Genomic DNA, 72,089 nt, shown 5'->3' with positions numbered 1-72,089 from the left:
AACTCTATTCCCTAAATGCCAACCCTCTTCCGGAACTTGAAGACATTCCGGTAGTCCGTGACTTCCCGGATGTTTTTCCAGAGGAACTGCCAGGAACTCCACCTGACAGAGATGTAGAGTTTGTGATAGATCTTGCTCCGGGAACTGTCCCAATAGCCAGAAGACCATATAAGATAGCACCCCTGGAGCTAGCCGAACTTAAGAAGCAACTAGATGAGGCCTTGAATAAATGTTTCATTCGTCCTAGCTCTTCTCCTTGGGCTTGCCCCGTCCTCTTCGTCAAGAAGAAAGACGGAACGGATCGGATGGTTGTAGATTACCGACCTGTTAATCTGGTCACCATAAAGAACAAGTATTCGCTCCCAAGGATCAACGATCTGTATGATCAGCTCGATGGGTCCTCAGTCTTCTCCAAAATGGATTTGAGGTTGGGATACCATCAAATCAAGATCAAGAACGGGGACATTCCAAAAACGGCTTTTGTTACTCGTTATGGCCAATACGAGTACACCGTCATGTCCTTCGGTTTAACCAATGCCCCAGCCACCTTCTCTCGTTTGATGAATTCAATCTTCATGCAGTATTTGGATAAATTCGTCGTGGTATACCTCGATGATATTCTCATCTACTCGAAGAACGAACAAGAACATGCCGAGCATCTAAGGCTGGTATTGATGAAACTTCGAGAGCATCGCCTTTATGCCAAGTTTTCAAAATGTGAATTTTGGTTACATGAAAGTGACCTATCTAGGTCATGTAATCTCTGGTAAGGGTATTGCTGTCAACCCCGAGAGAGTTCAAGCTGTCCTTGATTGGACTCAACCTGAATCGGTTAAGCAAGTTAGGAGTTTTCTTGGTCTAGCGAGCTATTGTCGCCGCTTTGTCGAGAATTTCTCCAAGGTTGCAAAGCCTCTAACTGAACTCCTCAAGAAGGATAAAAAGTTCGAGTAGACACCATAGTGTGAGCATAGTTTTCACGAACTGAAAAGACGCATGACTTCCGCACCTGTGTTGCTACCACCAGATTTTTCCAAGGACTTTGTTATCTATTGCGACGCCTCACGACAAGGATTGGGTTGCATTCTCATGCAAGATCGTCATGTGATCGCATACGCATCTTGACAGTTGCGTCCACATGAGGATAATTATCCCACACATGACCTTGCTTGCAGCTGTGGTCCATGCACTAAAAACCTGGCGACATTACCTTTTGGGTAATCGTTGCAAAATATTCACTGATCACCAAAGTCTGAAATATATCTTCACCCAGCCGGATTTGAATCTCAGGCAAAGACGGTGGGTTGAGTTGATCTCGGATTACGACTTAGGGATAACTTACACCCCGGGGAAGGCCAATGTTATGGCCGATGCACTAAGTCATAAATCTTACTGTAACAATTTGATGCTACAACAAGATCAACCACATCTCTATGAGGACTTTCGGAAGTTGAATCTTCATATTGTTCCTCAAGGATTCCTTTCTACCCTGGTGGCGAAGCCTACTCTTGGGGATCAAATCATAGCCGTGCAGGCTTATGATAAGGGTATATCCCGGATCAGGGAGAATATTGCTAGCGGTAACGCTAGGGATTTCTCCATCAATGAGAAAGCTGTTGTGTTCTTTTAGAACCGTTTAGTGGTTCCTAAGAGCAAACGTCTGCGGCAACTGATCCTTAAGGAGGTTCATGATTCTCCTCTCACCATTCATCCCGGTAGTACTAAGATGTATCTGGACCTACGCTAGAGGTTCTGGTGGACTAGGATGAAGAGAGAAATTGCTGAGTTCGTTGCTAACTGCGACGTTTGTCGTCGAGTTAAGGCAGAACATCAGAGGCCTGCTCGCAACCTTCGTCGAGTTAGTATGGATTTCATTACCGGATTTCCCAAGACCAAGAAAGGAAATAATGCTATCTTTGTGGTCATTGACCGTCTTTCCAAAGTGGCTCATTTTCTTCCCGTTCGTGAGAGTATAACAGCTAGCCAGCTAGCAGAGTTATATGTCTCTCGAATAGTGTCTCTTCATGGTGTTCCCTTGGAGATTAACTCGGACCGTGCGAGTATCTTTACTTCTCGCTTCTGGGAAAGTTTTCAGAATGCCATGGGGACTCACTTATCTTTTAGCACTGCTTTCCATCCCCAATCAAGTGGTCAAGTAGAAAGAGTGAATCAAATCCTAGAAGATATGCTCCGAGCTTGTGTTATATCGCTCGGTATGAACTGGGAGAAGTGCCTTCCATTCGCCGAATTTTCTTATAACAATAGTTATCAATCAAGCTTGGGCAAAGCTCCTATTGAAGTTCTCTATGGACGAAGATGTCGAACACCTCTTAATTGGTCAGAAACCAGAGAGAGGCAACTCTTTGGCCCGGACATGATCCAGGATGCAGAAGAGCAGGTTCGCATTATTCGTGAAAAGTTGAAAACAGCCCAGCCTCGTCAAAAGAGCCAATATGATCGTCATCATAAGGCTGTGACCTTTGAAGTTGACGAGAAGGCTTACCTTCGGGTTACAACTTTGAAGGGTACCCATCGATTCGGTATCAAGGGCAAGTTGGCTCCTCGTTACATTGGTCCTTTTCGCATTATTGCCAAACGAGGAGAAGTTGCCTACCAGTTGGAACTTCCTCCGCATCTTTCCAAGGTTCATGATGTCTTCCACGTCTCGCAACTCAGGCGTTGCTTTTCGGATCCTATCCGTGAGGTGGACCACGAAATGCTTGTTCTCCAAGATAACCTTTCATACCGAGAATACCCCGTGCGTATTCTTGATCAAGCTAAGCGTACCACTCGACGTTGAAATCTCAAGTTTCTTAAAGTTCAATGGTCAAATCATTCTGAAAAGGAGGCAACTTGGGAAAGAGAGGATCGTCTCCGACTTGAGTATCCTGCGTTATTCCCGACGACTTCTAATGTTACAGAACCCAAACATGTAGATTAATGAATAAGTCAATTCTTATAAATACTTTATAAATGGATTATGGAAAATATTTAAATTTCACTATGTTTGACATGATCAAATACTGTCCTAATTACAAACCAGCAACCTAACATATCATTCCATGCATGTTAACATCAAGTTGATCTGAGCATCAGGTCGAATCAATTAAAATGGTATCCGAGAATACCTCGTTTGAAGTGATATTTGAATTTGATTCAAATCAACTTCAAACCTAATACATGTTAGTTATAATAGTATATCACCTTGCATTCTCATGCCATGCTCATGCATCATCTTGATTGCATATGCTGGATATTGATTGATGTCATTCCTTTCGGTAGGCTCCGCTCCCCCGGATTCCACCGAATATCCGTCTGACGGATATTGTCACTCCTCTGAGCAACAAGGCAAGCAACCATTTTGATCATTCCGATAAATCCCATGTTCTTTCTCCTGCACTTACTTATTGCATTAGGATCAAATGCTTCAAATGCTTTTGCCACGTTAGTTGAACCCACTTCCTTTGCATGACCTATCCTTGTCACAATAAATAGCTGAACCTTGCAACCTAGCATACCTGGTAGTTTCTTGAGCCGTGATGTGCCTTATCCTGCTATGCATGCTATGCTTAGAGTTGTGTATGGTCTGTCATCTGTGAGATGAACAGAATTGTGAGAATGTGTTCGGTAAACAAAGGTTGTGTGTTGAACCTGATTTGGTAAAGGTACCGGTGAAAGGCTGTGTAGGAGTACATGGCGGGTTCTTTCATTGGAACCGTGCTTAGGAACTGAGTTCCGTGTATGTAATCCAAGACTAGATACTACCACACGTTGGGATACTTAATTGACCCTCTCGAATTATTAATCGCTTAGTGCTTGGTCCAGGAGTTGCAAGTAGTTTCTGGTGTTTATAGTCATGCTGGAGGCCGTGCATAGCGCTGACCTGAGAGGTGGGCTGTGATGCGGTAGGCAGTGGCACGGTGTACCAAGTGGCACCCGTATGGTGGGCTTGGGAACCCTGCGCACATCGTTTGGGGCCATGGCGGAAACCTCGGCCGGACTTCCGTGCGGGTTACCCTCAGATAGGCGATAAACCTGGACTAGGTACTAGTGTGGTTAACGGTCGTGGCCGACTACCTCGCTAGGCTTCCGCTTGAAGGTTTCCGAGGTGCATGATATGCACATGGCGATAAGTGGCGAGAGCGTGTGTGAAGAAGTACACCCCTGTAGGGTTATGATCTATTCGAATAGCCGCGTCCGCGGATATGGACTACTTGGAGACATATGTTGTTCATAAATAACTTCAATGGCTACTCATAAAATTGTCAAGATAAGCGTGAGTGTCGTGGACGGCAATTCCGTATGGAGACGGAATGATTCCTCGATGGTGTATTGATTGTGGTGTTAGTGGACTCGTGTGCGAGATATCAAGTTGTCAAAATTACTTTAAAAATGCAAGTTGTCTAGCCATGAGTTAAATGCTGGCTTTCCGCATAAAACCCCACCATACCTTGTTGATACATTGCATGAGTAGTTAGTTATCCTAAAGTCTTGCTGAGTACCTCCGTAGTCATGTTTGTTTAATAAATGTTGCAGAGGTTGCTAATGACCCTAACGGAGGGTTCTTCATAGACATCGACGACGACGAGTAGCTAGTGTCCCAGCTACGATCTGGCCCTATGTTGGGTATGTAGTATAGTCAGGCCATGTGCCTTTTAGTTGCACTTGTCTGTACTCACACAGTATTAAACTCTTCCGCTGGCTTGTAACTGAATGACTGCTATTATGGGTCGTGAGACCCTTACTATGTAATATTATGTGTGTGGCTCTTCCGAGCCTCTTAAATAAAGCTTGTATGTTATGGTTATGTTATGATGCCATCGATGTATCTATACATATCGGTATGCCATGCGTACGTGTGTCGTACTTGATATGTATGGGGTTCGATTACCTAGTCGTGAATTTTAGTAGCACTCCTTACAGGGAAATGCCCCTTTGTGATCCAACGAGCCATGGTAGCTCGCTACTGCTCTGGACACATTGGTTGACCGGCATGTGTCCTTCTTAGCTGATGTGTTTGTCCCCTTTGGGGAAATGTCACGCGATGTAATGGAGTCCTTGTAGCTTGCTACGACTCGTCTACACTCGCTGGTGACCGACACCTGCTTTGTTGGGTCATGTATGCCTATCCTTGTGCGGTGCTGCCACTTTGGTTTATGACTAGACTTGTCGATCCGGGTTTTTGACATTGGAATGCTAGCGACACTATTGCATACGTGAGTCAAAAGACGCAAACGGTCCCGGCTAAGGTAAGGCTGCAGCCGTGGAGTTAACCGTGCGCGAGACCGCAAAGGGATGCGATGTGTTACAGGCTGGATTCCTATGGCTTAGGATTGGTGTCCCGACACCTTACTCACGGTAGATCTTCACGAAGTAGGCGATCTCCTTGCCCTTACAAACATCTTGGATTAACTCCTCAACACGAAGTAGGAGGCTCCCAAGTGACACCTAACTAATCTAGGTGGCACCACCTTCCAAAAGGTAATGGATGTGGTAGGATGGTTAACTCCTTGCTCTTCTAGTTCTAAAGAGACTCTCCTCAACACAAAATCACTCTCTCACTGAATAGGTATTGCTAGGAGAGATTGATTTGGTGGAAAGCTACTTGGGGAAGCTAGAGATCATGTTTCAAATGATTGGATTGGAAAATCTTGATCTCAACACATGAGTAGGTGGATCTCTCTCAGAAAAATGGATCTGGCAATGAAGTGTGTGTTCAAAGTGCTTCTCTCTCTAATGAGAGGTGGGTGAAGGGGTATATATAGGTTGTCCCCAAAATCCAACCATCACACCTAAAGTGACCAACTCGGTGACACCAAAATCATGAACTCGGTGGTACCGACTTGCACTAAAGGCAGCAACTTTCGAATCTCGGTGGAAGGTATATACACAACTCGGTGACACTGAAAACGTGGCTAACAGTTGGATGACATAACTCGGTGACACCGATACTCAAATTTGGAAATGTCCATTTTGTGTACCGAGGCAACAGAAAGTTGGTCACCTAAACTCAGTTGCAGCGACGTGGTTTCGGTTGCACCAATTTTGTGACTTTGGATAGGGTTTTATGTGAGGTGAAAATCGGTAGGGCCAAAAGGAGAAAGTTGTTGGCACCGATTTTGTATATGAGCCTTGGACATAATAGTTATGTGGGAAAATGACTGAGTATTTTTGGTGGTTATCCCTGAGCACTTGAGCAACACATTCATTTTAATAACTCACCCCCTTTTAATAGCATTGGCTTTCCTATGGATTCAGAAGTGATTTCTCACAAATATAAACTGCAAAATCTTCTAGCTTGAATCTTGGGCCAATCTTATTCCTTTCTTGAATCAAGGGTCATCTCCACATAGGCGTTTAGCCAATGCATCATTTGAACTTTTCTGAAATATACTTGGATAACCATATTAGTCCAATGATGCATATGTTATCATCAATTATCAAAACCACACTAGGGAGCAAATGTGCTTTCACTTACCCTATGACCTCTTTGGAAATTAATGCCAAAGGGGGAGAGATATCAAAGCTTCCAATGAGATTAGATAAGGAGGAGAAATATCAAAAGGGAGAGATATATGTTCCTAAAGGAAGGACTACCTAAGGTTAGATATGCCAAAGGTAGATATATCAAATCTTTCATATTCAGGGGGAGAAACACCAATAAGGGGGAGAGAGATACAATTACTTTAGATATCATTGCTTTACTATCACTATGCTTGGATTAAACTTGTGTTACCCTACCTACTCCCAATATCTACATGCTATGGCTCATGGGGGAGGAAATTCTTAGATATTCATCCTTAAGGGCAGAAAGTTCTGAATTCTCTTGGAGACATATCTATCATCAAATCCTATATTCAATATCTCTTCAATATGTTGGTACTTTTAAAGCTCTTTTCAACTTAACAATAGAGTATTCTTGTGTTATCTAACATTTGTTTTCCCAATTCTACTCCTACTAATAAGATGCCCAAGAACCTCAAGGTAAGTATATGCATCATATCCTAGTTCAGGATGATCTCTTGTCTCTTGCACATATTATTTGCAAGAGTGAGTCTTGAACATGGAAGTTATTCATTCATATATGTTTGACGAATATAGACAAGATTTACATGACTTGTATTGTCCTTTCTACCATGTGTGTGCCCATGCAGTCCAAAGCAACTATCCTTTGAAAAGGGATTGCACACATATAGGGGGAGCTTGTACTAGTGATGTATCTTTCAAAGCATTCATATTCTAATGCCTATCTTTATTTGAAGCTTTGATTGTATGTTGTCATCAATTACCAAAAAGGGGTAGATTGAAAGCACATATGCTCCCTTGGTGGTTATGATAATTCATGAAAACATACATTGTCTCTTGGACTAACACTTTTACCTAGTATATTTCAGGTATAGTCCACACAGAGCCTTGGCATATAGGATTGTGAGGAGAAGCCCCTCATGCAAGAAAGGAATTGGATTGGTTCAAGCTTCAAGCAAGAAGACTCTACATTTGACATTTGTGAGAAATCACTTTGAGTCCATAGGAAAGTTGATACAATTAAAAGGGGATGAGGTATTACGATGAATTTGTTGCTCAAGTGCCTAGAGGTAGCCACCAAAAATACTCAGCCATTCTCCCACAAAATATCTCTCTCCAAGCCTAAACCAGCAAAATCGATGCCACCAATAATTTCAACTCGGCCCTACCGATTTTGCACTTGACACATCTTATGCCAAACCCCACCATCTCGGTACCACCAACATTCCTATCGGTGCCACTGAGATTCAGTGACCAACTTTTTGTTGTGAAGATGTCATGAATCGGAATTTTCGAGTTTGAAATCGGCCTCACCGAGATTTGGAAACTAGTCTAGGTCATCTTATCAGTACCACCGAGACACATATATCGGTCTCATCAAGAATTCAAAAGTTACCACATTTAGTGTAACTCGGTACCACAGAGAATCATTTTGGCGTCACCCAATTGGGAAACAATGTTGTAACGGTTGGATTTTTGGGGATGCCTATATATACCCCTCCACCTACATATGATTCATAAAGGAAGCACTCATAACACACTTACACTTGCGAGATCCATTTTTCTAAGAGAGATCATCTTACTGATGTTTTGAGATAAAGAGATTCCATTCCAACCATTTGAACGTTGATTTCTAGCCTCCCTAAGTTGCTTTCCACTATATCAATCTCTCCTACCCCTGCCAAATCTGAAAGAGACTGATTGAGTGTTTTCCATTTGAACCTTTTGGAGGGTGGTGCCTCCTAGATTGGTTAGGTGTCACTTAGGATCCTCCTACTTTGTGTTATGGAGTTGAACCAAGATGTTTGTAAGGTCTAGGAGATCTCCTACTTTGTGAAGATCTACCGTGAGTGAGGCTAGTCCTGTCTGGACGAAAGTCGTGGTGGAATAGACAAGGCCGCTTCTTCATGGACCCCTTTTGGGTGGAGCCCTCCATGGACACTCACAGCCGTTACCCTCTGTGGGTTGAAGTCTCCACTAACATGGGCGTATGATAGCACCACCTATCAGAACCATGGCAAAAATCGTCATGTCAATTTCTTCGCGTTTGATCTTCCTAAACTCTACTCCTTACTATATGTGCAAAGTCTTTACTTCCTGCTGCCATATTTGTCGACTAGCATGTGTAGGGTGCACAAGACTTGTTAGACTCCTAAAATCTACCAACCACTAAAATTGGCAAAATTCTAGGATTTGAATGTATTCAAGTAGTCTATTTACCCCCCCCCCCTCTAAACACCTCTTCTATCGATCCTACAACATGGAAGGAATTTCTCGTGATTGGAAACAATTTAAGAGAGTAGCACAAAACCGAGATTTTAAAACTTGTCCAATGGAGCTCAAATTTGGTAGAGCCTCCTAATTATGCCTAAAACCAAATCCTCTTAACTTCAAATGCATTTGGAGGAGGTTAACTTCCCCAAACATGCATCAAACACCTTCTGTCACATTTGTGAAACATCATCTAGCAACCACCACACTTACTCTCTTCACTCCAAACTCATGTCACAGATGGCTTGTGCCCCTCCTGAACTGCAGACGAAAGGCCCAATGCTAGTTCAATGAGAGGGAGACGAAATCTCCATTTTAGCTCGTAAACCAAGGCTGGCAGAACCACTTTAACTCTCTCCCCTTGGCCAGCTTGATTCTTCTCGGTTCCGAGCGCCCTAAGGTCATCTACCCCATCTCCTGGACATGCCAGGCACGGCCAAGACGAACTAGAGCGTGCCAGAGCATGCCAACTTGTCGTGGCATCCCAAAGCTGCACTCTTGACACGCTACTACGTGCACCCGAGCCCTAGGGGACAAACACCGGCAGGTTCTCGCCTCCACCCATTGCCCCTCTTCTCCCCTCTCCTCTGCCCCTGGAGACGCGTGCCCACGCGCGGCCGACGTGGCCAGAAGGACCCTGCCACCTTGGTGCGCCAAGAAGCCGCCCCTGGTCCTCCTGAAGATGTCGCGCGGTCCTAAACCATGTCCGCAATACCACGATTTCTCTCTCGAGGTCTCTCTCCCTCTCCTGCCTACGCAGCAAAATCACCGGCACACCACTGTTCGGTGACGTGTCGCCCGCCTATATAAATGCTCCCCTCCACTCCTCCTTACCACCATAACCTCCTTTGCCGCTCCAATCGACCACCCCTAGCACTCCCTCGAGCTAAGAGAGCCCTGGTTCTCGATATCGACCGAGGCGCCGCCGCGCCGGGGCTACGTCGATCTTGAGCTACAGGCACGCTCCCACACTCCTTACACCTCCCGTATGACCGCAAAGACTTCCCGAACCTTCTCCACCACTCCCCCGTCCTTCTGCCCGCTCGGTGCACCATTTCCAACACCTTCCCGAAAGGTCTCCACCGCGGCTTCGTCGTCGCCGGTGACTCAGACCATCTCCGTTGACCCCTCGACCCCCATTAGGTAGGGGGAGGTGCCACAAGCCCATTCCCGTGCTCACCTGTCCATGAGGACCCCTAGAGCTGCCGTCGGTGAGCCACCCCTCTCCTCTGTCTAGAGGAAGAAGATGAGCCCGACTGGAGGATCCCACCTGTCACTGGCCTCTCTCCCCCTCTCTCTCATCTCTGTCGTTGTCCATAGGGGCCTGTGCGTCAGGTTTGAACATGACAACGCGCACGCGTGGGCTGGCTGGCTGGCTAGCTGGCTGTATGGCAAGCTGGGCCGACCCAGCTACTGGTCGAGCCAGGCGAGAAAGGTGGACTTTTTCCGTTATTTTTAATTCCAGTTTTCAAAATAAATCAACAGGATCAATTATTATACAAACTCAATTATTTTTCCACCATAATTTTTGTAAAATTGTGTAGTATTTAACAGTGTTTCTTATGGAATTTTTATAAAAACTTTTATACACAGGTTTATTTTAAAACCTAGTTTAAGTGTCTTTAACATTTGTAAAAAAGACTTTAAAAATACTTTTTCAAACCAAAACCAGAAACCAATATTTTGATCAATAATAATAGGATTTTCCAGAATACGGAAACATTTTTATGTGAGTTTCTACTCTGTTTTTGGTTGTGGTCCTTATTATTATTATTGCTATTACGACAATAGATCACGCGTTTGACGAAGGACTTGGACTCGAAGACCTGAAGACCCCGGATACCTAGCTGATCAAGTCAAGCAGTCCTTTGACCATGTCTGAGAAAATATTTATGCATGCCATGTTGAATATTTTATTCCGATGCATATGATCATGATTAATCGATAAACCCTTAGTATGGTGTTACCGATGGCTCCTCGGGAGCACTTGCATTTCAACATGACCTTACCATCTATGAGGGTCACCCTGATGATTAATTGACAAGTAGACAGTAGTGCTACGCATGGAATGAGCATATGCATGGTGATTGTAAAACAATGGTGATATCAAAGGTTTCTCGAAAACCCCGTCGGGTGCCACTAATGCCCGAGGGTGATGGTGTTGAGCTGGGTGACCACTTGAGAAACAAGTGGTGTACCCGAAAGGTTTTGTGTGTGTGGTTTCGGAAATGGGATGAGATTTAAGATTTGTCGACCGTCCCAACCTTACATGTGTGACCACGATACCCCTTTATGGGACGGTTTTGTGTTGATTACTCTAGTTTTCTAGCAAGGAGCCCGCATTACTAGTGGTGGGAGTGATATGGTCAGTCTCATTACGGGGTCGTGCCAGGTAGGACGACTATGCCGTTTTTACGTGTTCCGAGCACACCGTTGGTCCCTCCATGGATGATATGGTCTAGAGTTGGTGCTTGTAAGACGTACATCATGTGGGCTGGGTACCAATTGAGTGGACTCTTTGTCTAGTGTCGTCAGGGGAAATGCATTGATCGGGTACTTACCTCATGTATGTTATATACCGCGAGTCGTGGATGACACGAAAGTTTCTCGGATCTCGTGGCTATAGCGTACAACCTCTGTAGAGTATCAAACTATTCGAATAGTCGTGTCCACGGTCAAGGACAGTTAGGTGGTGCCGCTTAAACGAAGTGTAGTGTTTTCCGAATAAACCAAGTGTGCGTGTGTATAAAGATGTTACATGAGAAAGTGATTACCTGGTCAAGTTTGGTGACTTGACATGAAGGATGAACTTGAGGTGTTCAGTCCTCGGAATATTTATGTTGACATCCGTAACCTGGTCTTATGGTTACTATTTACTCATTGATGCATGACTATCTAAATACATGAACATGTTTATGCATTTAAAACCTGCTTTCCGCAAAGGCTGCATTATGCTTCATATTTCACTCAAATGCATAATCCGCATCATGGGCTATTTGCGAGCACCTTCAAAGTACTCATTGGCTTGCAACTGGTTATTTTATTGACCAGACATGGAGGAACCAGAATATGGAGAAGAATTCATTATCGGAGACGAACACGCGAACTAGGACGCTTCCTAGTTAGAATGCCTATTGGTCAAGGCTGATGGCATGGTTTCACGTTTACTACCAAGAATTCTTCTAGTAGTTGAGTTTGTGTGAGTGGCCTTCATGGCCCTATCTATGTAAGACTTGACCATAATGATCATTATTTGTATCAGACGTTAATCATGGATGTAAGACTCTTGTTATTTAGTAACTATGTTCAGTGAGCATTGATCTCTAGGATCACTGTACACGTTCATTCGGTGATCTCGACTCGTAAGTCGGGATCCCCACACAAATGCACCAACACCCCGTAAGTGCATCTAGTGCCCCTTAGTGATTTTGGTGGATTGAAGACTTATAGGTTAAGAGACTGATGTGTTTGAGAGTGCACACGGGCTCTATAAGTCGCTAAGGAGTTTGAATTATTCGAAGAATATCGACTCCTAAAAATGTATATCTTCGGGTGAAGACTTTGGTCATTCCATGAAGTCTTTTATAGCGAAGAAATTGCTATTCCTCATGAAGACATTGAACATGAGGAATCTGGTGTATCCCAAAAAAATGTTGTGAAGACTTTGAAGCTTGAAGATTTACTCTTTCTATTTCATTTTCTTCTTTCTTCAGTCATGGGAACAATGTCCAGTTAAATGGGGTCGAGGTAATACTAAGGAAAGATTACCTCATGATGCTCAAGTGAAACCTACACATACCAAATCATTCGAATGAAGCCTTTGATAATATCTCACATCTTAGTCAAAGTCTTAAGTGATAGAGACGATGTTCTTCTGGTCAATGAAGAAATTGCACTAACTGGGGAGTTAGGGTTTCGCCAATGCGAATTGCCTATCAGTGAGGAACATGAGAGACATGAGGACTTTCACTGTTTAAAGATCCGACCGTTGCCGCACCGCGCGCCACCTGTCCCCAATCTTACCCACACAACGGTCATATCATTGGGGCATTCATGTCATATCATGTCGGGATACTCCCAGGAAATAAATAGCCACCCCTCACAACCACTAGCTGGTTGGCTGCTCCGAGAGAAACTAACACTTGTCATTTAGAGCAAGCCAATCCTCGAGGACTCTGAGCAAAAATAATCAAGTGAGGAAAAACCCCAAACACGCAAACCAAAACCCCAAAACCCAAAGTGATTGAGCATCATTGAAGAGATTGTTCCTGTGTGGAACTGATGCTTGTTACCTTTGAGGACTATGCATCCTCGAGACGGTTAGGTGTCAGGGTCTAGAGCATACATTAGTCAATTGTGGATCGTTGGGTGACTGAGTTTGTGACGGTTTGGAAGTCTGCCCAGAAGATTTACCACGAGTGTCGGGCCAGGACTGTGTGTCCTTAGCTCAAGGAGACTACTGTAGGGACTATGTCCCGGGACTGTGTATCCTTTGGTTTGAATACCAAGCTGCTCCAAACCAGACGTACAACTATCACAGCAGTTGGAACTGGTCATCAAACCATTGTCTTCATCGAGCTACGAGTTCTATTTCTTCAACTCTTTCATTTCCTCAATTGAATGTTGATGACTTTGATCTGTACTGTTTGAAGAATTTGACTGAATACTTTCTCTGAATTCCTCACCTCAAATTCTTCACTAAAGTTATTCATCACCCGCCTATGCTGTTCACGTGACCTGTGCAAACCGAACACTTCAACTCACTCTAAGGACTAAGCTATAATCGCTTTTGCATATATGTTTAAGTACTTATTCCGCTGCACTCAGTTCATGACTGATGAATTTTCTCACTAGAAATTTCCTCAGTGAAGTAAAAATCGCCTATTCACCCCCTCTATTCGATATAATGCACTTTCAATTGGTATCACATCAAGGTACACCCTTGTTCCGTGTGATCTTGGTTTAACCTCCTAGAGTTTAGGTTATGTCGACCGCACATATGATCAAGGATAGCGCGGTTTGTCCTATCTTTGAAGGAAATGATTTAACCTACTGGTAGAACAAGATGTGCATGAACCTTGAAGCAATTGACAACAATATCTGGTATGTCGTGGAAAATGGTGTTCCCTCTATCACTTCAACTATCATTGCCTCTGATGTGAAGAGATTCAAGCAACTCGACTCTCAAGTGAAGAATATCATGTGTGGCCCTCTGAGCAAAGGTCAGTATGGCAGAGTGGGTGCTTTGGCCTCTGCAAAGATTATCTGGGAAAGGCTGTCCAAAGTCAACGTAGGAGTCTCCATACAGCGTGACTCTTGAATTGATTTTCTTCGCAATCTCTACAACTGCTTCAAGACATCTCCACTGAACTTCGGGCTCTTGGAGCCGGAGACATCACAGACCATGAAGTTGTGAAGAGACTGCTACGATCCCTTGATCCATCATTTGACTCACTGGTACTGATGATTCAAGAACAAAGAGACTCCAAGATGCTTGATCCAGCTGATATACTTGAGAGACTTAATACTCATGAATTCCAACAAGAAGAGAAGACATACCTTTATGGACCAAGCATACATGACCTCATGCACTAAAGGCCAATGTTGTTTCCTTATCTGAAGAAGAAGACTCTGCTTGTAGTCTTGGTGATCCTAAAGAACTTGGTTAGGAACTTCCTATGCTCGTGAGGAAATTCCAGAAGTCTTCAAGAATAGATATGAGGAAATCAGAATCTTGACCTGAGGACTACAAGAAAAGAACTTGCCATAAATGCAAGAAATCTGGTCACCACATTGCTGATTGTCCTCATTGGGTGAAGGAATCAAGGAACAAGAAGTAAAAGGATGACAGTTCTGATGACTCGAAGAAAAAGAATAAGTCTTCAAAGTCCTCATCTTCACAGTCCTCATCGTACAAGAAGACCAGCTTAAAAAAGGCTCGGGCACTAATTGTCAAGGAAATGGATTATGAAGAAGAATCTGAGGAATGTGATGAAGAGGAAGGTCCTAAAGTGGAGTCGGGGTCTGGTGTGGCAAGCCTAGCCCTTGCTACCACCTTCGTCAACAAGTCCATCTTCAACCTTGACAACATGAACAACACTATTGACTTTGATGATGACTTTGTTCCCATCTATTGCTTCATGGCAAAAGTTTCAAAGGTACAAGCCACACTTCCTCTTCTGACTCTAGTGACTGTGAACCTGATGATTATTAAAAACCCAGTTACTATAAACTCGCTAATATTGCCACTAAGCAAGAAACTGCTATTGAAAAACTTCAGAAACTGTCGGACAAAAGCGATGACCTGTTGAGTGATGAAATGAATTAGACTCAAATCCTCACTCAAGATGTTCAAAATCTTTAGTCTATATTTGATAGTCTTCAAGAACGTTATGGCACACTCTTGGATGATCATGAGAAGCTTTCCAATGAATTACTTCAAAGGAAGCAAGATCTTGAAAAGCTTAGAATGTCTCATGATGATCTTAAAATAAAAAATGATTATTTGCTTGTTGAATAGATCAGTACCGCTCACGAAGAATTCATTCCACCATGTTTGAAATGCATCAAACATGAAACTGCTAATTCTTCACCAAAAACTTCAAATACTTATATCGCTGCAAGTTCTTCAACTGTTTCTGTGACAAAAAATTACTCACCCGAGGAAACCAAAAATGTCACTAACGAAAATGCAGGTTTGAAGGGGGGTGAATAGGAGATTTTTTGAATTTCATCACTGAGGAAATTACTTGTGAGGAAGTCCTCCGTTATGAACTTAGTGCAGCGGAATTAGTACAGGATCGGGAGTGCAAAATTGACTACAACATAATACTCGATGAAATTTACAAGATTCGGTTTGCACAGTTGGCAAGTATAGATTATGCACGTGAAGATTAACTCAAGTGAAGAATTTGAGGTTGAGTAAATTCAGAGAAAGTCTTTAGACAAATTCTTCAAATGTCATAGATGAAATTCTTCAATATACAATTGAAGAAATGAAAGAGTTGAAGAAATAGGACCCATAGCTCGATGAAGACAGTAGTTGATGATCCAGTTCCAACTATTGTGATAGTTGTACATCTGGTTCGGAGCGGCCTGGTATTGAAACCAAAAGGACACACAGTCCCGTGACACACAGTCCCCGCTGTATTCTCCTTGAGCTAAGGACACACAGTCGTCGCCCAACACTCGTGGTAAGTTTTCAGGGAAGACTTCCAAACCCTCACAAACTCGGTCACCGACGATCCACAGATGACTATTGGATGCTCTAGACCATGACGCCTAACTGTCTAGAGGATGCACAGGCCTCAAAGGTAACATGCTTCAGTTCCACACAGGAACAACTTCTTCAGTGATGCTCAATCACTTGGTTTTTTGTTGTAGGGTTTGGTGTTTCAGGTATTTCCTCACTTGATAATTTTCTCTCGAAGACTCTCAGGAATTTGGGTTGCTCTAAATGACAAGTGTTTGTTTCTCTCGGACCAGCCAACACGCAAGTGGTTTTGGGGGCGGCTATTTATAGCATCGGAGCATCCCGATATGATTTGAAATAAGTGCCCTTAAATAATGTGACCGTTGGGTGGATAAGATTAGTGAGGTGACACTTGTCACGACAAAACTCGGGACTTTCAACCGTGAAAGTCCCCGTGCCTCTCATATTCCTCACTTTGAAGCTTTGGTAGATTTAGGCTTGCGTTGAGCATCATGAGGAAATAGATTACATAGTTTTACCTCAACCCCCTTCAAAAGTATGGTGTTCCTATGACTCAAGTATGAAGAAAATGAAGCAGAAAGAGTAAATCTTCACGCTTCAAAGTCTTCAGAGTGGTTTCTTCAGGACACACCGAATTCGTCATCTTCAATATCTTCTTGTAGAATATCAATTTCATCGCAATTTCTTCGTGATCAAAGTCTTAAAGGAAGGACCAAAGTCTTCACCCAAAGACATATATTTTTAGGGGTCAATATTCATCGTATAACTCAAACTTCTCAGCGACTTATAGAGCCTGTGTATATTCACAAACGTATTAGTCTCTTAACATATACGTCTTCAATCCAGCAAGATACAGAGAAACTCCCCCTGAAGATGTCCATATTTTGAAGAATTTGCTTTGAGCAGCAGATGCACATTGATGATTTATATAATGGAGATCTCCCCCTGTATCTTAGAATTGATTCATGCATTTGACATATAGTATGAGGAATTAGATATGCATGATGAAACATTGTGTTTGATGAATTTCAGCATGCTTGCATTAACAAACTTGAAGAATGAGCATGCGAGGGGAAACGTTCAAAAGAGTCAGAAGACCATCGGGTTAAGTTACAACTCATTACATCAAAAACTTCAGAAGAACGGGGGTGGGGGGGTGGAGGAATCTGAGAGTTAGTCTTCTACCAGGATAAATTATGGGCTTATAAACTTTATTAAGTTACAAAAGGGACAAAAACTGAGGACTAACGCTGATGAAGAAATTCACTTATTTTTCGATGTAGAGGCGTGAGCATCCTTGGAGACATGCTTCTTCCTTGGACAAGTTGCAGTGTCCTATGGTTCTTCTTCTGATTCTGCAGTGCGGAATAAAGAAAATGAACTGTCCTCCAAGTCAGGAACTGGAATTGGCTTGAATTTCTTCTTTGGAGGCAACGACCAGTCAAAGTCTTGAGTAAATTCAATTTCCTCAAGTTCTTCATGAGTTTTCAGGTGAGCCAAAGTGGCCCAAGTATGATCAAAAACCTCATGAAGATAATAGTGATTTTTCTTCACTACATTTTGAGTCTCATTTAGGGTTTTCACAATGGCACCAAACTAGCATTTCACCCACTTGTGATTGCGATCGACTCTCTGGTGAAGACTGAGGAGAAGCTCTCTGTTAGTCATCACCCTTGGGGTAGTTAGGCTTGGAGGGTCTTGAGTAGCAGTATGATCATATGAAGAATATGAGCCAGCCATGCGAAATTGGCCTTCGAGGGGCCGATTTCCTTCATTAATCATGGACTTCCCTTTGTCTTCAATAGATTCAAAAGATTCCTTGATGACTTTGATAGACGGCAGATATCTGAGGTGATTATGAAAATCAGCTTGGTAGTTCATGCGTGATCTGTTCCGCATGAACCTCATAATCCACGATGCATAAATTTTCAGATCATATGGAGTCAAAGGGTTGTCAGCCAAAGTCCTCAAGAAGAAATCATGAAGATCCATGGGAATGCCATGTACGACATTCAATAGGATATTCTTCATGATGCCTACAATGTCTTCTTTATCGCCATGCACTTTGATTGGCGCGAACGAATATGATAGGATGCGGAGGACGGTTCTGGGCTCATACTCCAAATCCTTTACGAGGAATCTGGTCCTTGGAGGTTGGCCTTGAGCCAAAGGCTTCATCCGGACTTCCATGAGCTTGTTCGGCTGTTCTTGTTCATCATACATTTTGACTGCGTCCGCTAAGGGAAATGACATTGGGAGAGCTCGAAGAAATTCAGTGGCTGGAGCTTTGCTGAGTCATCCAGTCCAATACCCATGTGGTGAAATCTTTTGGGTCGCCTTAGATATGCAGTGTGGCATAAAATTGAAGAATTATGTCCGTGTTCCAACCACTGATATCTGTGAAGAAAGGCAGTAGCCCAGCTTCATGAAGAACATTGAGGACTCGAGCAAAGCAAGGTATTTCCTCCATATCACAATGAGGAATATGGGTGTGATGAAATATCTTCTTTCTTCCACATAGCACAGAGGCATAATAGTTGAGCTGATTTGTGGTCCAGAATTTTCTCTGCCTGATGCGAAGTTTGTCATAGGGCTTTGCACTTGTGAAGTAATGGCATTCATCGAGGAATGCTTCCTTCCGAAACGTCGGCCTCTTGGAGAAAGGTTGATTTGGCTTCGGCTGAAGATTGTGTTGTTGTGCATCTTGAGGAGTTGTGGCCACCACAATGGCAGTTTCAGGATTCACCACAAACAAGTGCAGTTTCGGCATTCGGGGCAGAAGCATTTTCTTCAGCTTGAGGATTTGGCAGACTTGAGGAAGCACTTGCAGTTTTTGATCCTGCATTTTCTTCAGCTGATGCAGCTGATTCATGGACTTGTGAGGATCTCTCATGTATGCTCTTTCCATCAAAGCCAGTGAAAATTACAGTGTCAGCCGGAGCTTGAGGAACTTGACCTGTTCTTGGTGAGTTGGGGTGAGCTTGTTCCCAGAACTCATCATGGATCACAAATGTGTTGCATCCAGTTTGTTCATCACCCTCCTTTTCTTCAGTTGTCATTGGAGGTGTCAATTAGAATTTCATCATCCACCGGTTTGGATGCACGAGAGCGATTGTCTTCCATTTCTTCATCCATTTTAGGAATGACATATTCCTCACCGAATGGAACCATCATATACAATGGTGCTACATTGAGAGGAGTAGGATCCACGGGGGCTGATGAAGATTCTGAAGGCATAATCTTCAAGCGTTTTTCTTCGGAAGATTCTGAGGCCATTGAAGCTTTTCTCTTTTTCACTTCTTTTTCAGCCACTTTGGTTTTCTTCATGTATGTTGCAGACGGATTCACTTTCTTCACCTTTGAGGATTTTGGTGAAGGAGCAATTTCAACAAGCGTTGTTTTATCAGAGTAAGGCCTGGCAGATTCTCCAGCTGGAATATTCTCCGGAATTTCTTCACCAACTCGTTCTTCATCTTGATCTTCCTCGGGCAATTCAACAGTGTAGCCTGGCTGAGGGTTTGTCTACAGATGTGAAGCGGCCATTCTAGTATCGTATTCATCAATTGCAGCAGTAGCAGCTTTGACGAAATTCACTTTGACCCCTTTACGATCAGCGCGAAGACTTGTATACTTGTCCATGAGGATTTTCAGTTCCTCCTGAGTTGAAACGAGTTTTCCAGGCGAAAAATTGAGGAGAGTCTGCTTCAGAAATTTCTCCTTTTTGAGTTTAGCAGCCCTCGCTTCCTTGGCTTAACACTTGTATTTGGCTTCATTGATGAAAGTGGCAACCATGTGGCTTACACCAGGGGGAAGCTTCAAATCATCAATAGGAGTATTTGGATCTTCATACCAGAGGTATATGAAGTCCATCAATACCTTCAGATCCATTGCAAGTGGAATGGAGCTGCCAATGGCTTCTGCAACTCTTTCTTGTTTGTTCTTGATAATTTCTTGAAGTGTTTCATCATCAAATTCTTCACTCCCTTCTGATGCAAAAGGAATATTGACAATTTTTCTTGGACTGGGTCTGGTACCTCTACCAGCAGTCATCTTAGTCTTCAAAATACATCGTGAAGATTTTGAAGAAGAGCAAGTAGCACATGGCACACGGGAACTAGGTTGTTCAGATTGAATCTTATTGAGTTATTTTTTCAGAGGAGGTGAAGACTGTGTTGCAGTTGAGGATTTTGCAGTCGTTGCAACTTTTTGAGGAAACTACTCTTTTGACGCAGCAGTTGAAGCTTTTGGTTTCTTCAGCAGAGCCTTCTTCTGAGTGGTTTCAATGGCAGTGGCCTCAACAACTGAAGAAGTGGCCTTAGTGGCTGCAGCAGCAGAGTCCTCATTGAATTTAGTCACAACAGCTTTTGCCTTTTTCTAAAACTTAGACAAGCATTTGTCTTTCTCATCAGGGTAATCCTCAACAGTGGCTACACTTGAGGGATGAGCTACTTGTTGATCTCCTTGGGGCAACCATTTGCAGGGAGGTTTGAGGGCAAGCTTCTTTGCATATTTTGGAGTCACATATCTCTACTCCTTCCAATCTTTTTCCCACCTGCGCTCAATCTTTTCAAGCCTAATCTTGCGCTTCGCCATGGTCAGCATATATTTCTTCAGGGATCCCCAAAGCAGTATTCTACTCCAGCTTCTTGCCACCTTTCTGTTTTCGGTCTTCTTCAATTTTCTTCAGCTGAGGATTTGCTGAGGAATTTGAACTGTTGATGATTCCGAAGACTCAGGTAAGGTTTCTTCTAGAAATGCGGCAAATGAGTTAAGTTGATGAGAACCTAGATATTGATCAGCTGACATTTTGTACCTGTGAACAGAGTATAGGTGTGAAGAATCTGGAGAGGTCATATGTGTTCTTAGATTTGAGGAAATTGAAGAATTACTTAAGTTGAGGAATTCGACCAGTGAGTTGAGGAATTTGATTAAGCATTCTGATCTTGGGTTCGAGAGTTGTGCAGATTCGAATTTTAGTGACTTTGTGAAATTTGTCAAGTGTTCTAGACATGGGTTTGCACTACTGAGGAAATTTCTGAGGAGAAACTGATTTCACGAATCTAAAGTGCAATAAGAGATCAACATGGGCAGTAAAATAAGATTTTATTTAGCCTGTGTGAAGAACAGGATGAACCGAGGCAGTAAAAAGAAGAAGTTCTTCGGTTCAGATCTACAGTGCCCTAACTTCGCGACTGGAAACAGCTACGACGACACCGGAGGAGGATATTCCGCGGTCGGCGTGAGTGTGGCGAGGGCGAGGGTGAGGCAGTGAAGCTCTTCCTCACCGGCAGTGAAGATGTTAGCGGCAGCGCTAGGGTTCAAGCTCTAGCGTTGAATACGAGAGGGAGTGTTGAGTTTTTACTGAGGGGGTAAGGGGCTATTTTTAGCTTAGGCGAAGAACTGTTCGGGCCGAAACTTTCGGACCGAACTGCCCTTGCCCCTTCGTCTCCGCTTGACATGTGGTGCCCACGATTGAAGCAGTGGAGATCGTGGTTATCTGAACGTGAGTAGTGGGTGTGGTTACTCTTGTAACATTTTTTTATTATTTTGAGGATTTTGTTACAAAGTCCTCAGCTGACAAGGATTCAGTGAGGATTTTGAACAAGTGTCAAATAGAACGCATATGAAGAATTGAGAATAGACTAGGTTGAGGTTAGCATATAAAGGAGTCTGGTCTGATCACATTCACTTAGATGAAATATCAAATTGAAGACTGTGCTATAAGTGAATGGTGTTGAGGACATTGAAAGATCATTATATATATATATATATATACTCAAATGAAAATCATCAAAAACTTTTGAAGAATTTGAAGGTTTTGAAGATTTTGAAAATTTGAGGATTTTGTGACAAAGTCTCAGATTGAAGAATTTCAACTTTAGAGAAAAACCAGCTTGAAGAATTTCGAAGTTGGGTGGTGCCGTGACCCACCGTATAAGAATGATGATTCCAGGCTCCCCATACAATTGTCGTATGGCCCTGAGAACCAAATTCTTCATTGATTTCTTCAAACTTAGAGTGATTTTCTTGATTGGTTGAAGAAAATCGTTACGTTGTGTGTTGCACATCTAACTGTTAGGATCTGTGCAAGTTTACAAGACATTCGATGATTCTAGGATATTACCTCACGCCGCAACTTGCAGAACCTTCTCTCATCCAAGGGCTTTGGGAAAATATTTGCTAGTTGATCATCAGTCTTCACATGGTCGATGACGATATTGCCCTTGAGGACATGACCATGAAGAAAATGATGACGAATCTGGATGTGCTTGGTCTTCGAGTGTTGTATTGGGTTGTACGCGATCTTGGTTGCACTCTAATTATCGCAGTAGAGGGGCACATTCTTCATGTCGATTCCTTAGTCTCTGAGGGTTTGCTTCATCCATAATAGTTGAACAGAGCAAGATCCAGCAGCAATGTTCTCAGCTTCGGCAGTGGAGAGTGATACACATTTCTACATCTTTGAGGACCAGCGAACTAATGATCTTTCGAGGAAATGGCATGTGCTTGATGTAGACTTGTGATCCAGATGGTCACCAGCATAATCAAAATCAGAACATCCAACGAGGTGAAGATTTGAGCCCTTGGGTTACCATAATCCTAGTGTTGGCGTGTGAGCTTAGTATCGAAGTATGTGTTTCACAGCCTTATGGTGTGATTCCTTCGGTTTTGCTTGAAAACGAGCACACATGCAAGCACTAAGCATAATATGCGGCCTAGATGCACATAGGTACAATAAAGAGCCAATCATAGAGAGAAATACCTGCTAATCGAAATCTTTACCATTTTCATCAGTGTAGAGGTGGCCGTTGGTAGGCATAGGAATCTTGATGCCTTTCCATTCATGCATGTTGAATTTCCTCAGAACGTCCTTGAGGTATTTCTCCTGTGATATGACGATGCCATTGCGTTGTTGAAGAATTTGCAGACCTAAGAAGAACTTCAGCTCCCCCATCATAGACATTTGATATTCTTTACTCATCATGTAGGCAAATTCATCACTGTAACGTTTGTCAGTACAACAAAAAATAATGTCGTCGGCATATATTTGGCACACAAATAGTTCATTGTCATAGGATTTTGCGAAAAGAGTAGGATCAAGTGAACCGGGTTTGAAGCCTTCCTTCGTGAGGAATTCCTTCAATATATCATACCATGCCCAAGGGGCTTTCTCGAGGCCATAGAGTGCCGTTTTGAGTGTGAAGACTTTGTTTGGATGCTTCGGGTCTTCAAAAGCTGGGCGCTGAGCAACATATACTTCTTCCTCAAGCTTACCTTTGAGGAATCCACTTTTCACATCAATTTGATATAGAGTAATATTGTGATGATTAGCATAAGAAAGTAATATTCGAATAGCTTCAAGTATAGCAACAAGTTCAAAAGTTTCATCAAAGTCAATTCCTTCAACCTGTGTGTAGCCTTGGTCTAAATGTTGTGCCTTATTCCTCACTACCTTACCATCCTCATCTTGCTTGTTTTGGTAGATCCACCTTGGTGCCGATGATATTGTGCTTGCAAAGATCTGGTCTTTTGATGAGTTCCCACACATCATTTAGCTTGAACTGAAGAAGTTCATCGGGCATGGCTTGAATCCACTCAGGTTCTGTGAATGCTTCATCAACTTTTGAGGGTTCTGTGATAGGCACAAACAAGAAATGCCGACAAAAGTTCACTAAATGTGAAGCTTTTGAGCGAGTGAGAGGACGTGGTGTATTGATGTCATCCAGGATTTTGTCAAGTTCTACTTCATTTGCAATCCTCGGATGAGCTGGTTGATGACTTTGGTTGGGGTGAGGAATTTGTTCTGTAAAATTTTCCTCAGGTGCACCTGCTTGAATTTCCTTAGTGTTGGGGACGACTTCTTCAACAAGGGGTTGTTCCTCAGTAGAAATGATACCTTAAGTTGCCTTGAGCTTGATGGCTTCCTCAGGAGGTAATTTATCTGGCACAGGAGGCAGTTTCTCTCTTTGCGAGCCATTAGTTTCATCGAACCGCACATCTAAAGTTTCAACAACCTTGTTTGTGATAGGTGTTGAAGACTCTGTAGGTGTGTGATTCATTTCCGTAACCAAGCATAAACCCTCATGTGCTTTAGGTGCAAACTTTGAGCTATGGTGAGGATCTCTAATCCTGGATCTTGCACCGAAGACTTTGAAATAACTTACATTGGGTTTATTGTCAGTGAGGAGTTCATATGAGGTTTTCTTGAGGAATTTGTGAAGATATACCCGGTTGATGATGTAGCAAGCAGTGTTGATTGCTTCAGGCCAGAAGTGACGAGGAGTCTGATATTCTTCAAGCATAGTCCGTGCCATTTCAACCAGAGTCAAGTTCTTGAGTTCAACGATGCCATTCCGTTGAGGAGTATAAGGAGGAGATACTTCGTGAGTAATACCGCTTTCATCAAGATAATCATGAAGACCAGTGTGTTTGAATTTTGTCCCATTATCACTCCAGATGTGTTTGATCTTGACGTCGAAGTTTGTCGAGGCCCTTGAGGAAAATCATTTGAAGACTTCCTGCACTTCAGTTTTATACAGAATGATGTGTACCCAAGTATAGAGAGAATAGTCATCAACAACGACAAAGCCATATAAAGATGATGCATTGGTTAGAGTAGCATAATGAGTAGGTCCAAACAGATCCATGTGAAGCAATTCAGACGGACGAGTAGTAGTCATGATAGTCTTCGAGGGGTGTTTGGATCCGGTTATTTTTCCAGATTCACAAGCACCGCATAGATGGTCCTTGAGGAATTTCATGGATTCGGTGCCAATGACATGCTTCTTCTTCACCAACGTGTGCAAATTCCTCAAGCCTGCATTACCCACTCGTCGATGCCATAACCAGCCTTATGAGGTTTTTGCTAGTAAGCATGTGGCTGGTTGAGGACCTATGGAAAAATCAACAATGTACAAGTCTCCTCTCCTAAAGCCTTCGAAGACTTTGGATTTGTCAGATTCCATGATGACTACGCATCTATATTTTCCAAAGATGACAACCATATCAAGATCATAAAACATTGAAACTAACATGAGGTTAAACCCAAGGGATTCAACAAGCATGACTTTGTCCATGTGCCTGTCCTTGGAGATAGCCACTATGCCAAGTCCCAATACGTTGCTTTTACCTTTGTCAGCGTAAGTGATTTTCTTCAGTCGTGATGGAGTCAGTGGCAAATTCATCAACAAGATTTTATCACCAGTCATGTGATTTGGGCAACCACTGTCAAGAACCCATTTTGCGTTCTTGGGTTTGTCATCTTATAGATGAATTAGTACATTTTACCATTTCATATGCTTCACACTTGAAGAATATTTATCAATTTCATCAGATAAGAAGCTCATCATAAACAATAAATTTGAGGACGTGTGAAATGTTATCATTTTCCTTAGGTCTCCATCAAATTCTTTCATCTAGAGACCTGTCCTGCAGAAGTGACTAGTTCCATTTCTTCACCACCCACATCTGAAGGGGTGGCAAAGATTTCCTCATCCTATGAGCACCATATGAAAAATAAGGCATTGAAGCTAATGCACTTCTTTTCATAGTAGGGGGTTAGAGTACTCAAATGAATAGGCACAGAAATTTTTTGAGGACTTATGAACATAATGATTTGAGGAATAACGCTCATATTTATGTCCCTTGTAGTTTCCCTGCATATCAGAAGCATTAGCGCAAGAATGAGCAGAATATCGACCATTTGAGGAATTTGATCCTCGTGAAGACTTTTGTTCCCGTGAGGAAATGGATCTAGGTTTCTGGTTCTTCACGGGTGGTGTCATGAGGACATTCACATGAAGATTTTCCAAGCAACTTTTGGGTACCCAGATTTTCCTCAGGGGTGGTCCATTCCTGCAGTTAATTCCAACATATCGAGCAAATACTTCACCAGATTGATTTTTGAACAGTTTATAGTTGGAGTCAAATGACTCATCTGAGGAATAGCATAATTCACATGTAGAGCCTGTTAGAGTGGATAGATCGACGGGAGGACCTTTAGCAGCAGCCCATGAGGTTTTGAGGTACTGCTCAGGTTTCCAGTATGATCCATAAGCATTCAATTTCCTCTCAAAGGAAATTCCTTCTTTCCTCGGGTTCTTGTTCATAATCTGCTTTTTGAGCACATCGCAAAGGGTTTGATGCCCTTTGAGGCTTTTGTATATGCGTTTCACATACAATTTTTTTAACCCTGCATTTTCGTCAATAGCATTTGTTATTTCTTCAAGTGAAGTATTTGATACCGTAGGGACAGTTGAAGAATTTGGAGCGATAGAAGCATTTGATGATTCTAGTGAAGAATTAGCAATTTCACGATCGATGCATTTCAGACATGGTGGAATGAATTCAAACTGAGCGGTACTGATGTGTTGAGCAACCAATGAATCATGTTCCATTCGAAGATCATCATGAGACATTCTTAACTTCCCAAGATCAAGAGTCCTTTGAAGAAATTCATAGGAAAGTTTCTCATGATCAGTCAAGAGTGTGCCATAATGATCTTGAAGACTATCAAATCTAGACTGAAGACTTTTCACATCTTCAGTGAGGAATTGAGTACGATTCGTTTCATCATTCAACAGATCATCGCTTCTGTCTAGCAGTTTTTAAGCTTTTCAATGGGACTTTGTTGCTTAGTGGCAATGTTGGCAAGTTTGTAGTAACCGGGTTTTTGATAATCATCAGGTTCACAGTAACAAGAATCAGAGGAGGAAGTATGGTTTGGTACCTTTGAACCTTTTGCCATGAAGCAATAGGTTGGAGCAAAGTCATCAGCATTTTCATCATTGTAGATAGCGTTGTAATTTTCTTCAAGGTTGAAGATTGACTTTGTAACAAATTTCGTAGCCAGTGCAAGAGTTGCCACACCAGACTGTGAATCCTCTTCAGAACCTTACTCTTCATCACATTCCTCAGATTCTTCTTCAGAATCCATTTCCTTGCCAATGAGTGCCCGACCCTTTCTGAAACTGGTCTTCTTGTGCGATGAGGACTTTGAAGATGATGTCTTAGAAGATTTATTTTTTTCTTCGAGGCATCAAAACTTTCATCCTAGGATTTATTATTCCTTGATTCCTTCCCCCAGCGAGGACAGTCAGCAATGTAGTGACCAGATTTCTTGCATTTGTGGCTTGTTCTTTTCTTGTAATCCTTAGATGAAGATTCTAATTTCCTCATATCTCTTCTTGAATATTTACCAAACCGGCCACGCTTTATGAACTTTTGGAATTACCTCACGAGCATAGCGAGTTCCTCTCCCAGTTCTTGAGGGTCACCAATGCTGCAATCTGAGTCTTTTTCTTCAGATGAGGAAATAGCTTTAGCCTTCAGCGCATGAGGTCTGGAGTAGCTTGGTCCATACAGATCTCTCTTTTCTTCTTGTTGGAATTCGTGAGTATTGAGTCTCTCGAGTATATCAGCATGATCAAGCATTTTTTATTCTCTTCATTATGAATCATCAGAACCAGTGTGTGAAATGATGGATCAAGAGATCTTAGCAGTTTCTTCACAACTTCATGGTCTGTAATGTCTCTAGCTCCGAGTGCTTGCAGTTCATTTGAGATGTCAGTGAGGCAATGAAAGGTATCTTGGCAGCTTTCATTGTCAAGCCTCTTGAAGCGATTGAAGAGATTGCGAAGAACATCAACACGAGAGTCACGCTGTGTTGTGACTCCCTCATTGACTTTGGACAGCCTATCCGAGATAAGCTTAGCTGTGCCCAAAGCACTCACTCTGCCATACTGACCTTTGGTCAGATGGCCATAAATGATATTCTTTGCTTGCGAGTCAAGTTGCTTGAACTTCTTCGCATTAAAAACAGATATAGTAGCAGTGATGGAGGGAACACCATGTTCCACAATATACCAGAGATCATTGTCAATAGCTTGAAGATGCATTTGCATCTTCGTCTTCCAGTAGGGAAAATCCTTTCCTTCGATGGTAGGACATCCTATAGCAACCTTGATCATACATGCGGTCGACATAACTAAAACTCCAGGTGGTTAAACCAAAATCACACAGAACAAGGGAGTACCTTGCTCCGATACCAATTAAAAGTGCGTTATATCGACTAGAGGGAGGGTGAATAGGAGATTTTTAGAATTTCATCACTGAGAAATTCCTTGTGAGGAAAGTCCTCAGTTATGAACTTAGTGCAGTGGAATTAATACAGGATCAGGAGTGCAAAAATGACTACAGCAACATACTCGATGAAATTTAAAAGATTCGGTTTGCACAGTTCGCAAGTACAGATTATGCACGTGAATATTAACTCAAGTGAAGAATATCAGGTTGAGGAAATTCAGGGAAAGTCTTCAGACAAATTCTTAAAACATCACAAATGAAAACCTTCAATATACAATTGAGGAAATGAAAGAGTTGAAGAAATAGAACCCATAGCTCGATGAAGACAGTAGTTGATGACCCAGCTCCAACTGCTATGACAGTTGTACGTCTAGTTCGGAGAGGCTTTGCATTGAAACCAAAAGGACACACAGTCCCGGGACACAGAGTCCCTACCACATTCTCCTTGAGCTAAGGACACACTGTCCTCGCCTAACACTCGTGGTAAGTCTTCAGGGCAGACTTCCAAACCCACACAAACTCGGTCACCCGACGATCCACAATTGACTGCTCGATGTTTTAGGCCATGACGCCTAACTGTCTGGAGGATGCACAGTCCTCAAAGGTAATAGGCTTCAGTTCCACAGAGGAACAACTTCTTCAGTGATGCTCAATCACTTGGTTTTTGGTTTGTTGTTTGGTGTTTGGGGTATTTCCTCACTTGATGATTTTCTCCCGAAGTCTCTGACAATTTGGGTTGCACTAAATGACAAGTGTCAGTTTCTCTCGGAACAGCCAACCCGCAAGTGGTTGTGGGGGGCGGCTATTTATAGCTTGGGAGCATCCTAACATGATTTGACATAAATTTCCTCAAATAATGTGACCGTTGGGTTGATAAGATTAGTAAGGTGGCGCGTGTCGCGGGAACTCTCGAAACTTTCAAATATGAAAGTCCTCATGTTTCTCATATTCCTCACTTTGATGCTTTGGTAGATTTAGGCTTGGGTTGAGCATCATGAGGAAATAGATTCCGTAGTTTTCCCTCGACCCCCTTTAACAGTACGGTGTTCCTATGAATCAAGTATGAAGAAAATGGAACAGAAAGAGTAAATCGTCATGCTTCAAAGTCTTCAGAGTGGTTTCTTCAGGACTCACCGAATTCCTCATCTTCAATATCTTCATGAAGAATATCAATTTCATCACAAGTTCTTCGCGATCAAAGTCTTCAAGGAAGGACCAAAGTCTTCACTCGAAGACATACGCTTTTAGGGGTCGATATTCATCGTAGAACTCAAACTCCTCAGTGACTTATAGAGCCTGTGTATACTCACAAACATATTAATTAGTATCTTAACTTATAAGTCTTCAATCCACCAAAATCACTAAGAGGCATTAGATGCACTTACAATTGGTACCGGAGCAACCTAAATTCCTCAGAGTCTTCGAGAGAAAATCATCAAGTGAGGAAATACTCCAAACACCAAACCCCAAACCAAGAACCAAGTGATTGAGCATCACTAAAGAAGTAGTTCCTGTGTGGAACTGAAGCCTATTACCTTTGAGGACTGAGCATCCTCCAGAGGGTTAGGCGTCATGGTCTAGACCATCCAGCAGTCAATTGTGGATCGCCGGGTGACCGAGTTTGTGAGGGTTTGGAAGTCTTCCCTAAAGACTAACCATGAGTGTTGGGCGAGGACTGTGTGTCCTTAGCTCAAGGAGAATACGGTAGGGACTGTGTGTCCTTCTGGTTGCAATAATAACCCGCTCTAAACGAGACATACAACTATCACAGTAGTTGGAATTGGGTCATCAACTACTGTCTTCATCGAGCTACAAGTTCTATTTCTTCAACCCTTTCATTTCCTTAATTGTATATTGAAGACTTTCATCTCTGATGTTTGAAGAATTTGTCTGAAGACTTTCTATGAATTTCCTCAACCTCAAATTCTTCGTTTGAGTTAATCTTCACGTGCATAATCTGTACTTGCGAACTATGCAAACCGAATCTTGTAAATTTCGTCGAGTATTTTGTTGTAGTCATTTTTGCACTCCTAATCCTGTACTAATTCCGCTGCACTAAGTTGATAACTTAGGACTTTCCTCGCAAGGAATTTCCTTAGTGATGAAATTCTAAAAATATCCTTTTCACCCCCTCTAGTTGATATAACGCACTTTCAAAAAACTACAAGGGACATGAATATGTGAATTATTCCTCAAATCACTAGGTTCTTAAGTCCTGAAAGGATTTCCCTACCTATTCATTTGAGTAGTCTAACCCCCTTCCTGCTAAACGAAATGAATTAGCTTCAATGCCTCAATTCTCTAATGGTGCTCGTGGGATGATCAACTCTTTACCACCCCTTCAGATGTGGGTGGTGAAGAAATCAAACTAATCACTTCTGTAGGTCATGTCTCTAGATGAAAGTCATCATTTGAAGAATTGCTGGAGACCTGAGGAAGTTTCTTGATAGGACGCAAGCTAAAACCAGATGAAATGATCTATCATTTGACATGTCCTCATTGTGTCTAAAATATATTTTATGTGATGAAATTCAAGTTTGATGAAATTGATATCATTTTCTTCAATCTGAAGCATATGAGATGGTAAGCAGTACTAATTCATCTGCAGGATGACAAACCAAAGACCATAGAGTGGGTTCTTGACAGTGGGTGCACAAATCACATGACTGGTGACAAAAGCCTATTGACGAATATCCCACTGGCTCCATCCTCACCGAAGCATATACACTACACTGACAAAGGTAAAAGCAAGGTATTGGGACTTGGTAAAGTGGCTATCTCTAAGGACCGATACATGGACAAAGTCATGCTTCTTGAATCCCTTGGGTTTAAAATCATGTCAGTCTCAGTGCTTTGTGATCTTGATATGATTATCATCTTTCGAAAATATAGATGTGTATTCGTCATGGAATCTGACAAATCCAAAGTCTGTGAAGGCTTTAGGAGATGAGACTTATATATTGTTGATTTCTCTGTAGGTCCTCAGCCAGCCACATGTCTACTAGCAAAAACCTCACAAGGATGGCTATGGCATCGACAACTTGGTCATGAGGGCATGAGGAATTTGCACACCCTGGCGAAGAAGAAGCATGTCATTGGCATCGAAACCGTCAAATTCCTCAAGAACCATCTCTGCGGGGCTTGTGAGTCTGGAAACATGACCAGATCCAAACACCCCTCAAAGACTATGGATTTGTCAATTTCGTTAGGCTGCAGCATATTTCGCCAATGATGAGATTACATCACATGAGTCTGATGGTAAGGCAAAAGCTTCAAGCCCAACTATCCCAACAGTGATGACAGACTGAGAGCTTCTCCTGAGTCTTCATCAGAAAGTGGGTTAATTGTCAGTTTGGCTCCATTGTGAAAACCCTCAACGCAACTCAGAATGCTGTGAAGAAAAACAACTACTATCTTCACAAAGTATTTGATCGCTCTTGGGCAATACTTTCACACCTGAAGACTTCCAAGGAACCTAAGGAATTGCAGTTTACTCAAGATTTCGACTAGTCATGGCCACCAAAGAAGAAATTCAAGAAGATCCCAGTTGCCAACTTGGTGGACAGTTCATTTTCCTCATTCCGCTCTGCTAATGATGACACAACTATTGGCCCAACCACGCAGATTGACCCGAAGAATGGTAGCGCTCCTCCTCCATCAACAAGTTGAAATTCTTCAGGGGCGTTAGTCCTTAGTTTCTGTCCCTTTTCGTCTCTTGAAGACAACCGGAGAAAATCTGAGTTAGTCTTCAAGTGGGTCTACTTTATGGGCTATTATAAACTTTATTAAGGTTCAAACTCTCCTTCTTCTGAAGTCTTTGCTCTAATGAAGTGCAACTTAAGACAGGTGGTGGTCTGACACTTTTTGAACATATTTCCTCGTATGCTTATTCCTGAAGTAAATTAAATGCATGCATGCTGAAATTTGTCACACACCATTTTTCATCATTCATTTCAAATTCCTCAAAGTATATGTTAAATGCGTGTATGAACTACAAGATATAGGGGGAGATCTCCATGGTATAAATCATCAATGCGCATTTGTAGTCCAAAGCAAATTCCTCAAACATGCACATCTTGAGGGGAGTTTCTCTATATCTTGCAATCAAATTCCTCAAACTTTGTACTTACACTTCATATTTTTATCCCCGTTGAAAACATAACCTATTTTTCATATTTTTAAAGGGCATCTGTTGCACTACAACCATTTTAATCATTCATTTAAAAAAATCGTAAATATTTGTAGATATCATGTGATGTTCCTAGATCACTTTTATGCAAAACACATCTTGATCTTATGAAAAAATTAAGCAAACTATCTTAATTTCTCTTCTTGTCTAATTTAGTAGTTTGAAATGCAACCCTATTTTGTTTTTCCTCCTTGCGGTACATATTCAAAACGCTTAACTCTAGGACTTTACTCCTTTGGAATAATTTAAGCCCATGAAATTAACCCGTGGAGTTTGTGTCCAGAAATGTAGATTTTCAAGACTTGCAATAGCAAGTTGCTCCTTTCCCCAAACTAAACTCACCATCATGTTTATTCTCTAAGGAGACACCACTCTGGGAATTTTGGTTACTAAATAAGTATTCCACTAACTTTCCTAAACGAGTTAAGTGCCATTTGCAGCAAGGCCTTGTAGGTTGCACTAGCATTGCATCGAGCACTTGGCGTGCGTCGAGAGCGCGAGTAGAGCTGGCATATTGCATGCAAACGCACCAAACCGTCACACCCCCAACCCATGCCCCTTACCTTTCTCGCTTGCACAGCCATGCCACGTCTCCTCCAAGCCCCTACCGTCACCCCGAGTGCCTCCTAGCACCTTCCAGCACTGCTGCGGTAGCCCCTTGGCCGCTAGCCGCCGGACGCGTCCACCCCTGCCATGGCTAGCACCGTCCAAGCCATCCCTACGGGCAATTTGTCCCCTGGATCAGTGCATCCTCATCCACTTGTTCGTACAACCGCCTCTTGCATCGCCACGTCGCCCCTCCGGTGACAGTAGAAGCAAGCCACAATGCTCATCCTTTATAAGCAGATAACTGACCTCCTCCGCCTATAAATAGTGGCCTTCGACCTCTGTGGCGCACTAGACCTCCCTCCCCGACGCCGTAGTGAGCCCCCTCTAGCTCCAATCTGGCCGGAGCTTGTTGTCTTTCCCGTCTCCGGCCAAACCAACACCGCCATCTTCTGGTAAAATTCAACGCCACCTGAGCCCCTCCTTACCCATTCTTCTCCCTAACCGAGCCACCCTTGAGTCATTTCCCCATCTCGATTTAGCTCGGGAGCCGCCATGGGTGAAGCCCCCTTCGAACAGGCATCGCTGGCCGCCGGCCTCGACACCACCAGAGCTTTGGGGCACTACGTACGATGACCAAGTCACACCTCCTCGGGATTGTCGCGGTCTCATACGCCCGTTTCCACGCAAATCGGCTCAAGTGGCATCGCCAATCCCTGCCGAGGAGCGCAGGAAACTGATCTCCATTCGACCGTGGGAAGAAGATGACGGGGGTTCGTCAAATTTGACCAGTTGACCTGAGGGCCCATCTTCAGTGACCCGCAGGTCCCTCCGAAGCGTTTTAGGTGGAAGCGTATTCCGTGGAATACATCTTTGTTATGGGAAAACGTAGCTGTCAGAATCGAGGCTTCATGGACCCAAAAAAGGTTCGAACTCTGGGCTGTGCTCGCTCTACAACCCTGTTCTATCTCTCAACTTCACGGTCACTCTCCGGTGGCTTGATCTAAGGAAGGATAATGGGGACACACGACAGTTTACCCAGGTCCGGGCCACCTTGCGATGTAATAAGCTACTCGTGCTTATCTGGATTACTTGAAGCTAGAAGACGAGTACAAAGGTGGGTTCTTTCCCCTGCAGAGATGAGGGAGATGTGATCCCCCACTACGGAGGCCGGGATTCTCTTTTATACATACCCTGGTTCTTTTCCCCCTAAAAACATTGGTAGGAAGGGTTGCCACAACGGCCATTTTAAAAGGGGACACGACTGGAGTAGGCCCTGACAAAGGTGGTCTTCGCCTACAAAAGCCTCTCTTTGTGATGCGCTGGTGGGCTCGGGGGTGACCTCCTCCTGTCGAGCCCCCAGCCTTAGTATTCTTGCACCGATCAGGAAACCTTTAAGAGATCACTGGGGGCCTGCCGGTTGGCCTCGCTTCCTTTGCACAAAAACGGAAAACTCTCCTGCCCATGTCCGCTGGCACCACTCCTGCACCGCCTGCGCAACCTACATCATGCACGTGGAGGCGTAGGGCCATGGGACCTTGCCATGTCGCCCTTGACGAGACCACCTTGGGAGATCCTTAGGGGTAGCCTCGGGGCGCGCCCTTGCAGCGAGCAACCCCGTGTGATCCTCGGCGATGATCCCTAGACACTCACCTCACGATGAAGGGGCCCTCACGAGGGTCTTCCTTGCCGAGCTTGCTGATGGGCCAAACCAGGCTTGCCCAGCGTCATCGTACCGAGGACCGCAGGCCGACGGGCCTAGGTAACCCCGATCCCAGAGAATCGATAGAAGCCCCCGAGCCGCGTTGTGCACGGCTCCGCCCGGTGGGCAGCGAAGCGACATAGGCCCCAATTTCCTATGGGCCAATCTCGACACGTGGCATCCGATGCGACGCATAACTCTTCCCGCAATTCTCCGGGAACCGTCTTGAGTGGGTTGATGCAAAGCCTATGCGCAACACCCGGCATCATTTCCCCCTTGACCGGTGCCACCCACTTGCGCCATCCTTATCGCATAAGATTGCCACCGGGCCCGTGAGACACGTGGGGCTAACCATTGGAATAACGAGGAGGCAGGGGCCCCTACTGCCCCCGGGGCAAGCCCGACACGTACCGCTCAACAAGGCACATGTCGCCTTCACTCCCTGCGGGGCCTCGATCATTGTGGTTGTGCCTACATAACCACCATGCTCAAGGGGTGGAACTGCCACCACACCGCTCCCCGTCTTCCTTCTTCCCCCCTCCTCTGCCATCCTTGCGTGAACTCAGCCTTCTCCCCTTGCATGGCGGCCAGTAGGGATGCCACGAGCGCAGAAGAGTGGGCAAGGGCCTCAGCACCGCCGTCGTCCCCCGAGGGAAACAAGGTCCAGCCCCCAAGGCCAACCTCGGCATCCGAGCACTGGGTCGCCAAAGATGAGTAAGTTGATCGTCATTATCGCCTTCCCTTGCATGTCCTTCCTGATCTGATGAACCCGATCGCCGAGATTTTCAGGGCGCCCGCATCCAAGAGGCCCAGGTATGCCTTGCTAGGGGAGCTCCCTCGTGCACCATTGGTTGGTGAGGCCTCTTCCTCTGCACCCTGCCTAGCAGGGCCCGGGGGTCCATGGTCCCTCCCGAGGTAGCGACGGAGCCCCAGGACCATGCGGTGGAGGATGTCACATTCGCCCTTCGCTTACGTGGGTGCGTGGTGGACCTGACCCTCAGGGAAACTGTCATCATCCAGCGTGAGGTGATTGTATACCGCCGCGAGTGGGAGGCCACATGGACCGCCCGCGACCAAGAGGCAGAGCACGAGCGCCCCGTTGCCCTAGAGAGGTGCATTCATGCTAGCAAGGCCACCCTTGTGGCGGTGTGCGAGGAGGCCCTTGACGAACGTTACGTGAGGGTAGCTCGAGGACGGGCAGCCACCTTGGAGGAGTACCACGGCAAGCTCACCTGGTGAGAGGCCTTCCTCCATCTCAAGTATGACGTTCTCAAAGAGGAGGTGAGCCACCTTGGAGGTCACCTCCGAGAGCAAGGGGGAGGCCAAGGAGGAGTTGAAGTAGCTCCAAGCCTTGGTTGGTGAAGCCACCGATGTCGTACAAGCATCCAAGCATGACGTGGCACACACATGGTGCATGGCAGCGCACACGCGACACATGGAAGGGCAATGCTCCTAGCGGTCCCAAAACTGGCCCTGCGGGCGGGCGCCCTGCTCTGCCGCTTTGTTAGGGGCGCCCCCGCGCTATCGCGAGCTTATGGAGATGGAGGCCACCCTAAGTTCCTCCTGAGGGTGGTGGAGGGACTCGATTCGGGCCCTTCCAAGGTGGAGGAATACATCGAGTCAAGCGAGCACGACCTCCTGGACAAGGCGCTTATGCGCGTCTTCTCCAACCCGCGTCATCATAATCCAGCAACATGGAGACGATGCCCGCGGAGGTCCGGAGCCCCTCAAGAACAAGGTGCGCGGGCACGTGGAGTCTTTGGTTGGGCGGTTCACCCAGACACTGCCTCCCGAGGAGAGCGACAGCCTCGACGCTGTAGCCTCCAAGGGCTGCGGTGAGGACGACGCCTCCTCTGCTTGAGCTTCCTCAGCCTTTACCCGCTACAGCAAAGATACCTTGGCCCCATGGGGGCATCATACATTTCTAACTTACTTTTGCTTCGACTAAGAGTTGCCTGTTATGCTTGGGTTGTGTTCATTTCTTCTATGATGCTTTCTGTTTTTCTTCGTGTGTTTCCTGCGTTCCGGCTGACAAGGGACCATAGTCCGTAGCTCCGGAGGCCCCATTCCTGACGTACGTCCAGGTTGCAGGCTGGCAACCCCCGAGCTCTATCCAGCTTCACGTTACTTTAGCCAGGGTCATCCGTGAGGTCCCGAGGGGAAGCTCCTCAACACGGCCCCATGGAGACACCATGAAGCTCCTCACGGTGGTTGCTCGCGCGAATCTCACAAGGCTGATAAGCTCACGAGGGCTCCACCCTAGCCGCTTGGCAGCGGTGCTTCAGGAACTCAGCTTCCCCTCTTCCGCGTCGCCATCTTTGTCCTGGAACTCGTTTCAATGGTGCACGCTTCCCCGCTTGAATTCGGGTGTGGTAAGAGGGCAGAAAAATAGGGAAGCCCCGTGGAAACCAGAAAATGAAGACCTTCACTTGAAAACCCAAAGGTAATTTGTTTGCGATCCCACAAAAGGAGAGGTGCGACTCCCGTGTACAACATGGGACAGCCGGTGAACTTGTTCGCAAGTCGAAGACATGAAACATTATAAGTGGCCGCCGTGCCCAGCACAGATCAACCTAAGAAGAAATGCGACTGCCGTATCCAGCACGGGTCAACCAAAAAGAAGTGTTAGTTCTGGCCTGTGAGATGTCTTCTTCGATCTATCCTAGGCGCATTGCAATGGCTTCCACTATGGCATAGGCATAGTCACAGTTCGACAGTTATTCCGCAGCGCTGATCATAGAGACATGGGAGGGGCCCTCCACCGCGGCCATGATGTGGCTCGTCATGGGGTTATGCTTAGAAGGCCCTGGGAATATACAATGCACTAATTATTACGTGAGAGTGTCACGCGTAGGCCTCAGGGTGTTTGACTCCAAGCTCCCATCCTCCATCTCCAGGCAAGTGGCGCGGGGCCTGGAGACATGGGCGGTCTTGAGGGGCCCTCACCCCCTCTCCCGAGGTATGCGGCATCTAGCCTGTGCATACGGGCAATTCTAAAGTGGCCCTCACCTTCCTACTCCACGCGTGCGGTGTCCAGCCTAGAGACATGGTTGCCTATGGAAGGGTCCCTCGGCGTGGAAATGCGTACATCAGTGCAGCGCTCCCTTGGCCCAAGTGTGAGAGCCATCACATCCCATACGAACCGAAGAATTCGGTTGCAAGGTGGTGGCTTGACACTAAAGCTTAAGATTAAGGCAAACGACACCATCTCAAGTGAAGCTCAATCAAGTTCATTACATATTCAGGAAACATCCGCTTGGGGCGATACAAAATACTAGGAACTGTTTAACCCCAATGGTCCAAAAAGTCACATGACGGCCCAACCAATACGGGTGCGTCAGGCCACCTATAGTTACATACTACGAGGTGTCCACTCCGATGGCTGGGGACAACTCGGCCCTGAGGCTGTTGGCTCCTGAAGATTCACGAGCCCGCGGGATACCGACACCTTGCGAGGTGCGCGCGACGTACACTCCATGGAGCTTGTCGAGCTCCTGAACGGTGAACTCCCACGACCTTGGTGCTTGGCACCACTCTTCTGCCCCGTGGGGGTGCGCACCAGGCATGCCTCCGAGGGCCCCCAGGTGCCTCCTCTTTGCGCCGACCATAAGTGGTTGCCCGAGGCTGGAGCCCCCGAGACAGATCCGATGGGTGCGCCCGGCTCAACCCCTTATATTGGTGAGGGGGGGAGCTAGTGCCGGCTTGGAGCATGAGGCCCGTGACACCAGCGCTTGATGCGACACCCCTCTCGTCACGGGGCCGTCAACGTGGCGGTAAGGCGGCGCCGTCCTGGTGGCGCATGTCAGGGGAGGACCCGCGTCGAGTGTCGTTTTGGGGCAGAACGCTTACGCCATCACCGCGGGGTTTGTGGAGTTGGTCGCCAAGGTCAACTCCATGGTTGGAGGTGATAGTGTGGTCTCGTTGCCGAGCGACACGCTTGCTGTAGGGGACCCTGACCGCCTGGCAATCCTCCGTGTTGTGGGTGTGCACGTGGGGCTGGCAGAGGCCTGAAGCCGGTCACTGGGACCTTGAGGAGCAGGGGCATTACGTGAGGCAGAATCTTCTTGGGTCCCTCGGGTTGTGGACCGGCCGAGCCACCGTGCCTGGCGGGGGTGGCTCGCTGGCTCAGCCCCCACCTACGATGCCGCGGGCCGAAACGGGGCGTAAGGCGCCAAGGCCTTCCGTGCGACGGTGACGAGTTTGGCAATGTGGTCCACCCACGCGTCGTACCCTCCATCTGTTGGACAGTGGCGAAGTACCTTGCTCGCCATGAGTAGCGCGTACTGTGCATTCAAGTCTCCCATGTGAACGCAGGTTGAGACTGACGCAGCGGGGGATGCATCAGGGCGGTCACCTTCCTGTGCTAATGGCCACGAGAAGCCCTACTTCCCGTGAGCAGCGGGGGAGAAGATTGTGGTGGCCACGATGCTGGTGGGTCGGTAACGGCTGTCCGGCGTCGAGCTCCCATCGCGCATGCAGTGAGCCTCGACCATGGGGTAGTGTCACACCATGTTTACGCTTCACTTTTACTGTAGTTCAAAACCTGAGTTTGTTTAAACTTTTCAAAATCAATGATGTGAGTGCCATGGTTGTCAATGTATGCTTGTATGCTTTATTGCGTGATTTCAAAAACCATATTTTTTATAACCTAAATATTCTTAAAAATCCTTTTTCTTATTTCTGACTATTTCGACATCCTGCTTTGGGTTGCTCTACAAGTCCTTGATACCAAGGAATGCTTTCACCCGAAGTCGTGATTTGGTTCTAAAACTATTTTTTCTTACCAAAACCATAAAATAATTATTTTATAAATTATTTTCCTATTTTATTTACATGTCCATTTCTAAGGCCAGAAATGATATTCCTATATGGAAAAATACTTTTCTTCCTTAGAAAAATCTGAGAAAATCTGGAGATACTCAAAGGACATATATTTTCCATTCATATGATTTTAAACCCCTATTTATATTATAAATAATTGAGTAAAACCTTGAAAACTTATTCTGTCTATTTTGACATTCTGAAATATTTTCAAAGGAAATATTCTCAATAAATTCCTAGAAAATCCCAGTGAACTCCCTAAGCCATATTTGGTGCCCATATAAAGTTTCACCTTGATCCAAGGTGGTTAAGGTCACCAAATAATTCCAAAACCCTTTCTATCCAGTATGAAGGTTAGATAAACTCTGCATAGGAAATTTTTCCAATGGCGCTGAAACTTTGTAGGAGTGCCTAATACCTCAAATGAGGACTCCCTGCCAAACATGGGATTTGTGGGACTTGATTTGCCCACATTTCCTTTGGAAGGGACAGATCTGGCCATTTAGGAGTGATTTCAAGTTTACATTGCTTTGTCCAATGGAGCCAAAATTTGGTGTAGCCTCGCGTTTTTGCACCAAACCTAGTCCTGTTATGTTTCATAGCCAGTGGTGGAGTGTAACCACCCGAAACCACAGTCGAACACCTTCTGACAGTATGGCACAACCCCGCTTAACCCCACCTACACCCATTCCCTTTCTCTCAAACTCCTAAATTAGGTGGCCAACATCAATGCCCAACTCCATACGAGTGGCCTTTCTCTGGTTCTAAGTAGAAAAGCCAAAAACCCCAATCTAATCTCCAGCCCAAGGCTGACAGCATCTGTTTACCACCCCTCCTTTGACTAGCAGATGCAACCACGGTATTCAAATGGCTAGGCATCTCCAAGCAAGGGCGCAGGACATGCCATACGCGTTCAAGGCGCCCTAGAGCACGCCAGCATGTTGTGGCATGCCAAAGTTGCGCTCTAGGTGTGCTACAGGGAGCAACCGAGGTGGGGGCTGCCTCCCACGGCTAGTTCTAGTCTCCCCACGATGTCCCTCCTTTCCATCGGCAACTCCACTTCATCAGGCAGCCCCCAGGGCCCCTCCTTTCCGCGCTGAGGGCCTGTGAAAAGCGTGCCCGCGCGCACTAGGTTTGGCCAGAGGAGTGAGGCCACGCAGGCGCGCCACTCCTCACTCCCCCCTCTCTCGCAGTGAGCTCGAAGGTCCAAGACCACATCCTGAGACCGTGGTTTCAATGCCAACTCTCTCTGCGCCCCCCTGCGCGCCATGGTGAAACCACTGGCGCTTCCTGCCCGGTGCACCATCGCGGGCCTATAAATAGGCCACCCCCTCGCTCCAGCACCGCTCGCTCCACTCCACCTAGGCCCCAATCGTCTCCCTAGCCACCCCCTCGATCCAGCAGCCCTTACTCCACTCCACCTAGGCCCCAATCGTCTCCCTAGCTACCCCCTCGAGCAAGAAGAGCCCTAGTGCTCGAGATCGACCGAGGCCCCTCCGCCTTGGAGCTCTGGTCGATCTCCGGCTACATGGTGTTTCTCGCACCCCTCTGCCCTCCTGCAGACTCGCCGTGACCCCAGGAACCTTTCCCCTCACTTCCCCGAATGATTCTGTGCCCGTAGCCACCATCCCCACCGTTGAACGAAACCACTCTGCCAAGGCCACCTCGTCGCCGGTGAACCAGGACCCCCTCGTCATCAACTCGACCACCAGCAGAAACCATGTTTGACGAAGGAGTTGGACTTGAAGACCCCGAAGACCCCGGATACTTAGCTGATCAAGGCAAGCAGCCCTTTGACCATATTTGAGCATATGCTATATTGCATGCTAGTATATCAAATATTTTTGTTGCAAATGCTCATAAGTATCGATAAATCATTGAAGCCATGATACCTATGGCTCCTCCGGAACACTTGCATTGAGCATGATCCTACAACTTATGAGGGTCACGCTAGTATCATGTTGACAAGTAGAGTTAAGCATAGTAGAAGTATGAGCATGATGAGGGTGATTATCGAAGGTTTATGAAAACTCGATCAGGTGCTACTATTGCCCAAGGGTGATGATGAGTTAGGTGGCCACTTTGGGTGAAGTGGTGCACCGCGTATTTTGTGTGTGTATGGTTTCGGGAATGGGAATAGATTTATGATGTGTCGACCGTCCCTACCTTACATGTGCGACCATGTTACCCCTTTATGAGACGGGGCTTTGTTGATTACTCTGGTCGGTGCTAGCAAAGGGCCACATTACTAGTGGAGGGAGTGATGTGTGGTTACTCTCGTGACAGGCTCGTGCCAGGTAGGGCGACTATACCGTTTTTACATATTCCGGGCAAAACCGTTGGTCCACGCATGGATGATACTGTCCAGAGTCGGTGCTCGTACGACATACATCATGTGGGCTGAGTAGCAATTGAGTGGATCTCTTTGTCTAGTATCGTCAGGGGAAAGACATTGATCGGGTACTTACCTCAGGTATGTTATATACCGCGAGTCGTGGATGAAACGAAAATTTCCCGGATCTAGTGGGTTCTGCGTACTACCTCTGCAGAGTGTAAAACTATTCGAATAGTTGTGTCCACGGTCAAGGACAGTTGGGTGGTGCTGCCTAAACTACGTCCAGTCGTTTCCGCATAAACCAAGTGTGTGTGTGTGTGTGTGTGTTAATAGGTGTTAATATGAAAGAGTTGATATGACCAAGTTTGGTGACCTGGCATATCGAGTGAACCCAGAGTGTTCAACCCCTGAGAGATATATTGATATGTGTAACCTGTTCTTCTAAATATCATCGAGCTTATGTTGCATATCCGTGATCATGTTTATTTGCAGTTTAGCTACCATCCACCGATACAACATATTACTTGTTATCCTACGAGTTGCATTATTCACATCATGGGCTATTTGCGAGTACATTTGAAGTACTCATTAGCTTGCCACTGGTTATATTTTTGAAGAGACATGGAAAGACCAGAGTTTGGAGAAGAGTACATCATCGGAGACGGCCGTGCTAACTAGGACGCTTCCTAGTCAGAATGTCTGTTGGTGTAGGCTGTTGGCATGGGCACCCGCTTAGCCACCAAGATTTCTGTTACTAGTTGTATCAGTGTGTTTTGCTTTATAGGACCTACCTTGTGAACTTGACCATGATGGTCATGTCTTGTATTAATTCAATAGAATGGATGTAAGACTCTTATTATTCAACATGTGTGTGTTCGGTGAGCACTGATCTCTGGGATCACTGACCACGTTCATTCAGCGATCTTGACTCGTAAGTCGGGGTCCCCATAGAGCTGGTATCAGAGCCATCCTAACTATAGGAAGCCTTAGGCAGCATGGACGATATAAGAGACGAGTAGTGCATTCAGCCCTTACACTTGAGATTTTCTGCACCACCAAAAAAAATGTAACCTTCTCCTACAACCTTGTAGATGGCCGCCATACCTGAGATGCTTCTGGAGACGGGCTTTCCCTTACTTTTGGGAGATAGCCTCAAGAACTGTCCAGTACGCCGGACACCCATTGTCGTGGTTTTGTCACGGCAGATGTCCTCGTGAAAGGACTTAGTGTTGGAGCCATCGCACCTTGGTGGCGACTCAAAGGGGCTATGTGGGAGCGAGACAGAGATTTACCTAGGTTCGGCCCCTCGTGAAGAGGTAAAAGCCTACGTCCTGCTTGGAGTTTGTATTGATGATGTTTCGATTACAAGGGGGAGTAACTTGCCTCACCTAGCACTCGATGATTTCTAACCTACCCTCTCCTTCCCGGGGACTCGCCTTCATATACAGGTCGAGTCCTTAGGGTTTACAAGGTTTCTTTTTTTACACAAATCGTGATTTTTCCGATCTCTAAATCGCCATATTTCCAAGACTCGGAGATCTTCTATACTATGGACTTCTCCCAAAGGTCCTGAACCGCCATACGACTCCCGGCCTTGCTGGACCAAGGCCGGAACCACTTGGAGATGAGTCGCCAACTTGGGTGACCCGGCCCAACTAGGGCGGGTTACCCAACAGATAATATTCCCAACATTAGGCCCTAGATTGATTTGAATTTTGTCACGCCAATATCCTTACTTAGTCAGGGGTGATTCATCTCACTCTTTTTGCGCACCATGCATTTAAACCGCCATCTGTTGCGGAAAACTCAAGTCGCCGAACCACTTCTCGTCGGCGCCTTCTTATCCCTTTAATCCCGGAAGAGATGATGACATAATCTCCAACGGATCCTTCGGTATCGCTATAACGAAAATTTTGGGCGCCATCACGGCGAATCTTTATCTCTTTGGCAGTTCCCACTCGTGGCGCCTCGATCCTGGCGCCCGACCTGATAAATAGGCGGGAGGAGGGGACACGGCACATTTCCACCTACCCATCTTGCCATCCTCTTCTTCCTCGCCGTCGCACCGAGAGCCTCGTCGCCACCCGAGAGTTCCGTCGCCACCTGAGAGTTCCACCGTCGCCCGAGAGCTCCACCGTCGCCCGAGAACCTCGTCACGGCCCGAAGGCTTCACCGTCGTCCGAGCACTTCGTCGCTGCCGGAGATCTTCGCCGCCGCTTCGGGATCTTTGTGGCCGTCCGAGATCTTCGTCACTGTCCGGGAACTTGCGAACACGCAACGCTCGCCGCAAATATCTCTTCGGACACCCCCAGCCCGCACTTACTAGGTCAGCCTCCCGCCATTGTAGGCAGATCTAAGCTTTTCGAAGTTCATGTCCACTGTTCAGTTTAGAACATCACGAATAGCTTCGTAGTTCCCGGCTAGTTGGTGGTGACTATAGGCGAACACAGCAACATTCTCCATACCCCAGTTGTTTAGCCTTGATTGCAAACTTAAAAAGGGTTCTCACCGGATCAACCACACTGTTTTTCAACCTAGTCACAGGCCATTTTATCCGGACCTTTTCGCATTCATTTCTGTCTGCCGGGTAGATCCATATATTATTGCTTGTCGTGTGGAACCTGTTTATAGTTTCATACTTCACCATCTTGGCAAACACTACTGATGCTCTGAAAAACCTCTCCTTTAAGTAGTAAGAATTTCATAAGTCGCCCTGGTACCCTGACCCGGACCTTTATCAGCGAGTCAAAAAACTCTTTCAGTTATCAGGCATACTGTTTTGGCGAGTCAAATGATCTATTTCACCGATCAGTAGATATTTGGCGAGTTTATTTACCCGTAATTTTGTCCCTTTGTAGCATGGGCACTGTTTTGAAAAGTGATTGGCTCCTGACCAAGGTTGACGATACTCTCCTTAATAACTATGTGCAAACGGCAAATCTGGACCCTCAAGAGGTTATCGGTTGGCGCTCCGGGTTAGGAGAGGAGATCCCCAACCAGATTGTTGTTTTTGTTGAACACCTTGAACGTGGTTTTAAGCCGCCCGTATCAAAATTCCTCAGAGATGCCATGACCTTTATGAATGTCCACCTTCAGGACTTAGGGCCCAACTCGATGAGCAATTTATGCCAGTTCCAGGTGTTCTGGGAGGCCTACTTGCGGATGGAACCCTCAGTTCCTTTATTCTGGTACTTCTTTCATTTGAATCGCCAGACAGAATTTTCCAACGGCCCTAGTTTGGAGCTGGGAGGTGTCAATGTTCAACGCCGTAGGGATAGTTCATTCCCGTCACTCGCCATGCCAAGCCATCCCAAAGGCTGGGGCGAGTCTTGGTTTTACTGCCAGGAGACTTCGCCTGAGGGTGGGAACAAGCTTCTTGGCTATAGGAAGGATCGCCTTCCAACAAATTTCAAACTCCCGGACAAGCTCACCGAAGAAGAGGAGTCAGACTTTATCCCAGTACTGTCCGAGTTAAGATCTTTCACAAACAACGACCTTACTCGGGTTGACTTAATCATCTGCTGTGTCGAATGGCGTATGCTCCCTTTAAGTCGCCGGGACGGCTTAATGTGTGATTTTGATGGTACCCTGGATCACCCACAGTGCTACTTCCACACAACACTGACAGAAAATGATATTGTAACCATTATCAAAAAATTGAGCGGCGAGCCAGCAACCAAGTGCGGTCAAATAGGTCTCAAACCGTGCTGCAAGATCAACTCGGCACCAAAGGTAAATAACTTAACCCGCCACTTGTTTTTATTCCTTCCGTCTTACTTGGGCTAAGAACACTTATAAATAAAAAATACCGTTTCAGAAAGGTGACAAATTCTGGTCCAAGAGGCCAAAAAAGATGGCCATGAAGCAAGCCAGGCCGCCCCCGAAGAAGAAGTCCAAGGGCAAAGGCAAAGCCGCCGTCACTGAGCCATCTGACGCCGATGAATCCCAAGTCGGCGACACACTTTCAGAGGTAAAAATCCATCCTCTTTTAACTCGCCATTCATTGTTGACAGTTTTGCATTTACGCCTCTGTAACTCTTGTGTAGAATGAGGAAAATGAAAGCCAGGAAGACTCCATAGAGGTAATTTCTGTTTCCTCTGACTCATCTTCTCCTCCACCTAAGCTGGCCAGGCGAATTTGTGGGAAAGTTCCCTTCTCACACCCAAATGCTTGTTTGGATCCAAATTTCCTTCTAAAGAAAGCGCAACATGCCTCAAATCGGAAAACTCGGAGTCATACTGGAAACTTGGTGTCCGGGTTACGAACAAGAACCAAGAAAAGGTAAAATGAGGTATGTTTTAATAGCACCTCTTCATTTCCTTTTGGATCGTGTTTATAACACGCTCACATCTTGAAGTGTTATTGTTGCAGAGTTCTCCTCCTTCATCTGGCGACTCAGTGATGTCAGCACTCCCACCGATGATCCATGTCCCAGGGTAAGTCTTTTATTACTTTTACCTTGTCCTGATGGTTGTAATGTCTGTTTCTTTAAGCACACCCTCTCCTCCTCTAAGGGCACAATCGAAGAGAAGGAAAACTGGCGGGTCCACTCCCATTATAGCTTCGGAGCCTATTGAAAAATCGGCGCCGATCCAGGATAACCCAGACCAAGAAAAACCTGAAGATCAAGTGGATCTCCCAAGCTCGCCAAAGGAAACCATGGAAACGCCTAACTCGCCAAGTCCATTGAAAACAGCAGAAGACCTAGACGTTGTAGTCATCACCGGCACTCGCTTCTCTAAGCCGGCCACGACAGTTTTATCGAAGCATGTATCATCATCAGCTCAACCTGCTTTTGAGCATGAACTTTCCAAGGCTAAGCTCTCCCGGTATGAGAATCTTGAAATCAAAGAACTTCGCTCTGGCTTTGCAAGTCGCCTGGAGGCGAGTTACGAGATGGAAAAAAGTCTGCTTCTTATGCTGGAGAACAAACATGAGGTACGTCTTATTGCACACTGTATTATCCTCATTAACCCCCAAGGGTCGGGTCATCAGTAAAAAGATGAGTCGGGTCTTGATAGTAAAAATGAATCTGTCGACCTGTAACCCCAAGGGCCGGGTCATCTATAAAAAGATGAGCTGGGTATTGATAATTGAAGAAAAACTTTCGACTTGTGACCCCCAAGGGCCGGGTCATCTGTAAAAAGATGAGCTGGGTCTTGATAATTGAAGAAAACTTTCGACCTGTAACCCCCAAGGGCCGGGTCATCTGTAAAAAGCTGAGTCGGGTCTTGATAATTGAAGAAAATTTTCGACCTGTAACCCCCAAGGGCCGGGTCATCTATAAAAAGATGAACCGGGTCTTGATACTGTATAATTTGTCTAAAAAATTATACATTAGCCCCCAAGTGTCAGGGATGTTGCTTGCAATAATTCTGAGCCTTGCCCCTTGACTATATATTTCGACAGGAATCACTTACCCAAACTGAATCAGCATTTGGCGACTTGAAGAAAAATTTAACCGATTAGCAGGATGCCCGGGCAAAATCAGAAGAGAAGTGTCAACTGATCTTATCTGAGATGGAGAAGCTAAAAGCCGACTTAAAAAAGGCTCAAGCTGATCAAGATGCCTTAATAAAGCGAGCAGAAAAAGCTGAAGCTAAATTGGATACTATGCAACAAGAGCTAGCTGGCTTAAAGCGACGTATCTCCAACATGGCGCAAGCCGTCTTTGGTAAAAACCAACCCTTGACCTTGCACTTTGTAAATAAATAGCTTGTAGAAATCGCTGACCATCATTACCTCTTACATAGGTCCGAGAGCCGCCAATCTTCAGAATGATTGTGTCCTGATGCTGAAGGCGATTTATACATTGAAGGAGCAACTGTATACCGGAAGTGTGCTAACCATGAAAGCAGTGATGGGTGCCAAGGAACCCATAACATCAATAAAGAAGATGCTTGGCTTCTTATCTACTCTTCCTCCTCAAATTGGTGAGCTAACTCGGTCTACTGCCCGAAAAGGAGCACTGATTACGCTGAGTCGGTGTTTGGCGTATACTCTAGAAATAACCCGGAAGAAGTAGCGGCGGGCTTTCCCCATCTCAAGGATGACGGGTCAGAATTTGCTGAAGAAAATTACCAGCGTGTTGTCAAAGAATCCCGTTTGGCCGTGACTCACCTTGCTGCAAGCTTGGATTTATCAAAATACCAAGCCGCCTATGACAACAAGAACAAGAAAGTTAACCCGCCAACCTTTGTAACGACAAGCTTAACTCCGCGTCGACCCAAGAATCCTTTTGACTTGGAGGTGGATCTCTCATCAGTGTTGAACGATGAAGATGAGTTCACTGCATTATCCAAGTGTAACTGGGTACTGGGCGACTTGCAAATTGAAGTCCGCCAGAGCTCGCAGCAGGCTGATCCGAGGACATCAGCAGAATAAAACTTCATAGATTTGGCCATAAGAGCCATGTAATAAGTCTTTTTAGAGATCAAATTGCTTTTGTGATGTCTTGAAAAACCCTTATGTCGCCCTTAAGGTGCTTTAAAATGCTTGACCCACCGTCGAGGCGTTTTTATGATGCTTGACCCGCCATGGCTAGAATGATTTTGATCATCAACCTGCTAGGCTTGAAAACATATATCAAACCATCTCGGTGAATAATGAATGATAATAAATAATAATCGACCCAAGATATTTGAGGCGAGTCAGAAAAAAGTCTGAAAGACCTTGTGGCAGTGCCAGGAAGGTAAAAAATAGCAATTTCGTCGGCTCATCAGGTCGCGACAGGATAGGACGAGTTAAATAAACTCAAGTGCTACCCGAGGGAGACTTTTGTATCAAAAGCTCAAGTATTTAGACCGGCTAATCAGGCACGAGTCAAGCTTTAGTGAAGCGGGTTCAATGAACCAATGGTTTCTCTATTTTACATGTGAGGCGCTAGCCGGTACCAGACATGTTTTAAACAAGGCGAGTTCAGGGTTCATGAGCGGAGTAACTCGCCAAGAGTTCACGGGTCCATATGGCGATTCGGCCAACACACAGTCCAGTATAACCATTTGTAATGCGGTAATTTTTCGCAGGCCAAATGGGTAGTAAGGCTGACCTCAGTGAGAGGAAGCCCCCAAGTGACCTATGATTAAGGGAAAGACCGTCATAGGATTGTAGAAGCGTATACGCTATTACCACAAAACGACATGAGAACAAACTTCCCTCGGCCTAATCCACAGAATCATATAAGGCGCCTATGTTTGAATCGCGTGCTTGTAGCGACTTCGATCCTCTTTGGCTTATCGATACCCAGTTTTGTAATAAGCGCATCGTGGCGAGTTAGGCTCTTTGGTATGGATAGCGTCTATGTTTGGGCGACTTGTTGATGAATAAAGATCCATACCTTTCAATAAGATGAATTAGCAGGAAAGCCCCCAAGCTGGTAGGCGTTAATTTTATTTCTTTATAAGAAACGAAAAACTTGCAAAATGTAGAGCTAATAGCTCAAGTGTAATAAGGCTGCAAGTGGGCTATGTTCCAGGGGAGAGTTGACTCAGCCTCCGTGGTTGGCCGATCAGGCCGTAGATCCACCAGATAGTAGGACCCGTTGGGAAGGTTTTTGCTGACGACGAACGGTCCTTCCCATGGTAGTGATAACTTATGCATGCCAGTACGATCTTGTATCAGTCGAAGCAGTAAGTCGCCCTCCAGAAAAGTTCGGCTCTTGACCCGGCGGCTGTGATAATGCCGTAAGTCCTGCTGATAAATGGTCCATCGGGCTGCAGCCAAATTGCGTGCTTCCTCCAAGGCGTCCAAAGAGTCTTGACGCGCCAACTCGTTGTCCTATTCCACATAAGCGGCGACTCTGGGCGAGTCATGCCTAATGTCAGTGGGAAGAACGACTTCTGCTCCATATACCAGAAAGAAGGGAGTAAAACCCGTAGAACGGTTCGGGGTTGTCCGGATACTCCATAGTACTAAAGGCAACTCCTCAACCCAACACCCCGGGGTACGTTCCAAGGGAACCAAGAGTCGGGGTTTGATTCCTCGCAAAACTTCCTGATTCGCCCGCTCCGCCTGTCCATTAGATTGCGGGTGAGATACCGCAGAAACATCAAGCCGGATGTGCTCACGATGGCAAAACTCCTACATCGCTCCTTGAGACAGATTAGTGCCATCATCAGTAATAATGTTGTGTGGATATCCGAACCGGAAGATCAATTTTTTCAAGAATTTGACTGTTGTCTCTGCATCGCAAGCTCCAACAGGTTCTGCTTCAACCCACTTGGTGAACTTATCAACCGCCACCAGCAGATGAGTTTTCTTTTTGGACGACATCTTAAAGGGGCCAACCATGTCTAACCCCTAGACCGCGAAAGGCCAAGTGATGGGTATCATCCTTAGTTCATGAGCCGACACATGGGCCTGTCGTCCATAATGCTGGCATCCATCACATCGACGAACTATCTCCTCTGCGTCTGCATGGGCCGTCAACCAGAAGAAACCATGACAGAACGCTTTTGAAACAAAGGAGCGTGACCCGGCGTGATTCCCACAATCTCCGGAATGAATGTCATTTAGAATTATGCACCCTTCTTCGGAGGAAACACATCTTTGGAAAACCCCGGAAGTGCTTCGTTTATATAATTCGCCATTGATGATCACCATGGATTTGCTTGGCCGAACGATTTGGCGAGCTAATACTTCATCTGTAGGTAACTCACCTCGGGCGAGATAGGCCAGATACGGAAGAACCCAATCCGGCGTAACATGGAGAGCCGCCACGAACTGATACTCAGGGTCTGGTATTGCCAACTCTTCCTCCGAGGGCAACCTTATGGAAGGATTATGCAGAGTATCTAGAAAAACATTGGGGGGAACCGGCTTACGCTCGGAACCGAGACGTGAAAGGGCATCAGCTGCATCGTTAAGGCGCCGGTCGATGTGATCGACCTGATAGCCATGGAAGTGACCCGCCACATCAGAAACAGCCCTCCTGTAAGCCGCCATCAAGGGGTCCCGAGAATCCCAAGTACGTGAAACTTGCTGAGCCACCAAATCAGAATCGCCAAAACATCTGACCCGCGTAAGGTTCATCTCCTTGGCGAGTCGCAAGCCATGAAGCAAAGCTTTGTATTCCGCAGCGTAGTTGGTACATGGAAACATGAGTCGGAGGACATAGCAGAATTTTTCTCCTTGAGGCGATATCAGCACCACGCCAGCCCCCGAGCCTTCCAACGGTCTAGATCCATCAAAATTAATAGTCCTGTATGTAAGGTCAGGCCTGTCTTCCGGGATCTGTAACTCGGTCCAATCATTGACGAAATCAACCAAGCCCTGAGACTTGATAGCCGTCCGAGGGGTGTATCGCACGTGGTGCGGCCCAAGTTCGATCGCCCACTTGGCGATTCGCCTTGTCGCCTCTCGATTCTGGATGATGTCCCAAAGGGGAGCGGAGCTAACCACTGTGATGGGATACTTTTGGAAATAATGTTTGAGCTTCCGGCTCGCCATAAACACCCCATAAACTAACTTTTGCCAGTGTGGGTACCGCTGCTTGGAAAGAGTTAGCACCTCGCTGATGAAATACACCGGGCGATGCACAGGATATTCCTTCCCTTCCTCCTTCCTTTCAACGATCACCGCCACACTCACCGCTTTGGAGTTTGACGCAATATATAAAAGCATGGGCTCTTTCTCACTCGGGACGGCCAGGACCGGCGGGTTGACCAGCTGCCGTTTTAAGACTTCAAAAGCTTCATTGGCTTCGTCTGTCCAGACAAAGTGGTCAGATTTCCTAAGCAATTGATAAAGGGGAATAGCTTTTTCTCCCAGACGGCTTATGAAGCGACTTAAGGCCGCAATACGACCCGCCATCTGTTGGACTTGATTAATATTCGCTGGTTTCCCAAGGGAAGTAACCGCCTCGATCTTGTCTGGGTTAGCTTCAATGCCGCGCTCAAACACCAAAAAACCTAACAATTTCCCTGCAGGAACACCAAAGACATACTTGGTGGCATTAAGCTTCATCTGATATAGCCGCAGATTATCAAAAGTTTCCTTGAGATCTCCCAGTAGCGTTTCATTCCTGTGAGTTTTAACCACAATGTCATCAACATAGGCATGGACGTTGCATCTGATTTGGCCACGGAGGCAATTTTGGATGCAGCGCTGTTAAGTCGCCCCTGCACTCTTGAGTCTGAATGGTATGGACACATAGCAAAAATCCCTGAAGGGGGTTATAAAAGCTGTTTTCTCCTGATCTTCCACGGCCGTCTTGATTTGTTGATATCCGGAATAAGCGTCCAGGAAGCACAAACGTTCGCATCCCGCCACTGAATCAATAATTTGGACAAGCTCTGTTAAGATCCGTGTAATCAATGCACATACGTAAGGTACGGGTCTTCTTGAGCACCAGGACCGAGTTAGCCAACCATTTGGGGTGGAAGACCTCTACGATGAATCCGGCGGCCAAGAGATGGCCAACTTCCTCCCCGATTGCCTTGCGTCGTTCCTCATTGAACCTACGAAGATATTGCTGAATGGGTTTTGCTTTTGGGTCAACATTAAGATGGTGCTCAGTGAATTCTCGCGGCACACCAGGCATGTCGGAAGGTTTCCATGCGAAGATGTCTCGATTCTCACGGATGAATTCGATGAGCGCGCTTTCCTATTTGTGGTCCAGACCCGTCCCAATAGTGAACTGCTTGGTTGAGTCGCCAGGGACGAAATCCACTGTCTTAGTGTCATCTGTTGGTTTGAACTTGAGGGGCGGCTCAGCGTCTGTCGTTGGCTTCTTTAAAGGTGACATATCAGCCGGATCAACATTGGCTTGGTGATATTTAAGCTCTTCCGGAGCACAGGCGACTTCTGCGTAAGCCGCATCCCCTTCTTCACACTCTCTTGCAATCCTCTTATCACGATCAACCATGATGGGTCATTTAGGACTAGGCATCTTGAGTTTAAGGTAAACATAGCAGGGGCGAGCAATGAACCGGGCGTAAGCTGGTCGCCCAAACAGCGCATGATAGGGGCTCTTTAACTTGACCACCTCAACCATAAGCGACTCACTCGTGTAGTTAGACGATGTTCCAAACGCAACTGCGAGCCTAACTCGTCCTATGGGATACGCCGATTCACCTGGGACAATCCCGTGGAATACCGTGGTTGAGGGCATCAAATCTTTCTCCAACAGGTTCATCCTTTGGAAGGTGTCGAAGTATAATATGTTGATGCTGCTGCCACCATCCATCAGTACCTTTGATAAAGTATATCCTCCAACTTGGGGAGCCACGACCAACGCGAAGTCGCCGGGATTGTCAACTCTTGGTGGGTGATCCTCCCTACTCCATGATATAGTCTGCTCGGACCATTGGAGGTATCTAGGGTGTGCCGGCTCAGATACACTGTACGCTCAGTGACTCACCTTTTTATCACGCCTGCAGGAATTGGTGGTGAAAACGTGGTACTGCCCATTGCTTAACTATTTGGGGTTGTTGCGGAAGCCGCCATTGTCGTCCTGCCCCTGCGAAGCCCCCTGTGAAAAACTCCAGGTGGGTTATACCGTTGTTGGTGATGCACCGGATACTGGCCAATGCTTGGCTGCGAGCCACCCTGAGCCCCGGGTTCGGGGAAACCGTCGAAGGGGTTCTGGCGTTGATTAGGTGCGCCAAACTATTCCTGCTGTTGGTCCGGGTCACCACCTTGCCCTTTTTTTCTCGCCTCCGCCCGAAACTTCCGCATCACGTAACAGTCCTACCAGGAATGACTCACCGGTCCTTGAGTAACTCATTATAGTTGTGCGGCTTTTTGCCACTGTAAGCCGTATTCTTTTTCTGGCGCTGGTTGCCATTATTGGTGTTTGTGTTGGCGACTAAGTCCGAAGACTCTTCCTGCTGCCTTCTCTTGCTATTCGCTCCATGATTATGACGGGCGCGTCCCTAGAACTGGGAATTATTTTTGGATGACTCGCCTTTCCTTGGCGAATTGGCTTTACCACCATCCTCTCCGGGATCTTTGTTGTCGTCCGCCTCAGCGTACCTAGTGAGGGTGTCCATTAGCTCCCCCATGTCTTGGACCTTTCGCTTGAGTCGCCCCAACTTCTGCACCAGGGGCTCGTAGTGGCAATTTTGCTCTAGGATCAGCACATCCTGAGGCGCCATAATACCGTCCGACGAGTGAATGATTTCCGCGACGCGCCACGACCAGTGGTGGGCCGACTCATCCGGGCGTTGAACGCAGTGCTGTAAATCGACTATTGTCATCGGGCGTTTGCACGTTCCTCGGAAGTTTTTGACGAAACGCTCTTTTAATTCAGCCCAAGTCTGGATGGAGTTGGGGGGCAAGTTCTTTAACCAAGTACACGCCGTCCCTTCGAGCATCATTGTGAAGTATCTGGCGCACACTGTTTCGCTTACATCGAGCATGTCCATGGCGATTTCGTAACTCTCGACCCACGACGTTGGCTCAAGGTACGGAGTGTAGTTAGGCACCTTTCTTGGCCCTTTAAAATCCTTGGGCATTCGCTCGTTGCGAAGGGCGGGGGCCAAACACGGCACCCCCACTTGTCTGCCGCTTCCAACAAGAGGCGCTGGGGCGACTTGGGGGTCCGGGTGATCCCGACCTGGCGGGTCTCGATGATCAGGCGAGTTGACCTGGGGAAAGGGTCGCGGTCCGCTGGTTATAGCGGGCTGGTCCTCAGGCCGACTCCTGGGACGACCTGCCTGGGGAGTGGAGTGCAGTCGATCTAGGCTGTGTGAGAACTGGGTGTTTTGAACCACCGCCGTCTTCAACATCTCAATGGCATTCCTTGCCTCTATCTCGGCTGGAGTGTTGCCGTGAATCGGAAGGGATTCTAAATGGCAAGTTGTAGCAAGGACGTTATCCACCGGGTTGGAAAAGTGACCTTGAGGTGTCTGGAATCGAGGAACGCGATGCACAGCTTGCTGAAACGGCGGGTTCGGTGGCCAGCCCGACCCTCCCCCCCGGGGCGGCTCCTGCCCCGGGAGTTCGTGGAGTGTCGAACAGGCAGGTCGGGTTGAGATCAGGGGCAAACGACCCTGATGCCTCCGATGATGGACGGCGTCAGATGCGCGTTGATGCCTTTCGAGCTGCCAGTTTTCGGTATTCAAGCGAGCTACCTCAGCGGTAATTTGAGCCTGCCGGGTCTCGATCCTGGCGGCCTCCACCTCAGCGTCCCGCTGAGGCTTTGCCACCCCCTCTCTTAGCTTCGTCAGTGCCGTGTTTACCATGTCCTGGTTTTCCGGTGTTATGGTGGTCTCCATGAGCCTTGTTATTTCCGTTGCTAACTCCACCAACATCGCGGTCGGGCTTCTAGACGTTTCGCCAGTTCCATCTCCGCCTGCCAGGTTTGGCGAGGGTTGAGTCGCCCCTGCCATGTGAACGGCGATCTGACGGCGAGTCCGGTCAAGAACTTCGGGGTCCATGGCCAGTGACAAGCCCCCAAGGCAGCCCCCATGTAGAGACTAGATTGAATCCGAATCGCCCATGGACGATTCGTCATCAGTGTTGACCGGCATGGTCTCCTGGGTCGCTGGTTGTTCTGGTTCCTGAGATCCCTGCGTGAACCCAACAAAGACCGGACGGGTTAGGTTTGGCATCATGACAGGGCGGACGTACCTGGCTGGCTCGACGATGTTGGAGGAGGTGTCCGGCTCAGGCATGGGCGATCCAATCATGCCGACGAAGACGCTGATCTTGCCGAAGGGGACCCTGTAACCGGATTCGATCGAATCGGCCTCGGGCCCCCATAACAAGTTGTTGATGTAGTACTTCCCACGGCGGCTCCGAGTCATGAGCCCCGCTGCGTAGCTCCCAGACCCTGGTAGGGCTCCCTTTGAGAACTCAACTCCACCGTGCGCAGGCCCCAGGGTGGGCGCCAACTGTCCTGGTTTTGTCACGGTAGATGTCCTCGTGAAAGGACTTAGTGTTGGAGCCATCGCACCTTGGTGGCGACTCAAAGGGGTTATGTGGGAGCGAGACAGAGATTTACCCAGGTTCGGCCCCTCGTGAAGAGGTAAAAGCCTACGTCCTGCTTGGAGTTTGTATTGATGATGTTTCGATTACAAGGGGGCGTAACTCGCCTGACCTAGCACTCAATGATTTCTAACCTACCCTCTCCTTGCAGGGGACTCGCCTTTATATACAGGTCGAGTCCTTAGGGTTTACAAGGGTCCTTTCCTTTACACAAATCATGATTCTTCTGATCTCTAAATCGCCATCTTTCCAAGACTCGGAGATCTTCTCTACTATGGACTTCTCCCAAAGGTCCTGAACCGCCATACGACTCCCGGCCTTGCTGGACCAAGGCCGGAACCACTTGGAGATGAGTCGCCAACTTGGGTGACCCGGCCCACCTAGGGCGGGTTACCCAACAGATAATATCCCCAACACCCATCTTCCTCTACCATGAGCACTGGGTCAACGCCGACACCAAGGAATATCACGTGGACGTAATAGTGAAGGATAACGACTCGCCAACTAGTTGGTTCTTTGAAGGACCACAAATGGAGAATCTGATGTTGGTAGTAGAGACAGCCGCACGACAGGCACTCGTGCGTCTTTGTGACATCCTTCCCGAGATGGCTAACGAGCCAGCTACTCGTCACCTACCTTTTAATAAGGATGGGATTGACGTGAGTTGGACACTCGACCCATCTATGGAGGACGGGACGCCACTAAGGTTTCAGACCTACTTCAGCCTCTCCACCGACACCTTGACTCACCTTCTGAGCTAAGAGATACACCAAGTCAAGGACCTACTTCGCCTGGAGAAGATGAAGACCCGCAAGGTCAAGAACGAACGAGCACCCGAAGGGCAGTCAGCCATTGCCTTCCGAGTAGGAGTACCACGGCTCCAGTCCACTCCTATTCAGAGTCGTCGTCTGATCGTGGAAGATTACACTGAGCTCCTCACCGCTTCACCGACTAAGAGACGCCCTGATGGACAACTTACATCCCCCACACCCATGAAGGAGGAAAGTACCGATGAAGATGAAGACAAAGTCCCTCCAGAACCGACCTACGAGACCGAGCAGTCCGCCGGTTAGGAGTACGACTTAGCCAATTGGGAGTCTTCCCCAAGCGTAGTGTGTTCATGTATCGGTTCATGTGAACCATGAGTGTTGTGTGAACATGTTTGATGCAAGCCTTAGGCAGCTTGTAAGCGACTACATCACTTGTTTTAAATTTAATGCATTAGGTTTTCCCAAAAACCTTTGTTTAAAAATATCACACTAGTACGGCACCAAACCCCATTAATAGAGCATCATCCCATATGATTCCCGGCCAATTCGGCATATTGACCTGCCTACTCCCCTGAGAGGATGGTGATTTCAACTTGCACCAGCACCTTCGGCAACCCGAGCTCTGCGTCCTCTGGCCAGTAGTAGGGAACCGGTGGGAACGCTCAAGCTGGATATCACAACGAGCAGCAGCAAGGCGATATTCCTCCGCCACCACCTCCTCCAGAGAACCTGACTGTGGCTTAGTTCCTCCAAACTCTCCGAGAGGAACACCAAGCCAATAATGCCGCCATCCAACAGCTGGCTCAAGTCCTAGTGAACAATCCGCCGCAAAACGGAAATGGCAACGGTCGCTCTACTCTATCTGAGTTTATGTGGACTACACCTCCTATATTCACGGAGACGACTGAACGAGTGGATGCAGATGACTGGATCAACACTATTGAAGACCTCCTTGCACTGGTCAAGTGCACAGATTATCGCGAGAAAGTCCTTTATGCTTCTCACTGCCTCGGAGGCACGACCATAGCTTGGTGGGACGGGTTCCATATCATGCGAGAAAGGCAAGCTATCACTAGGACAGTGTTCAAGGAAGGATTCCGCGCTGCTGACATTCCTCCTGGAATGATTACCATTAAGAAGCAGGAATTACGAACCTTAATGCAAGGCAGTGGAACTGTCAAGGAGTATGTGCAAAAGTTTAACCTCCAGTCGAGATATGCACCAGAGGACGTCAACGCTGAGGCCGCAAAAGTGGAACGCTTTATGGTAGGACTCCAGCAGTCACTCCAGTATCAACTGGTTGTTTGTGAATGTCAGACCTTCTACGATTTGGTTATCAAGGCCCTCATGTTGGAGGATAAGCGTCGTGCAATGGACGACACCCGTAAGAACAACCTGATGGGTAGTGGAGGACCCAGTAACCCGAAACCATGACCATGGCAGTCAGCTCCAGCAAGACCCAGTTATTAGCAACATCAATATAAGGCTCCAACATTCCAACAGAACTACCAGGCTCAGCAGCAAGTCAACACCAAGCCAGCATTCAACCCACCGAACAACAGTGGAGTCAAGACCAACATCCCGGGACAGGTTACCTGTTTTGGATGTGGACATGCTCGGCACCATTCCACGCAGTGCCCGAACAAGAAGCCTGATGCACCGCGCGCCAATGCGCCAAATCAAGGACGAGGACAAGAAGCTCTAGGCAGGAACCAAGCTCCCCACAATCAGCAGTATCACAACAGGGGACGTATTAATCACATCTATGCAAAAGACGCACAGGAAGACCCGAACTGCTTTTTGGGTACGTTCCTCGTCAACTCCACCGCAGCAACAATATTGTTTGATTGTGGCTCTTCGCCTTCTTTTGTAACTCAGAAGTTTGCGGGAAAATGTGGTTTGAAGCCTACCCTACTTATCGGGCAAATGGCAGTACATACACTGGGAGCAGTGCTAAGGACCAACCTAGGATGTAGAGGAGTCGGGATCAATATTAATCCTTGGAATGGTTTGCTTGGCCAAACAACAAAGCATCTTGGACTGTGCCTACAGGACTATTACCATGACAAGCGACCAAGGGGTCAAAGTCAAGTATGTCCCTCAGCCTATATACGTTGCTAATCCAGAGCACTTTGTAAATATTTGATCATAAGTATTGGTAAATTATTGAAGTGATGTTACCGATGGCTCCTCCGGAGCACTTGCCTTGAGCATGATCCTACCACTTGTGAGGGTCACGATAATATCATGTTGAAAAGTAGAGTTAAGCATAGTAGAGGGATGAGCATGATGACGGTGATTATCAAAGGTTTATGAAAACCCCGTCGGGTACCACTAATGCCCGAGGGTGTTGATGAGTTAGGTGGCCACTTTTGGTGAGGTGGTGCATCGGGTATTTTGTGTCTGTATGGTTTTGGAAATGGGAATAGATTTATGATGTGTCGACCATCCCAACCTTACATGTGCGACCACGTTACACCTTTATGGGACGGGGCTCTGTTGATTACTCTGGTCGGTGCTAGCAAACAGCCACATTACTAGTTGCGGGAGTGATGTGTGGTCAATCACGTGATGGTGTCGTGCCAGATAGGGCGACTATGCCGTTTTTACACGTTCCGGGCACACCGTTGGTCCCCACATGGATGATACTGTCTAGAGTCGGTGCTTGTAAGACGTACATCATGTGGGCTGGGTACCAATCGAGTGGATCTCTTTGTCTAGTATCATCAGGGGAAAGGCATTGATTGGGTACTTACCTCGGGTATGTTATATACCATGAGTCGTGGATGACGCCGAAGTTTCCTGGACCTCGTGGGTCCAGCGTACTACCTGTATAGAGTGCAAAAATATTAGAATAGCCGCGTACACGGTTAAGGACAGTTGGGTTGTGCTGCTTAAACTACATCCAGTCGTTTCCGCATAAGCCAAGTGTGTGTGTGTTAAAAGGTGTTAATATGAAAGAATTGATATGACCAAGTTTGGTGACCTAGCATATCGGGTGAACCCGGAGTGTTCAACCGTGACAGATATATTGCTATATATAACCTATTCTTCTAAATATCATCTATCTTATGTTGCATATCCATGATCATGTTTGTTTGCAGTTTAGCAACTATCCACCGCTACAGCATATTACTTGTTATCCTACCAGTTGCATTATGAATATCATGGGCTGTTTGTGAGTACATTCAAAGTACTCATTGGCTTGCCACTGGTTATATTATTGACCAGACATGAAAGGAACGAAGTTTGAAGAAGAGTACGTCATCGAAGACGGCCCTGGGAACTAGGACGCTTCCTAGTCAGAATGCCTGTTGGTGTAGGCTGATGGCATGGGCACCCGCTTAGCCCCCGAGATTTCCACTACTAGTTGTATGAGTGTGTTTTGGACTTATTGGCCCTACGTTGTGAACTTGACCTTGATGGTCATGTGTTGTATTAATTCGGTACAATGGATGTAAGACTCTTATTATTCATCATCTGTGTGTTCAGTGAGTATTGATCTCTGGGATCACTGAGCATGTTCACTCGGTTATCTTGACTCGTATGTCGGGGACCCCACAAGTCGGTGAAGCCGGAGCGAAACTGGAGCTGAATAGCTTCTACACACCCCTACCTTTGGCACGCCAAATGTCAGAATCGGGGCTCCGTGGACCCGGAAAAGATTCGAACTCTAGGTGTGCTAGCTCTCCAACAATGTTCTATTTCTCAACTTCACGGTGCCTCTCGGACGGCTCGATCTAAGGAAGGTGTTGGGGATATGATCCCGCCAAGAGACCTGCCCTAGGGGTCCGGGTCAAGATGATGGCGGCTCAACATTTCATACTCAACAGGCCTTGAGTTAGGAAGAAGAAGGCACAAGGCGTTTACAACAAGAGCCGACTATGGACCAAGACAAGAAGAGGGCGACTCACGGCCCATGCAGGAGAAGGGTCTCTAGGAGTTTCCTTGTTTGAGGGGCAAGTCGAGTTAGAGACACATTGGTCACAAATCATAGCGCGACCCGGACTCTTGTAAAACCTAGATCCTTGACATGTATATAAAGGCGGGTATCTAGGGCTGGTAGGACTAAGTTAACATCAATTGAGAGCTAGGTCATGCAAATCCGCACCTTTGTAATCGATATCCACAGCAATATACACATAGCAGGTCGTTGGATTTTACCTCAATATGAGGGGCCGAACCTGGGTAAACTCATGTCTCATTCCCAATCAACCCCTTTGAGTCGCCACATAGTTGCGATGGCTTCACCACTAAGTCATTTCACGAGGACATCTGTCGTGACAAAACCACGACAGTTGGTGCCCAGTGTGGGGCGAGCTCACGGTGGAGTTGAGTTCTCCAAGGGAGACCTTCCAGGGTTCGGGAGCTACGCGGTCGGCCTCATGACCAGGAGTTGCCACGGAAAGTGCTACATAGACAATTCAAGCTGGGGTCCCGAGGCCGGTTCAATCTAATCACGATACCGGGTCCCCTTCGGCAAGATCCACGTCTTCATCGGCAAGATCGGAGCGCCAGTTCCCGAGCCAGACACCGCCACCGACATCATCGAGCCGCCTCGGCTCGCCCAACAAGTCGCGCCTCGGATCGGACGATATCGCGTCTTCGTCATCTTCTCACAGGGGGCTAGCCTCCCGCATAAACAAGAAGCAGGTGGAGATACCCCTTTCAATTCTGATGGCGAGTCATCAATCGGAGATACTGACTCGATCTGCCCTCTCTACGAGGGAAGGCTGGGCGGTTTCCTAGAGGCAGCAATCTCTGAGGGGCCACAAGAGCCTTCACGCCAAGTCGCCATCTATAAGGTGGGGGCCGCGGTGGCTTAGTACGAGCCAAACGCGGCAAACGCCAATGGGGCCACTGAATCTAGGAAGACGCCGACCTGGGCCATGACAGATTTGGCGGTTGAGATGTCAAAACTAATGGCTGTAGCCATCACGGCTGATAACCAAGAGGAAGTTAACGCCGAATTGGCCAAGCTTCGTGAAGAGATGGCTCAGATCGACGAATGGTGGAGCGTTTGAAGGTGTAGGCGTGGCGACTTGAACGCGAGCGAGCCGCATCGGACGCTGTTTATCAGAGAAGGCGTCAGAGCCACGCTCCACCCAACCTTTACCCTACTCGCCTCTTCAGCAGCCCGCATACGCCTGGCTTGGACCAGAACCAACTTCGCCCTAGTGATCCATAGGTTGAGATTGTCCAGCAGCCAATGCAACCCCTTTGAACCCACAGGCAGGTTAGCACTTCCAAACACCTCAAGGTCACTTCTCTAACCCGGTGAATAATGTGTTAGCTACAACCCTCCATTTGGAGTCTCTTCCTATTTATGGCAATAATGTGTTGGAAGTTAGCGGCAGGGAACGCCATTGAGATGTTAAAAACAGTGGTAGTCCAGCAGGCACAGTTTTCATACAGTCGTGATCTTCTCCACTCCACCCCGAAGGCAAGCCATACGAAGAGTAGCCAGATGACCCTCCAGCGGTTTCCTGCGATGCTCGTCAACACCAACCTCAGACCAATCCACCAGAGCCGCCAGCATCTAATGCTCAAGCGCTTGTAAATGCCGCACGAGCCACCCGACAGGCATAGGCAAAAGCAGCGACGGGTCAGGGAGTTCCACCATATACCCAGCTGGCTCCTGGATACAGTGGGCAAGGAGGAAGGAATGTAGGTGTCCCCTGCCTATCTTTTTCTCTATGCAATGAGCGCATGCCTAGAAACTTTAAGGGCCCTCATAAGGTACCCAACTATACACCCGATCTTGAGCCAGCCACATGGGTTGAGAGCTACGAGCTTCCTATGCACATGCTTGATGCTCGCGATGCGGTCTGCGCCAAGTATTTCACCATGATTTTGGAAGGGCTGGCTCGCACATGGTTGATGAATCTACCCCCAACTCCATTAACACTTGGACGGAACTCAAGGAGCGTGTTGGGGAAATCCAACACCTATGGGAAACTCGAGGAGTCCTTTGATTGTTAGGCAGGGAGAGAGACCTACGGCGTCGAGAGCGGAACTAGCGATCAACACCGGCAATGTCCTTTTTACCCAGGTTCGGGCCACTTGGCGCGTAAAACCCTACTCCTGCTTAGTTTGTATTATGTGCTTATTGTAGGGTGATTTGCTACAGTAACTTAGTGGGTGATTAGGGAGTCTCCGATCCCAAAATGTCCAAACCCCTAAGAATGAGCTTTGGGCCTCCTTTTATATGCAAAGGGGTCACCAATAGTGTGCTCACGGGGTGTACAGTGAACAATATTCACCTTTCTACTTATCGGTGTGTGAGAGGTGGTAAATGCCTTGTTTGACCCCTGACCTGCCGCAAGATGGTTGCGACACGTACCCAGGTGAATCGACACCTGGGCCTTCTGCTGGCACACGAGGGATGTGCTGGAGTGGTCAGAATGTGGTAGAAACCGGGGGAGGGGGACACCTGACGAGGAAACACGGGCTTGTTGGCCTGTAGTCCCTGTCGGGTGACTTGGTCACCTTCTCGGCAAGGAAGGCTTGCAAGGGACTTGAATACTTTCCCGGCAAGGAGGGCTTGCCTGGGGCCTCATCAGTTTGTGCGAGCCTTCCCGACAAGGGAAATTCCCGGGGTCTTTCTATTCTTCGGGTAGTCTTCCCGGAGAAGCTGGCTTGTCGGGGCCTTGGGAATCTTCCCGGCAAGGAGGGCTTGCCGGGGCCTTGCGTTTGGAGCCTTTGTACTCCACGCCCCTGGAGAGAGGGGGAAGGGCGTGGTCTTGGACTGCCTTTCTTCTGACTTCCCCGGTACGCTGCTGTGGGGGGCGTTGCTGATGCCCGTGCACAAGTCTGGGGCACAAGGGACCCCAGTATCAGGTGGACCCACAAAGCGCTTTGTCAAAAACTTTCAAGGAATCTGCAAGCGTCTGATGAACATTGTGGATCTACAACATTGTGTTCAGCGGGCGGATGAATTTGCTCATCATTGGACAAGGCGGGTTGCAGAGATCATCCACTCTTCGGATGATATTATGGCGGCTTAGGCTATCATGATCTTGGAGAAGAAATGTCATTTTCAGTCCGTGGAGTTGAAACCTGGTTGCGTCAAGCGGAAGGTGCAAGATATGTGCGAGTTGATGGACACCCTCACCAGATATGTTGAGTTGGACGGCACGAAGGATGCTGGCTGAGATGATGAGAATGCTAGTGAAGTTAAAGGGGGTGATGGAGCTAAGGGTCACTTCCAAACTCCTAGGCATAATAATAACCAGGGGGGTCAAGAAAAAAGAAGGCAGCAAGATGGAGGGTCTGATTTTGTTTCTAACACCAATGCCGGACCCCAGAACCAGCGTCGAAAGGAAGCGTTCAGGACCTTGGTTTTAGCAGAAGGAAGCCACACAATTATGAAGAGTTGCTCAAGGGACCTTGCACTAAGCATATTACCCATGATGCCCCGTCTACTCACTCTTGGGAAAACTATTTTGTGATGCAGGAATTTAGTTTCCACACATCCCGGGATCACCAAGGAGGTAACCATGGTGCCCAGCAGGGTCAATTTGGCCCGGGCGGGTCACGAGGAGGTTCGTCTAGTGACTTTCTTAATCCAGGTCCTCAGGGGGGAGGCGGCTCACATAATAATTGAGGACATTAATCTGGCCAAGGCAGTTAGAAGTATAATGACGAGGGCGGTTTCCAGAGCAATTCTAAGCAGTTGAATGGCGGGCAATACCATGTCTTTACCACTCGTATGTGTAAGAGGGATAATAAGGTAAAGAAGAGGACTATCAATATGGTTGAGCCCGCGGTTCCCATGTACTTAAACAAGTCTGAATAGCCTGTCACGTGGAGTAGAGATGATCACCCGCCTGAGATTAATAACCCTCGCGATTTGGTATTGGTGGTGACGCCTCAGGTTGGGAGATACACACTCTCTAAGGTCCTTATGGATGGAGGCAGCAGTATCGACATCCTGTACGATGACAACTTTCGACGGGTGAACTTTGACGAGAAGCATTTGATGCCCTCAACCACGGTTTTCCACGACATTGTTTCGGGCAAGTCGGTATATCCTGTTGGGCGGATCAAGTTGAATGTGGATTTTTGTGATGAGTCCAATTACACGAGCGCATCATTACTGTTTGAGGTGGTCAAAATTAGAAATCCTTATCATGCTTTGTTTCGGTGGCCTGCTTTTGCTCGCTTCATGGCAGGTCTTAACGGCACCATCATAGTTGACGGGAATCGAAAGATAGCTCAGGAGTGTGAAGAAGGAGACGCCGCATATGCTGAGTCGGCGTGCGCTGCCGAAGAGTTGAAGTTCCACAAGGCCAATGTGGATCCAGCTGACACGAGCCCACTCAAGAAGCCAACGGTTGATTCTGAGCCTCCCCTCAAGTTCAAACCGACAGATGATACCAAGAAAGTTGATTTCATCTATGGCGACTCTTCCAAGCATTTTACTATTGGGACCGGCTTAGATCCCAAATAGGATAGCGCGCTCATCGAATTCATCCTGAGAATCGGGACATCTTTGCATGGAAACCTTCTGACATGACTCGAGTACCGAGAGAATTTGTTGAGAACCATCTCAATGTGGATCCCAAGATGAAGCCAGTCTGTCAGTACATTCGTCATTTTAATGAGGAGAGACGTAAGTCAATTGGAGAAGAAGTTGCCCGGCTCTTGAACGTCGGGTTCATCGTCGAGGTTTTTCACCCTGAGTGGTTGGCTAACCCGGTCTTAGTTCTCAAGAAGAACGGAACTTTTCGCATGTGCATTGAGTATACAAGCCTCAACAAAGCTTGTCCAAAGGATCCTTTTGCTCTTCCCCGTATCGATCAAATCATTGACTCTACGACTAGTTGTGAGCATTTGTGCTTTTGGATGCGTACTCTGGTTATCATCAGATCAAGATGTCCAAGGAGGATCAGGAGAAGACGGCCTTTATCACCCCCTTTTGTGCTTTTTGATCTGCCTCGATGCCTTTTGGGCTCAAGAGTGCGGGGGCGACTTATCAGCGTTGCATTCAGAATTGTTTGCACAGCCAGATTGGACGTAACGTCCATGCTTATGTAGATGACATGGTGGTGAAGTCCCAGAAAAGGAGACACTTCTAGGCGACTACAAGGAGACATTTGACAACCACCAGGTGTATCAGATGAAGCTTAACACGACCAACTGTGTGTTTGTGGTTCCTACGGGAAACTTGATGGGTTCCTGGTTTCCGAGCGTGGCATAGAAGCTAATCCGAACAAGATCAAGGTGATAACTTCGCTTGGGAAGTCAGCTAACATCAATCGGGTCTAGCGTATGGCGGGTCGTATTGCGACACTGATCCATCTCATAAGTCACGTTGGTGAGAAGGCTATTCCTCTTTATCAGTTGCTCAGGAAGACATGTCACTTCATCTGGACCGATGCGACTGATGAGGCTTTCGAAGCCCTTAAGGAACAACTTGCTGAGCTGCCCGTACTAGCAGCCCCGGCTGACAAAGAGCCAATGCTCTTGTACATTGCCGCCAACTCTAAGGCGGTGAGTGTGGCGGTGGTTGTTGAACGCACGAAAGAAGGCAAAGAGTATCATGTTCAGTGGCTAGTATGTTTCATCAGTGAGGTACCGACCCTGTCCAAACAACGATATTTGCATTGGCAGAAGCTGGTCTTTGGGATTTTCATGGCAAGCCGTAAGTTGAAGCACTTCTTCCTGGAGCACCCAATCACTGTGGTCAGTTCTCCGCCAATCAGGGACATTATACAGAATCGAGAAGCGATTGGGAGGATTGCTAAATGGGCAATAGAGCTTGGTCCTCATCATGTGAAGTATATACCTCGCACAACCATCAAATCACAGGCTCTGATAGACTTCATCAACGATTGGACCGGGTTGCAGATTCCGGAAGATTGGCCCGACAACACTTATTGGACCATTCATCTTGATGGCTCTAGGGAGTTGGAAGGCTGAGGAGCTGGAGTGGTGTTATCATCCCCAAGAGGTGACACGTTTTGCTATGTTCTGCGGCTCATGTTTCCTTGCAGAAACAATGCAGCTGAGTACGAGGCATTGCTCCATGGGCTTAGGATAGCTAAGGAGGTGAACTTGAGTCGGGTCGGGTGCTTAGGCGACTCAGCTTTTGTGGCTCAGCAAGTATCAGGAACTTGGGATTCCAAAAATCCGTTAATGGCGGCTTATAGGCGTGCAGTAACCGAGGTGGTGGCTTATATCCATGGCTACCAAGTTGATCATATTGATCGTCAATAGAACAAGGCAAATTGTGCTCTATCCAGACTCGGACAACATAAGCCCATTCCGCCTAATGTGTTCTTGGACGTCTTGGATAATCCTTCTGTGATGATGCTTTCTGAAGAAGACATAGCAGTTCCTGACCCGGAGTCACCACTGGTGGTGGCTCTCCGGGCGATTCCTGACTGGACTATACCTTACATGGCTTATCTAGCTCAAGGAAAATTGCCAGCTGATGAAGTCTTTGCTAGGAAAATTGTGCGGCAATGCAAGTCCATAGTCATACATAAAGGCGAGTTGCACAAGAGAAGTACATGTGGGGTTTTTCAACACTGTGTTTCGCCGGAAAAAAGGGCGAGATATGATCAACGAGATACATGCTGGCGACTGTGGACATCACGCCGGGTCAAGTTCTTTTGTTTCAAAAGCTTTCACCATGGTTTCTACTGGTTGACAGCTCACGCCGACGCAGAGGATATAGTGCGCCGATGTGATGGATATCAGAAGTTTGGACGTCTAGAACATGTGTCAGCTCAGGAGTTGCGCATGATCCCAATTATGTGGCCTTTTGCAGTTTGGGGGCCTTATGTGGTTGGCCCGTTTAAAATGTCTCCTGACAAAAACACCCATCTATTGGTGGCGGTTGATAAGTTTACCAAGTGGGTTGAAGTAGAGCCGGTGAGCAATTGCGAAGCAGAGACGACAGTCAAGTTCCTCAAGAAGCTGACTTTTGGTTTCGGTTCTCCTCACAGCATCATTACTGATAATGGTACTAACTTGTCTAAAGGGGCAATGAAGGAGTTTTCTCAACTGGAACACATCCGGCTTGATGTATCCGCAATAGCTCATCCACAGTCTAATGGTCAAGCCGAGAGGGAAAACTAGGAAATCTTGCATGGGATCAAGCCCCAACTCATGGTTCCTCTGCAGCACACTCCGGGTTGTTGAGTCGAAGAGCTTCCCTCCGTACTTTGGAGCATCATAACAACACCAAACAGATCTACTGGTCAGACACCTTTTTCCTCGTCTATGGGGTTGAGGCGGTTCTTCCGAGTGACATAAGGCACGATTCTCCCAGAGTCGTCGCATACCTCAAAGCTGATAATGAGCAAGCACATCAGGACTCTTTGGATGCTCTCGAGGAAGAACACAATTTAGTTGCAGCATGATCGGCTATCTATCAACAAGACTTGCGTAATTACCAGAGTCGATGGGTCAAGAGCCGGGTCTTCCAGGATGGCGACTTGGTGCTTCTACTGATTTAAGATCATAAGGGTATGCACACGCTTTCACCTCCATTGGAAGGACCCTTCGTTGTCAGCAGAAACCTTCGCAACGGCTCTTATTACTTGATTGATCTACGCCCTAACAAGCCAACCTCGTAGGAAGAGACAACCTTCCCGTGGAACATTGCTCATCTGCAGCCTTACTACACTTAGGGCAATTGCCTCCTTATCTATGTACATAGTTTGGTATTTGTACTCTTTAGATCACATCAATAAAGCCGGCACCCACGAAATTCAGGGTCTTTGCCGTTTCAGCCATATTTTGAGCATGAGTCTTTATTAATTAAATAAGCCACCAAGAGCATGAGTCGATGCCAAGGAGGTCATCCAAACATGGACGCTATTAGTATCAAAGAGAGCGAGTCGCCCTATTGTGATCACTCAAACATGGATACTAGTAAGCCAAAGAGGATAAAGTGCCATGATGCACGGTTCAAACATAGGTGCCAATGTATGGTCAGGAACGATAAAAACCGGCTTACTTGGGGGCTACTAGTCCCCAAGTCATTTAGCAGTAATAGCATTGTCTTCTACTATCCTATGCCTGTTTTTCCTAGAGCATAGGTCACTTGGGGGCTTCTGACTCATTGAGTCCCTCCTTTCCCACCCTCTTGGCTAGCGAAATATTAACGCATTACAATGGTTATACCGGACTGTATGTTTTGTGACTCGCCCATAAGCCCCGTGTACTCTTGGTGAGTCAATCCAATATTGGACCCTGAACTTCCAAAGTTAAAACATTGAGGTGCTTGCGAGAGCCTCCATTATGGAAAATAGACAAACCATGGGTTCACTGAACCTGCTTCACTGAAGCTTGACTTTGCATGATCAGCCAGTCTAAAACCCTCTTAGGGTATGACTAGAGCCTTCCAAGCCCGTCTACACGCCGTGACTCACTGAGTTGGCTTATTTATAACAATTCAATACCCTATATGGTGTTATCTGTTTCAGGCAACGCTTCAATAATCTTACCAGCTCACGCAAAGCATGGTGACTATGAAGTTCTTTTTCTCATAAAGGAAAAATCCAAGTTGAAAGGTAATAAAGCTGAGAAGGGCGGCTTATATTTAAAGTTAATTCCAAAAGCTTCGGCATACATAGAGGTATTGTGGAAACATAACAGTTTAAGTATACTCGAAAGCAAAATTATATGGCTCGGAAAGGCCAAAAGTCTTTCTATATTAACCCGGTGGCGAGTTTCCTCCGGGTTTAGTCTTTTTCTTGAGGTTGAAGTCCCGAGGGTCGCTGCATCTAAGCCACTTCCGGGTCACCCTGTGCCGAGTTTTTAGGGTCTTGAATCTAGAAGTTGTTCACATCCCACATTCAATTGATTAAAGCATGAAATTGGGCTTCCTCTATCAAGATGTTTGACGGGTCAGCATCAAAGGAAAAAAGATGCTTACAGCGCCGAGGAGTCAAATCCATAGGTGCAAAACTGGGAGTCGCCATTCGCTTTTAGTCATCATCATAAGCCGATTGATACTTTGACAGATCAAGACTCTCGGCAAGCCGGCTTACCGCAGGATGAACATCCTTTACGCATCGGGTGTAGTGTTCTTGCGTGAACTCTGAGCCGTCATCCTTATACGCAGGGAACACGCCAGCTATTTCATCCGGCTTGAGCTCTAGAGCGTAGGCTAAGCACCGGCTCATAGCTGTGATCAGGCCTTTTCGTGTGGATGATTTCCTTATCTCAACTATATGTTGGGGTATGGTTGAAAGTTGCCTCAGCAAGTCGTCAAGGACTCTTTCCATCTCAACTTTAGTCGTTTCGACAAGCAACAACAAAAGAGATAGAGACACCTCAGGAAGACTCAGAAGACTGAACGGAGACCTCTACAAGACACGAAGCAAGCACGACTAATGAGTCCGAGAACCCCTATGGTAGGATGAGTCGTGGATCCCCCATGCGAAGTCGAGTCCGTGTGATGGTTCAAATGGAACCGTATTATGTGTTGCTTGCTTTTGCTTGTTTGTGCTTTGATAGAAGTCACACTTTTGCCACAGGCAACAACTACACGACTATATCACGTGCCTCTGCTTGATGCTTGTGTTTGGACATTCAGCACTTGTTTGATTGCACTTGTAGTATACCACCTCCTTAGGCACTCCCCTCTATGCTACTTTTCTCTCTCTCACCTTTCTCGACATTTGAAGACCATCAAAACAAGATGAACCAAGGATCCAACTCGACAGACGACTAGCACTAAAAACCCTAACTTCAATGAGTCCAATGAGACGCAACCCCGTAAAGTAATGCTTTTCCCTCGAGATTGGAAACCCTCCCTAGACCAACCTAGACCACACAAGTTTCCCCAGCTCAAACCTCTGGTCACGTGTCTAATACACAGATTTGCGAGAGCACTTGCTAAGCTCTGATAACACATTCTTAGCACTGGGTCCATTGTTGAACTGGTGATCATCGTGAACAACTGTCATTCATTCTTAATGTAGCACTAGAACCTTGATGCCATAGGACGGATGTTCCAAGGATATACGGGTTGTAGACAATGATCTGATGTTACTAATATAGGTGTCTTGAGGATGTAGCTAAACCCCCTTTTTGTGGAGTATGGGGACCTTCATGGTAATAGGTTACTCGGTGGAACAAGTTGATAATGTAGCATACCCTACATATCCCGGGAGTAAATTTCTATTTAGTAGGACGATTGTGATCATAAGCTGAATTCTTGGTGGTATAATAAATTGACATTGTCAAGTAGAAGTCATGGATAAATGATGACTTGGAGTGACAAGTGGATCCCTTTGGACATGACTTTTGGATTCAAATAGGTAATCTTAATAGAGTGTCGATGATAATGAGATCACATGGTTTGGAGTAATTTGGATTTAGACCAACGACCTTGATCATGATACCATGTTTTCCGAAAGATCACAAGGTAGAAGCAACTGGATGATGTAGGATTGATTTAAGAATCTATATTAGCTTGACATTGGAGTTTATTTGGTCATGATATTGGAACTTGGTGGATATACTATTATAATATTCCTTGAATGATTATGGATTATAGGATTCTAGGTGATTATGTAAAACCCCAGCAATATGGGATTTATAGGAGTGATGGGACAAGTGATGACTGATGGGATTGTTGAACCACTTGATTGGATTAGTAGGAAGGAAACAAGACCTTTGATTGGTATACTATATGTTTCCTTAACATAGTATAGTAATGCAATACCCTGGCCATTGAATGATCTAGCCAAGCAGTTGGATTTGTAGCATCTTAATTCAAGCTTAACTACTTGTACGCTTTCCCGAGGATTTTTTTTACTTATGAGATGTAGGTTCAGTTCTACCCTCAAACCTTAGAGTTGACTAGCATGAGTGATGTGGAGTTGACTTATGTGAGGTGGTACTTTCAATGATATACGATGACTTTGTTCGAAGATAGAGGTTAGACTATTGGCATCTAAGGAAAGTGCTCAAGGATAATATAATAGATGTTCACTCACATCCTAAGTTCCTTGACACCCAAAGCTTCACCCAGCCATAAAATGGTTGGATTATGACCATAGAATATGGCTCTAAGTCATTAGGCTATGGCCAATACTCCGCCCTGACCACCATCAATCATGTCTATGAGGAGCATGGACATGAAGGAGTAGATTATGATGGACTGCAAACCCGTGGACGAGTGACCATCCAGAACAAATACCTGCTCCCCTCACACATCTCTTGAGCAATGAGCTTATGTGATGTTTCGAGGAATAGGTTGTTATCCTTATGGGTGATGTACTTATTCACCCAATAAGAGGAAGAACGCCTTAGTCCTGTTGGGACAAGCCTAAGAAACACAGATTTTCATGCCTCTCAAGATTAAGGTATTACCTTTAGAAAGTGGAATCCTTGAAGAAACCTCCTAGCAACAAAAGACAATCCTACCCCAAACAACGTGACGAACCACCGCATCTGAGAAGCCACGACAACGAAGAAGGAGCAAGAGAAGTCAACCACCACTCCTCCGCTGACTAACTCGATTACCTCTAGAAGCATCGATGTTCAAGCCGATGAAGCCTTTGTACACCAAGCGGAACTAAAGATCCCCTTCTTGGTCCAAATCAAGGACGTGAGTCCTAGCTGGATCATGGTGAAACCCTGTCAAAGATGATTCACCCCGCCTACCAAGTTACAGAATTTAGGGATTCGATGACTGGTCTATACTTTTGGGTACCCAGCTCATCTAGGACCCCTCAAA

Source organism: Hordeum vulgare, chromosome 6H (genome assembly GCF_904849725.1).
Source record: "Hordeum vulgare subsp. vulgare chromosome 6H, MorexV3_pseudomolecules_assembly, whole genome shotgun sequence".
Classification (NCBI taxonomy): domain Eukaryota; kingdom Viridiplantae; phylum Streptophyta; class Magnoliopsida; order Poales; family Poaceae; genus Hordeum; species Hordeum vulgare.
The sequence above is the reverse complement of the archived record's forward strand: the minus strand, read 5'-3'. Positions refer to the sequence as shown.